Source organism: Tachysurus vachellii, chromosome 3, assembly GCF_030014155.1.
Source record: "Tachysurus vachellii isolate PV-2020 chromosome 3, HZAU_Pvac_v1, whole genome shotgun sequence".
Taxonomy (NCBI): domain Eukaryota; kingdom Metazoa; phylum Chordata; class Actinopteri; order Siluriformes; family Bagridae; genus Tachysurus; species Tachysurus vachellii.
Window position 1 is genome coordinate 28945673 of NC_083462.1, and position 60948 is coordinate 29006620.

Here is a 60948-nt window from a genome sequence, read left to right on the forward strand (position 1 = left end):
GGCAGGAGGTTAAGATATCTACTGTGCCATCAGCTTAGAGCTTGTACAGTACTTTCATCCAACGCAGATCATGAAAGGCAAACGCATTCAATTCAGATAAAGTCCTTGCTCATTAAAAGCCTGGAGTCCAGTTTGTGGGTAGACTTATGTCAAGCCCTCCTAGACTGATGTCTGACACGTCTCACTTCATGAAACTTATAAAATTATGAAAACTTTTTAGTATAAAGTATTTTACTAAAAAGTACTAAAACTTAATTCGGTACCCTTTGTGCGTCCATACAAAAAAGTAAGATTCACAGAGTCTTGCTCTCTGATTCTCCCCTCAGCTCCTTTTTTAATGCGTACGTATGCTTAATTGTGTGCTGCATCTCTGGGATGTCTATCTAACACCCCCATGTATGGCACTACAACACACAGAGCTATGTGACCTTATGACCCCTTATGCAAATCATTGAGAGCATGGGTTCCAGGAAGCTCTGACAGACGACCTCGTTGCTGACCTCATCGCTGAACTGGCCTTCAGCAGAGCCTGAAGTTTCATACAGCACAAACTAACTTTTTTTTTATAACCATTATATAACAGCAGAACATCTCATTTGCTAAATCATGTGTGAATATACTCCTAAAGTTCTCAAGCTACCCAAATAAATCAGGTTAGTAGACTGGAGTAAAATCATTCCCTGATGAAGCAAATTGCAATATTTTTATAAGTTTGCAATATTTGTGATGAAATTTATCAAGCACAAAAAAAAATATTAGAGTGGAACAAAAATATACAAAATGTTTAATATGTTTGCATTGCAAATAAAAATATATTTTGTTATTAACAAAAAAAAAAAAATAAAATAAAAAAAAGAGCCAGAAGACAGAATTGGTATTTCTTTTTTTCATCTTTGGGCTTAAAGCTTGTGTGTCATGAAGAGATTACACAAAGTTCAGACTAGAGAGACAGGTAAGGACATAAAGAGCCTATTGTCCTAGGTTATAGCATCATGCACTTTGTTTTAAAGGTTTCTGATTACTTTTTACTTACATCAATACATCTGTTACTTCTATGTTCGATATTTTCTATCACTGAATTATGCAGTGTGATGAAAAACAAAGTTACTATGGTGATAGACAGCATTTCAAACAAAGTTACTATGGTGACTGTAAAGTCACAGAAGGAATGAAGAAGCGAGAAGAGCAATTTATGTGAAAAGACAGAAAATAATTCAAATGGATGTGGACATTTCCTTCACTTCCATATAGTCAGAAAAAAAAAATGTCATCTGCTTTGGCAGAAAGACTTATAATTGAACTTTTGACCAGGTTCCAGTAAAAGTCTGACATTCAAAGGTAGTGAATACAGCAAAAAAAAAGTAGATCCTCATTTAACTGAGCTAAACATGAGAAGTGTACTGCGTCTTGGGTCTCAACTTTCCAAGTTGAGCTTAAATGTCAGATTTTTGGGAAAATGGTGACAATTTGTACAGCACATGGTTGTAACTCCATGTTTCAGAGTGTATTGAAATTGTTCCACTTCCATATTATTTTCTTGCACTTTAAATCAGTACCTATGATTGTCTTTGCTTTTTTCACACCTCTGATATAGTTTTTCAAAAATAATCTTGAATTTAACGCTTTCTGGAGCAGGTGAGACTTAACTGAAATCTGTATAGAAGTCGAGGAGGGTTTGTTTCTCATGGCTTAAAATTAACCCCCTATCATTTAAAGGTGTGCGATTCATGTTTTCTGAAGCAGCAGACAATAAATAAAGACCCATTAAACACACAGGTAAAAAATACAGGAACTAAGCAAGAGCAAATGAGTACCTCTTTATTAACACCCAGCTTCGTCCTAGAAAATACTAATACCTATTACTTAATTACTCTGTCAGTATGTTAATAAGAGGTCACTGTTAATTATGTGGTAATTAACTGAATCTTGAGCAGTAATTACTGAGTCTTACATTTCTCCTATTAAACTAGTTGCTAACTAAAACTTTATTCTTTTTTATAATAAATACTGATTATTCATCAATTTACAATAGCAAAGCCTTACCTTACTCGTGGAGATCTACTACCTAACATACCTCAAATAATGGAAATATTTATGTGTTGTTATTACAGGTCTCCTCAGAGGAGAACAAGGATGGAGTGTTGGAGTGTTTTATGAAGCTAGTCAAGGTCTTAAGCAAAAAATTGACAATAATAACATACAAAAGTACAACACTGCAATGTAGCAATCAGTTACAAATGTTCAATATTAACATACTTTCAAATAATCTTTATTAAAACAAAACAATATACAATAAAAATGAATAAATAATTACCAATTGTTCCAGACTGTTCCACATCTTCATTAACAACTGGAAAACAACACAGTGACATTTCAAGCATTACTTAAGAGTTTTCATTCATTGTTAAACCTCCATATAGGTTTAACAACATTCTGAAGCAATTTATACAACTTCGGGCTATTATGGTACCAAACAGGGCTGATTAATTCACCTTCTTATTACTTAAAACAGATTGTATTACATAAAACATAGAAGGTATATAAAAGTATTTTTTTATTTAAACAAAGAAAATTATAGCGACGTTAATGTCATGATTTTATCAATTAATGTTTATATTAATTCATTCATTCATTCATCTTCTACCGCTTATCCGAACTACCTCGGGTCACGGGGAGCCTGTGCCTATCTCAGGCGTCATTGGGCATCAAGGCAGGATACACCCTGGACGGAGTGCCAACCCATCGCAGGGCACACACACACACTCACTCATTCACTCACACAATCACACACTATGGACAATTTTCCAGAGATGCCAATCAACCTACCATGCATGTCTTTGGACCGGGGGAGGAAACCGGAGTACCCGGAGGAAACCCCCGAGGCACGGGGAGAACATGCAAACTCCACACACACAAGGCGGAGGCGGGAATCGAACCCCCAACCCTGGAGGTGTGAGGCGAACGTGCTAACCACTAAGCCACCGTGCCCCCTGTTTATATTAATTACTTTTTTAAATTTACTCACAGCAGTGTTTTAACATTTCTTAGACTTCTCCAATCTCTGTAAAGTCCATGACCAAGTGAACCAGTATCAGGATGTACTTATTGATAGAGACTTCAAAGTACAAACTACTACATTTCAGTATAAATCGCCCTGGATTAGGACCAAAGGCTATACATGTAAATGTAAAAGTTCAGTGGGAGAATTTACATTTGAGAATTTTTGTTCATGAGAAATTAAAGACAGTGCAAGTCTAAAGTTTAATATAAAATGAACGTTATCTACAGCTGTAGTGCAGTAGTCAAGACTCCCATTGTCAAGTCTAAAAACAGGCAAAGTCTTAACCAAAAGATTGAAAGCATCAAGATTAAAAACCACAGAATCTTTTTTGCCTTTACTTTAACTTGTTGCCATTGTTGCTGTTTTTTTTTTTTCTTCTTTCTAGAAGAAGGAATAACTTCATGTCAAACTTTGCGCATGCAGAGTGCTTTGTTCTTTGTGCATCATTTTAAACCAAGATCATATTTACTGAGACTAATGCCCAGAACCAAAAGAAGTCCAAGTACAAATTGCAATAAATCTGAGACAAGTTAAGTGAGTACAGAAAATACCATGAGACTAGTCACTGACTCAGGTCATATGGGTGCACCAGGTATTACTTTACCCAATTCATTCTCCCATTTTGAGTTTAGTAGTGTTATAATTTGAACAGGACCACATCAAGGCTGCTGTGTCTCACTTGGGCTTCCACTGGACTCTTTGTGTGTTCCCACGAATGGCACACAAATGCATTACTCTAGACAAATCAATTACTTGGCAGCAGACATGTCTCAGGTGAACTCAAGGATTCAGTATCAGAGACATTGCAATGTGAGGATTTATAGGTCTCAACAGATTATTTCTTATAGCACAATGACAAGTCAGAGGAACAAGAGGGTGTCTACAACAACATCCGGGGGAGTCTTCCATGGCTGATAATAACCTTCCAATTGAGCCGCCACTTTCAACTCTAGTCTCAGAAGCATCTGGGGAATGGTCTGGTTCTCACCCTGTCAGTTTTCTAAAATAGCCATGGCAGGCGCTCTAAAATGGTGAAGTCTCAAATTAGGTGTAGTGCAGTGCAACTCTTAACAGCGAATGCACTCTTTTTCACTCTAGCATTCTTATACGTTTTCCATGCCACAATGCAAGGACTTTATTGAAAGCTTTCAAGGGTTCAAGATGGTAAAAAAATGAGTGTCTCTGAACATTCCCTCAGTGCTATTAATCATTTTATCTAAATGAGCTCTTACTCACCCTGTGAATCAGTATAATGATGTTGCAGCCTTCAATAAGGGCACGGTCGCTTAGTGGTTAGCATGTTCGCCTCACACCTCCAGGGTTTGGGGTTCGATACCCGCCTCCGCCTTGTGTGTGTGGAGTTTGCATGTTCTCCCCGTGCCTCGGGGGTTTCCTCCTGGTACTCTGGTTTCCTCCTCGGTCCAAAGACATGCATCGTAGGTTGATTGGCATCTCTGGAAAATTGTCCATAGTGTGTGATTGCGTAAGTGAATGAGAGTGTGTGTGTACTCCGTCCAGGGTGTATCCTGCCTTGATGCCCGATGACGCCTGAGAGGCACAGGCTCCCCGTGACCCGAGGTAGTTCGGATAAGCGGTAGAAAATGAATGAGCGAGCCTTCAATAAGGGATATCCAGCTATGTATTCCTTGCTAGGCCTGGCATATGCCCAGTTCTTTTCTTGTGTTGTTATTTGTAACAGACAGCAGATGATCCTCAAATCAACTATTTTTTTAATTGAGGTAAGACACAGCAGTCTCTTTTCTATGCAGAGGCTGGTCCACTGGGTGACTTCTTCACACCTTAGTCTATAGATCATCTATGACAGCCTCTCTATAAGCAGTGTCTCTTCTTCATTGGCCTTTAATGGTATGCTGCACCAGGAGGGCTTTGCTGCTACTAATTGGTGTCACCATGCACACTCTCCAGATTCTAAGTCAATCTCAAACTCACCTTTCAGTGTAGTTGTTAGATGAGACCTATTTTTCATTACAAACATTATGTTATTCAGGTGCTTCACACTACCACTAGAGGTCAGGAAAGTTGAAACAGAATGATAGCTATGTGTTTAACTGGTAAAATGAACCCCAGAAATCACCAAGGTTCTGTTGCATTTGGAATATATTTCCTCAGTTTTATTTATATATTTATATTTATGTATTTTATTTATATATTTATGTTTATTTCACAGGCAGCTTTAGAGAAATTCAGATGCAGGTTTAGATACTTAATGAGCAAGCCTGATGCAACAGTGACAAAGAAAAACTCCCTGGGACAATATGAGGAAGAAACTTTGAGAGCAAACAACCACATCCTCTTCTGGGTGAAAGTAGGATAGTGGGATTATAGAATATTACTCAACCATGAATGTATACCACAGTATCTAGTCAAACACTACTATAAAACATGTTAAAAAGATGTACAGTATGAATATCAGTGTATTTATGATCACAGCAGAGATTTTAGATATAGTTTTTGTTAAGTGCGTTCTACTGTGATCTTCGTGGTATCTAAAGTTTAACTGTCTTTATTGTATTCAAATGTATACAGCAGAAGAAAATGTGAAGCATCAGGATGGGACAGATAGTTCAGAAGGGTATAGGGACTCAAGAGTAAAGGGCATCCAGGTCTAGCTATGACAACATACATAAAACATAGACCCAGAAGGTGACACAGGAATGGGAGCTTGGGACATAAATGCATCCCAGTTTACCAAAACTCTCTCCTCACCCATTAACCCTGAGATCTGTAGCTTAACAAAAAGGTTCTCTAAATCTATAGGATTTCACCCTAAACATCATTCTGGCCTGCACCTTTTGATTTAAGGGGATTTGGAGGATGATAATACAGTAACAGGTGATGCAGGTAACGTGGATTAGCCAATTAAGAGTTTTCTAGTCATTAATAGTATTACAATCAATTGTAATGCTCAGCTGAATTCTCAGACATATTCAGAGTTTTGGAGCGTGCTTCACTAATTATTCTTGGATTGATTTAGTCATGTGTGTGTGTGCATGTGTGTGTGTGTGTGTGTGTGTGTGTGTGTGTATACAATTAGACAGCACTCCAGAGTCACCACAGTATTGCTCGACATCTTTGCTATCAAAGACACATAAATTGGATGTAGCACCATGTTAATGGAAGAAAATATTGCTTGGTATAATTCATTTGCAAAAATTTAATTGGTATATTAAGGTCGTCTATTCCCAACCAGCAAGTGCATTGGCCCTGATAAGAGATTTTTCATTAAGTTTTCTTGTTTACAATGCAATCAGTTTAGCCGCCTATTGTCATACAGGAGAGGAGATGAAGACAGCAGGTGGCTGGTAAGACTCTTGTTTTTCATAGCCTCAGCTTGGTCACAGATAAACAAGGCCTTTTTAATCTAATGCCTTTTCCTATCATTTGTATATGCTAACATGCTGATTAAGGATGTTGGAGTTTGAAAAGATGCAGGTGCTGGTTTCAAGTTCATTTCTCTTTTCAGATTTTCTATTAATTTCTGGATTTACGAGACCAACCATTGAAGTAAATTAAGCAGCCTTTTAAACCTTCAGAATTTTGTTTTATTGATTCACCCACAGTAAGGCATCTGAGATTCAGCCCCATGAAATGCACAACAATTTGTGTTTCTAACATTATCTGGTAGCATTTGCACTTAGAATACTAATACAGAATACAAAAAAACTGGCACTCTTGGTTGTGTTTTCGGTGAATGATCAGCCATTAAGTGAAAGTGGCTTCAATTTATTTTCACTTAAACTTTAATTTATAGGGTTGGGAATCACCAGCATGGCTGTGTTTTGGGATCATTTTTCTATTTTGTTAGAGTTAGTTTTTTTATTTACATGCTACAAACACTGTTATGCACACTGTGAAAGGGTAATGAATCTGTTTTATTGTTGTATTAGACAATTGTTATTGGTTAAATGCAAATTAAACGAGATGGGGTGGCATTGCTGGGAGAGAGACGCCAAGCAAAAGTATACGAATACAATTAGTTTGTACTGTAGTTTGTAGTAATGGTGAAGTAATGATCTGGCTACAGTATGTCACATCATTCACCAGTCACATTCCAGACAATCTGTTTAGGTTTATATGCTGCCATTGGCAAACAAGCTATGCCAAGCTAACAATCTCCATAAGGGAGAAATGCAGCAGCACAATGCACATAATAATACCAAATGAGTGCCAAGTTTAATTTCAGTCTGAATTTTGAGTAGAATTTAATTTCTTGTGCCTCTTGTGTCACCACACAATACCCTGCGGAGAAACACCTACAATGCTTATGAAACAGAATAGAGTATAGGAAAGTGACATACACTTACATCCGGCCAGGATACAGATAGCCCTAGATTTGTTTGTTTGTTTGTTTGTTTGTTTGTTTGTTTGTTTGTTTGTTTGTTTGTTTGTTTGTTTGGTGTCTTTTTTACGAGCCATTGCAGCTATGCTGTTGGTGGAGAAGTGCTATAAATGTAAATTTCTCCATATGGGATATGAATAAATCAGTATATAACAAATCATGTAACAGCAGCGCAATGAACAGGAAAAACCTTATCACAGTAAATGTGTCCATGATATGGCTGGATGTCTGGTTCGAATATTTCAGAAACTTCTGGTCTCCTGTGATCGATATTGTGCAAAAAAAAATTATGTGAAAGTTCTGCTGACACAAATGCCTTGTCAATGAGAAAGATGAGAGAGGTCTCTTTACAACTGTGGTTAACAGAAAAGCATCTCTTGAATGCACAACACATCAAACCTGGAGGATAATAAACTATACAGTTCACACAAGGTTCCACTCCTGTCTTCAGAGAACAAAAATCTGTGCTTTCTCAGGCAGTGATGTTGCTTCAAACTTGTCCAGTTTTAGTGAACGTTATTTTGCTTATTTCTCTTTTGCCGGAATGGATAGATGAATCCAGTGGCTGTAATTCACATGCTGGAGGTGTCCATGATAATTGAATGCTCTTATATTCAGAGAGCTTTGATTAACTTTATTATATTAAATGAGAATAAAGCCTCAAATGTCAAAAAAAAATCTTTTCTGTCTTGAATAGTGGTGACGACTTTTGATAACACAGATTGCTCAGTAGAAAACACTTCTAAATCACTATGAATGGGGACATTATTGTGCCTATAGAAAGTTTATTAAGATTATTCTTACAATTGTAGCTACAGTTCTTACTTAAAGTACAAAATATTAAACAAAACCATAAGGAAAGGTTTCATAGGTAAGGAAATATATTTTTATTATTATTTTGTTTTATAATAAAAGACAAAGACAACACTGCCACCCAGTGGACCAGTGAATGCTTCCTATGAACATATGTACAGTATGGTGACCATTTTAGACTAAGGGATTTGATTCCAAACAGGAGCCTTTAAAATAGTATCCCTGCTAAAAATGATCTCACGTTAACCCAGACTGAACATTTGACCAAAATCAGGGACACAAGTTTAATCTTCAGTGGTTCCTTATTGGTTAAACAGTGAATTTAATCCTGTGGCATTAATCCACTGCCCTGCACAGATCCCTGCCTCCACTAATAATTAGCTAAAAAGATGGATCAGGTGTTTGGGGAATTTGAAAACCTTGAATGAAGGTTGACAGAATAATGAAATCCTCAACTACTTTTAAGTATCTAATGAAGTGTAAGACAAGCCTTTTTCTCCAAAAAGCCATGAATCATGTTTTGACGAAGCCCTGAATGGACTATTCATCAAGAAAAACATCTTTAATGGATCAAGCATATTTTCTTTGAAGTCGCTGGGATTTCAGAACTTCGCAGAAAAGTTCAATTATATATCATTATAGTGAACGGAGAGTACATAAAAGGCATGCGTCTTTATTCTGGTGTACATTAAACCACTCTTGAAACATTTTAGTGAGTTACTAATGAAATATTTTAACAAGTGTCTTTCTGTCAGCAAAAGAACACATAAGCCACAAGGAAAGATTTTGAATAATATCGAATAACACAAACAAAGCTAATTTTGCTCTATATGGGTGTGGACTTTATTATTTCCCAAGGACGTACTGTTGCAAGAACAATATTGGTAGCTATGGAAACAACAAACATTCAACAAATTAAAATATCCAATTAACTCAAAAACAGTTCTAATTATCTTCACTTGCTCTTGGATTAGTTAAATATTCTGTTGCTTCATTGCCTAAGTTTTAATTTTGAAGATATCAGCCATGCAGTGAAGCCATATCTGAAGTTTGTAAACCTGACATGAAACTTTTTTATTAGAGATTTTGGTAAACTGCTATGTAAATGTTTGTGAAAGTCAAACTGAACTAAAAAATCCTCTGTAAAATATCTGTTAATATCTAGTCTCTCCTTGTGGCAGAGTGTTCTGACTTTTCCAGTAATATCAATGCTGCCATTCTCAGCACATTAGCTTGTGGCTACAGTCTGCAAAGACCTGTCCAATCTATACAGCAAGGTTTCTTTATATTTAACCCACAAATTCTATTCTATTCTTTCTTTCATACTTGATTGATTTTTCTTTATTGCCATTATTACAAAACAAGTTGTTTTTTAAATATATAAAATATAAGTGATTTAAGATATATAAGTGATATAATATAAGTGATATATATATATACATATATATATATATATATATTCATTCATTCATTCATTCATTCATCTTCTACCGCTTATCTGAACTACCTCGGGTCACTGGGAGCCTGTGCCTATCTCAGGCGTCATCGGGCATCAAGGCAGGATACACCCTGGACGGAGTGCCAACCCATCGCAGGGCACACACACTCTCATTCACTCACGCAATCACACACTACGGACAATTTTCCAGAGATGCCAATCAACCTACCATGCATGTCTTTGGACCGGGGGAGGAAACCGGAGTACCCGGAGGAAACCCCCGAGGCACAGGGAGAACATGCAAACTCCACACACACAAGGTGGAGGCGGAAATCGAACCCCCAACCCTGGAGGTGTGAGGCAAACGTGCTAACCAGTAAGCCACCATGCCCCCTTTTATATATATATATAGTTAGTAAAACAAGTAAAATACAAAAGTTTTAATGATTTTAATGAAAACCAAATATCCTGTCTAAATGCTCCTGTGAACGATTTCCTGTGAAGGATAAATTCCTCATTTGACTCGGTGGAATTATAACAAGCAATTTTTTTTTACAGTTTTTACTTTAGACCAAGACAAATTCAAATGCTTTCTTGCTGAGCTGTTGGATTATTTTATGTATTCTACAAAAAACACAAGCTTATTCATTACTACTATTCACTACAACACTCCCTTCTATCTTCAAAAAACAGTTCATCTGTTAATCTGACACAACCCGAGATTAGTTAATTGTTATTTTAAGGTGTGGCCATAGCACACAAACTACATCAATGACAGCAAACATCAGAGTAGCCAAGGGTTTTCATGTCATGTGACCTCTAGATGTCATAACAGTCAAACAGGAAGCGAGGTCTTTCTGTAATGAAATACATTTTGAAATACTTTACATACATCTTCTTTGAATAATGAACTTGTAATGAATAATGCATGGAAATAAAATATATTTAAAACATCTACTGCTTCGTGAGTAATTAGACAGTCTGGAAGTCATATCAGAAATGTCATGAGGTCTAATTTGTTCTAATACAAAGCATGAAACTCTCAACATTTAAACTGAGCCTGGACATTAAGCCATGTTTTTCAGAAATGGCTACAATTCTGGAAAAGACTTGATCACATGATGTCGTCTAACTAGATTGGGTTGCATTCACACACATATAAAGGAGATATCTTGCTAGAGGTACATGATGAAGAGCAACACCAGTACTCTTCATCATTCTTCTTTTAATTACATCGTATTCTCTTTTTCCTCATCTCTTCAATCTTATCTGCTCTCTTCTACTGTCCTCTCTCTCTCTCTCTCTCTCTCTCTCTCTCTCTCTCTCTCTCTCTCTCTTATTACATACAGCCTGCATCTCTCTACTGCATGGTGTTAGAGAGATTTATGAAATGATCTCCCTCTCCTTACATGCACAAACATGAGCAAACATTTCTCTCATAGTCTCAAAGCAATAAAAATGGCTAGTCGTGCTGCTCTTTTAATAAGTCCCTTAGCCACTGTGAAACTGCTTATAAGAAGCAAAAATTATATGCAGTGTTTTTTTTTTCACTGCTTTCCCATGAAACAACAAAAATTGCTTGACTGAAAAGATTTCCCCTATAGATGGCCATCATTTTTTTAAACACTCTTAAAGAGACAGTGTATAAAAGATTTTGGTTATTGAAGAATCTCTAAAACATGATGTAGTGTGTAAGCTGCTTTGTGTTGCCTTGTCAATCTGTAAGTCATACAGTAGCAGTTCACATACTGTATAGAGCTGTCAGGTTTAAAATTTAGAAAACACCTCACAGTCCAGCTCAGATCCATTCTGTAATAATGGGCCTGAAAGTAGGACGGCCAAAGACCTACCTCCAAATTGTCAGTATTACTTAGCACTATATCATTGATCAATTTTCTGTAGCACTTATGCTATACAGGGTCACATGAAGCCTTGGAGCCTCTCATAGAGGACTCCTGCTGGCACAAGGCAGTGGGACTTCCTGGATGTTGTGGCAACCATTAGCAGAACATGCGAACTCCACACACAGGGCAGAGGCAGGACTCAAACCAGCAAAACTGTAGGTGTGAGGCAAGCATGCAAACCAATAAATCACTGTGTAAAAATCACCCAGCACCAAATCAGTGTAAAAAAAGAAAAAGAGACTTTGAACCAGTAATAATGAGCCTCAGAGACATACTGAGCCCCATAAACAGCTCATAACATAAAGAAGCCTTTGTCCTTGAGTGTGAGGCTTGGGAATCAATGGTTGTTCCACCAGAGAGAGAGAGAGAGAGAGAGAGAGAGAGAGAGAGAGAGAGAGAGAGAGAGAGAGAGAGAGAGAGAGAGAGAGAGAAAAGGGGAGAGAGTGAGAGAGAGAGAGAGAGAGAGAGAGAGAAAGGGAGAGAGAGAGAGCTATGTTGTAACTTTATTATTTCATATTTGTCAGATTTAAAAGCAAAGACAAACAGCACAGTTGCTGCAATCTACAGAAAGCTGCCAGCTCCTCTGACATTTCAACACACCCGGTGTGATGGTGAGAATCTGTTCTTTTAAGTAAATTAAAAAAAAAAAATCACATAGAACCCACATAGAGGCCAAAACAAGAAGCCAAAAAAGGGATACTACAGTCATTGAAACCGGTGTTTTGCTCTAACTATATAAGCAGCTCAGGAGTTCTCTACAGCAACTTAATTCATATTTGCACTACAACGTTATTGATATTGAAGTGCATACATGTATATTTAATTATTACATAAGGATAGAATAAGGAGTCTCTGACACTTTACCTCTCTACTTTACATAGGAAATGGTTAAAATTACTTCTTTTTTCTTTCATGGTTTCAGCAATCTCAGTTTGTATGAAAACTCACAGCTAGCTAAGCTGGCTATTTGCCTTGACTGATTAACCCTGACAAAATATTGGATCACACATAAGTCACAGTGTCATGACATCGCATTTCTAATCCTAATTACTTGCTTCTCACAGCCTTCTGATTAATCCCTATGGTGGAGGAGTGAGCACAATATGGCATGTCAGAAAATCTTCCACATGTAGCTCACTAATCTGGCACTGTGTATGCAACAGAAATTCTTCAAATTAGAAACAATATTAAAGTTCAAACAAAACCGAGGCTGGAAAACAAGCGTTTTTTTAAAAATTATTTACATTTCGCTTTACGTCTGTCTGCACGTAAACAAGTCGCATTTGAATCAGACTTTATATAAAACAAAAACGATCCTCCACTTACACAGAGACATTTATTTTCATTTGAACGAAAATTACAATTTTTTTTGTTTGTTTGTTTTTGAAATACCTTTTTGTAAATAAAATAAAAAATTAATTTAATCTTAATGGCATAATCCATACGTTAATATTACACTTACGCTGTAAATATTATTTATATATTATTTGTAGCCAATCAGTCAAGATTGCATTTAGTTACTTACAAAGTTTACATTAGTTAGTGTTAGTCTAGACCAGGGGTCACCAACGCGGTGCCCGCGGGCACCTGGTTGCCCGCAAGGAGCACTTAAGGCGCCCGCGAGGCACGTTCTAAAATAGCACTGGTCAAAATATAGCTACGCGTAAAAAAATTTTCTTGCTGTAGTTTTTGAATAAAAAATGCTTGCATAAACGTAGATTTTAAAAATATTATTTAATATTCATATAAATATTAATTCTTTATATTTTAATTATTATTATGATTATTATTATATCATTATTATTAAAAAGTGATCTGTGCAATTTTGCTCTTGAGGAAGTTTGTATCAAACCGGTAGCCCTTTGTACTACTCAGTTCCCTTGAAGTAGCCCTCAGTCTTAAAAAGGTTGGTGACCCCTGGTCTAGACCCCCTAACACATATTGCAATTTTGATGAAGATCAGACAACAAAAATGTGTTTTTGGCAAAAAAAAAAAATAATAAAAAATTCCCCATATGTGATTTTCAACAAATTCACAATACGCGTTGCGTTTGGAAACTCAATAGTCATAGGAGATTAGTTTCATCCTATTATGCAAATACTCTGCGATATAGCACTGCAAAATAATTGATGATATTGTATTACAGTATAAAAAAGAATACCAGCTAAGATCTCAGCTCTCGGGGCATATTAATCAAATCACAATGTTAACCTTCACTCCCTTAACACATCATGTGTAAACATAGACACTTTCACTGAGTAAGATATGAAAGTTTTCTTTTTCAAAGATTTTCAAAGTTCTTGTGTTAAAGCTTATAGGAACAAATTACGAATACATTTGTTTGTATTCAGATTAATAATTAAATCCCATTGTTGGCAAAAAAAAACATATTTGACCCAGTGGAAATAAAATAAGAAATTGAGCAAGACAAATATAAAATGTTCCTCCACATGTACTATATTCACATGTAATTAGAAAAATTAAAAATAGAATGAATATTAAAGTTTAAATAAAAACATGTTGCGTAAGTTAGAAAATAATCGCTTTGTTTTGTTTTCTCATTTTTTCCCTTTCGTTCTACATTTGTCTGCACGTAAGCAGACCACGTTGCATTGAGAGTGGTCATTTAATGCGTGAGTAATGTCTGACTATGAACTCATCTACAAAAACGGATAATTAGATACAGTTTTCCACTTATCTATGGGTTGCCATTATGCATCTGTGTGCACTTGGGTTAAAACTGATTTCTTTAAGTTTCTTAATGAGGCCCTGTGGGAGATTTTATGCACAGAGAGCAGCTTCTCTTCAGGCAAAATCCATTTATTCAAAACAGTTGGCCTGTAGTACTTCATTCTGGAAAAATGCTCTTTCAAAACACTGTTTAGAAGAAGGAAGCATTCATTACATAACCTTTAATTCATTTAAATAGTGGTTAACCTGGCAGCCATTGATTACAGAGGCAAAACCGAGACAGATATTTTGTGTAGTTTGCAATTATTTGACACACTGAGACTGCTCTAATCTGCTCTAATATACAAAAAGCACTGAAACATTACATGTGATGTTATACAGTATATTGCATTTTTCAGAGGGCAAAAAAAATCTTTAAACAACAAGTACATAGTGCTTATAGCATAAGTGTGTAGTGTGCAGTACCTCATTTTGGACACAACATAAGAAAAATATAAGTGTGCGGTATTGCAATCGATTCATGTCATCATCAAGCATACAGTGTAGAAGATGTTTGATTATAGTTAAATTTTCTATGAAATTCTGGAGCATCATGGTTTCTCATTTTTATCTACCATGAGTGTCACTTTTGTTCATACCAAAACCACAATGTCTAATGTTCTGAAATGTTCCCAAGTCAACTTTCTATATGCATCTGACCTTCAGTGATAATTATATTTTAAGAACTGAATTGACCTAGAGTTAAAAGCTTCACAGAACCTTGAGGAAAAGTTCAAAAATATTGTTTTTTGGAAAGTCTGGTATTGCAAAATAAACCAGCATGTGATTTATGGGGAAGTTTCTCAACACCATTTTTGTTGATGCGAATAATCCAAAAATGTCACTTCACACATCACGTGAATTTCTATTCCTCCAATCACTTAGTACAAGCTGCAGCTGTACTCAGAGGTTCAATGTTTTTCATTTTTCTGACATAGTAGGACCAACATGGCTGGGTTCAGATTACCAGTGCTGCTAACTATAGTCATACTCACTTTTAGGAGCTTGGAAGGGACAAGCCAGCCTGGATCATGTAGGCTTGTGTGTGACCCTTTCCAAGGCCAGAGTGGAACACATGAGCTGGGGGCTAATGGTCTGGTCATTCCTCTGTCTTCTTCTGGACAGGGTCCTGTGGGTCCTGCAGGGCCACCAGGAAAAGCAGGACCTCCTGGCCTGCCTGGTCCCAAAGGAATGGGATGTTTAAAAAAAGAAACAGTAGCCTTTTATGCAGCACTGAAGGAAGACTTTGGGAAAGAAGACATTCTGAAGTTCAGTACGGTGATGACAAACTTAGGTGGCCGCTACGATGCCTCTACTGGAACGTTCACCTGCAATGTAGCTGGTGTTTACTACTTCAGTTACCATATAGTGAAGAACGGACTTAGCCTCAGAGCCGACCTGACGCTCAACGATCACCAGGTAGCTAACAGTCCTATTCTGTTTCCTACTTTGCGATGGATGTCATGCTATAATATTATTTAGGTCAGCTGATCAAATGCTCCTTGACGCAATTTGCCTCCACACATCAAGCAAAGGCAGACTTTTTTATCACAATCATTAAAAACTGTCATGGTAACTCAAAAGTGATTTGGGAACAGATTAATAAACTAACAGGTTGCCCTTTGCACATCTGGCAGGAGGACTGCTGATGAAAATTAGCACTTTTGAGCTAACTCGGGTACATTTACATTATTGTAATGTTAATTAATGTACATGGTCCTCTTTTAAATAAAGAAAGAAAGAAAGAAAGAAAGAAAGAAAGAAAGAAAGAAAGAAAGAAAGAAAGAAAGGCACCCACTATTTCCATGTTTAAAAACTTAAAACATAAAGACTTAAAACATATTTTTATTCTCTGGTTTTTGTACAAGCATGAATTATTATTGCTATTATTCTATTATTATTATTTATTTAATTAATTAATTATCTGTATTTTATGGTGTACAGCACTTGTGTCAGCTGTGGCTGTTTTTAAAGTGCTTTATAAATAAAGTATTATTATTATTATTATTATTATTATTATTATTATCAAGTATTATTACCAAGTATTAAAAATTTAATTAAAAAAGTATTATTAAATTCCTAATATAGCAGAGTTATTCAAATAATATTAATGTTTTAAATAATATAATTTTTTAGAGAAATGGATTATTAATAAACATATACAATAAGCCCTTCAAGAATAAGTGTGAATAATAAATAGAAATGATTTATTTTTACTTAAAAATATAAGAGATGTCTCCTAATCTAAAATCAGTAACAAACAACTTTAAGTAACAACTTAAGGTGCGTCCCAAAATCACATATTCGTGCACTAATCTACACCATTTTGTAGTATAAATAGTGTGAGTAGTGTGTTCACTACTGAATAAGAAGAAGAAGAAAAAGTGCACTTCAAGTACTTACATAGAGGAAGAAGGGTGGAGCTACCAGGTGCTGACTATTGCTATCTTTTAATTAGCATTTAATTTAATTAATTAGTCAACGAATTGTTGACGGCAAACGACTTCTGGTGATTAAGAAAATTATAGGGATCCATTTAACAATGCTCCCAGTTTACATTTCATACACTAGGTGATAGTGTACACAATGCTTAGTGTAAGTGCATATTATGTAACTGTAATAAATCTTCAATGAATTACTTTTTTGTTTGTGTGTGTGTGTGTGTGTGTGTGTGTGTGTGTGTGTGTGTGTGTGTGTGTGTGTGTGCGTGCTTGCGTGCGTGTGTGTGTAGATTGTGGCGAGTGCAGTGGCAGTAGACGCACTTCATACTGACACGGCCAGTAACAGTGCAGTGTTGGAACTGAAAGATGGCGATCGGGTGTATGTGCGTCTGAACAAGAGTCACAGCACGTTTAAAGACACGCAGAACCTCTTCAGCACCTTTTCAGGCCACTTGCTGTATGTGCTGTAAGACCCATGATGTTACAGCTTCACCTGTACCAGCTTGATCTATGAATCTGAAGCACATTCCACGCCTGTGCACAATTACCTCTGCTTTTGTGCCAAGAAGAATTCTATTAACGGCTTTTTTTTTCAATCAATAAAAGGAAAGTTCTGTTATCACATTCCAAGTCTTTTTATTGCCATAGTACAGTAGAATTAGTTCTGTGATTAAGCTACAAGTCTTCGACCTTGTTTGGAACAGGACAGGAACAAACATAACACAAAGACGACTGGAAGAGAAAATGTACATACCTACACATACGTAATTGCTTCTAAAGGTTTGAAGCTAATGATCAGTTGTATATATTATACAACTATATAATCTATTATAGATTATAGAACACAAATTTTGGGGAAATGCATGAAGCACACACTGAAAAATACATCTACACAACGATAAAAGGCAAGTCGTGACTTCCTCAATAACCAATGTTCAGCGAGGAAGCAACACACACCACTACAGCTTCTGTTGCATTCTACTCCAAAGCGCTCTACATATAGATTGCCTCTTAATAGTGTCATCAGTCTTTAAAGATAACAGCAGTTAAGTATGTATGTGCTCTTCTCTGCCTTAATGAGCTCCTCTGAGATTCATGACTTTACACTAAAATAGGGCTTGAACCTGTGTTAATGGAAAAAGCTTATTCATGATACCTCCTTATTCATCTCACCTCCTGACCCATGGCTGTTATCTAGCATACCATGCTCAGTCATTTCACTATGAGCTTTCGGCTAATTCTGGACATAAGGTAATTTTTTAAAAAATCAGGAGGGATTTTATTTACTAAAAAGGAGTTTTTCATCAAAAGATTTTCTTCATCTGTAAACTGCATTTAACTCTCACAGCTATTTGCCTTTTTTATTGCAGGCTCAGTTAAACACCTAAAGAATGCTATCCAAGTCATTGGGGGAAAAGTAAAACTATAACTATAATAGATGACATTAAAATAAATGGCTAAATGGTATTTATTAAGTAATACCTATTCATATAAATTTTATTTATTATAGTGTAGGTGGACTAAACATACAGTATACTGTATGTGGGGACCACTAACAGGGAGCAGCCGGACAACAACAACAACATGTTTTATCTAAACTAAAAAAGGGAATATGGCTTTAACTTGTTATTTTAAAACTTTTGCCAGTGCGGTTTAATTTTCAATTATTAACGTGCTCATTTACTTCTAATTTGTTTCTATGGTAACTCATTATAACAAAGATGTGTATGGTGGAAGAGCTAAATCAGGGGTCGCCAACCTGTCACTCAGGCATTTCAGTAAATTGCAACCATCTGTGTACTGACAATGCAACATAATATAAAATTAAATAGCATGTTTTTTACATATTTATTTGTTGGTTTGCAACTTTATTAGCAATAAATAGCCCATGAAACACATTCATTCTGACCAATTACAGTGATATTCGGTTACTGTTTCCGGTTGTGTCACAGCTATCGCTGAGAAGCTACATAGCTAGATAACGTTATCTTCCATTTTGTGCACTGTCAATGTTTAGCAAGAAATAAGGCAAAAATATATCCTATCCATTCATAATAGTAAAACAAATGTGATTATAAAGCGCCGTCTGCTTGTTATGTCACCAAGCTTTAGTGCTGTTGAAAAGGGATTATTAGGAACACTGTCACACCTACTGTACCACTGGAAACTCAAGGAGTCATTCCCACAGAGTGAAATACAAGAGATAAGAATTCAAGAGTTCAAAATTGGTTTTGCAAGTCTGCAGCAGTCACTTTTCATAAAACTGAGAGCTAAAGCTTTCAACGAGGCTTTACTCAGTGTTAGCTTACGGTTTTAAAAGTGATGACTGTCACCGCTGACATCCTTCACAGACAATAAGACATTAAAATGATACTTAACATAATGAAGAGAGTGAAGTTATCCGAGGACATTTCGGATCAGATTCTCAAGGATTAACAAATGCTTTTTCACATGTAAATCATCAAGTGTTAATTCCTGTCTTTTTGCACATGTACTGTAGAATATACAGTACGTACACTGGTCAGTGCTTCTTTTGTGTATTGTCTTGTAGTGTTTTTTTATTGTTTGTTTGCACTGTCTTTCATCCAGCACTGTTTGCACTAGGTTGCACAGATGCATTTTACCTTTTGCCTCCCCATGCACAAAGGAGGAAATGTCCTTCCCCAGCTACAGAAATGTCTGCTGAAGATAACTTAGATCAGCAGACAGAATGTGGAAGTAATCACAACTGATGCAGATCTTGTCTCTTACTGTATGCTAATGGCCAAGTTATATTCAGACATGACTTCTGCCAAGACTTCCTTCTACAAGGAAAAGTTTGAAGCTTTTGCACAAGACCCTCGTAAGCTCCACAACACCTACTCTTCATCACTACTCAACCGCCCAGCTCCAACTGCTTCATCCTCCCAAACTGCTGAAGGCCTTTCTTCTTTTTACACAGAGAAGATTGAGAAAATCTGTCAGACCTTCTATTCTGCCTCAGCTGCACCTACTTTCACAGTCAGGATTCCAATACTCCTTCATTGTCACATTTCTAAACCATAGCAGCAGAAGAGATCTTGCAACTCATACAGTCTTTTAATCCTACCACCTGCCCACTGGATCCACTCCCTTCCTCTATGCTCCAGAACATCTCACAAGGTCTTTTGGCCTTCACCATGATCATTAATGTATCCCTAACATCTGGTCATGTACAGTACCAACTACCTTTAAGAGAGCAACAGTTATTCCTATCCTGAAGAAACCTGCTCTAGATCCATCAGACATCAATAACTACAGACTGGTATCACTTCTCTCTTTTCTTTCAAAAATTCTTGAACGCATTGTGTAAAATCAACTGTCTGTCTCTCACAGATCATCCTCCAAGATCCCAAACAGACTGCACTTTAAGCTGTCTCTGCGAAACTACGGTCATCTCTCCTCATCTTCCTTGACATTTCAGCCACGTTTGATACAGTCAACCACAAGACTGTAGTCTCGATGGACTCTCTGGTTCATCCTCAGAAGTCTTGAAATTTGCTGCATGGGAATGGTTTGCTTCCTACCTGGAAGGACGCTCATATAAGGTAACTTGGAGGGGAGTGACATCTGCTCCACGCAGACTCTCCACTGGTGTCCCACAGGGCTCAGTACTTGGTCCTCTCCTTTTATCTCTGTATACTCACTCTCTTGGTTATCTAAGTTATTTCCTTACATAGGTTGTCTTAACACTACTACTGTATGCTGATGACACGCAACTCTTATTCTCTGAACTACTAATCATTCCAGGTGACTCATCCCCAGGTCAGGATCTAGCAATATCCCTGCACAAAGATCTGATCTCTCCTTCTGTCACAACTCGCAACCTTAGGGTAACCATGGGAAATCAACTCTCCTTTTCCTCGCATGTTGTTAATGTGACACGCCCATGTCGGTTTCTTCACTACAACATAATAAGATTTGGATATTCTTGTCCACACAGGCTGCCCAGGTACTTGTTCAGTCTCTTGTCATTTCAAGACTGGACTACTGCAACTCACTGCTGGCAATTTGTCCTCTGCAAATGATCAAAAATGCAGCTGCATTACTTGTTTTAATCCTTTCTAAATTGTCACATACCACCCCACCGCAGTGCACCCTCCACTGGCTTCCAGTACCTGCATGCATCAGATTCAAAACACTGATGCTTAGCTAAAAAAACAAACAAAATTGGACTAGCCCCCTCTTACTGCAAAGCTCTAGAAGCATTAAACCATCTTACCTTAAAGCATCTACCAGCACTGCTCCACAGGTCCCAACTTCTCTCAGGGTAAGAGGAAGGTGGGATGTGGTAGCGTAGGTGGATGTGGTAGCTCAGTGCATAAGGTGTTAGACTACTGATCAGAAGGTCATGAATCCCAGGTCCACAAAGCTGCAACTACTGGGCCCCTGAGCAAGGCCCTTAACCCTTAATTGCTCAGTTGTTTAAACTGAAATAAAAATGTAAGTCACTCTGGATAAGGGTGTCTTCTAAATGCCAGAAATGTAATTGTATGTATGTATACAACAATATTCTTTTCTGTTCTGGCACTGAGGTGGTGGAATTAACTTCTCCTAGAGCACCCGAACAGCGGAGTCACTGGCTATCTTAAAACGATGGGTGAAGATCTACCTCTTCCTGAAACACTTGAACTAGCACTTTTCACTTGTTTGTTATGTGCATGTTTAATAAAAAAAACTGAACAGTTTTAGGTTGATGGTATCCTGTCTGTAACCTAGTGAACCAGTGTTAATGTAGTCATCGAAAGAGACTTAAAAGCACTTTTGTAGATCGCACTGGGTAAGGGCATCTGCCAAATGCCATAAATGTAAATGCAGAACTAACTTTAAGTCCTTAGCTCTGTGCTGTTCTATGTAGCTCTGTTTTTGTTCTATGTAGCACCAGGATCCCTGAGAAACGTCTCATTTCACTATGTACAGTACTACCTCAGCTGACTTGGTTCTGTACCTGTTGCTGCCTGTTGATATTTGAACTGTGGACTATGAACTTTTTTTACTGTTAGTAAAGTAAAATAGAGTTACTCTTCATAGGATTGTTGTTCCTTTTGGCAGTAGTAGTCCTTGTTTTAAATTGTGACTTCCAAAGTGATCTCGTGCTCAGGATAAAGACCACTGATCTACATAATCTAAAACTTAGATTACAAGGACAAGAAAAACACATATAATCATTCACATTCTCTGTAGGGAAATAGAAGGAGTCTCACTCAGTCAGGAGTTTTTCCCATTTCTTGGTAAAATGACAGTCTGCATTTATTCACTTCAGCAGAAAAAAGCCTGAGGCAGATGTTTGAGCATCAGTTTATAGCTGATATATTAAGTCATAACAGGAACTAATGTATATGCCACAACATAAAATGCAACCAAAAACAGATAAAAAGCACAATGAGTCATTAATGAATAAATTAGAAATTGTAACTCTTGTATTTCACAATGCAATATGTATAAGAGGAAGAAGACACATAAAGGATGTGTCCCACCACCCTACTGTTTATAAAATTTCCTACAGCTTTCCCCGTTGTGTTTTAATCCTTATTTATTATCTTCAGGACATCCTTAAAATAAGAATAATTCTTTAATCCTTTCTTTTTGCTTTATCTCACCCAAGCATATTTTATTTTATGATTGTAGTAACGTTTTAGTAAAAAAATAAAAATAAAAAAAATAATAAAAAAAGTTAGCCATTTAGCAAAAAAGCATACTAACAAAGCATTAACGGCAGCAGTTTATAAAGAATAGTGGAATGAGTTTGGTTTGATAAATTCTGAATATGTTTTACTTCATTCTTGAGGCACAGAAACAACTCACAGAAAAAAATATTTTGTCAAATATTTTGAAAAATATTCAATTAAATGGTATGAAGAACCCATCAGTATCTTGGTAATATTCAGAATCGCCACAAAATGACAGGGTTCTATTAGACGCAAGCAAAATACCAGCACCAACTTACCAGCACCCCTACCGAGACAAAAAACAGAAGGATGCGTCTCTGAAAGCTTTATACACATTACATTCATAAGAGTCTAATAATTAAAAGCACGTTACCTATAGTAGAAACTGAATGAAGAAATGCTTGTAGCCCATCAAAAATATAGGTGTTGCTGGTGCACATTAGGGCTTCACAGTCCCCACAGAAAGTTGTTTTATTACACAATAGGGAAATAATCATAAAAAAAAAAATTGCAAATTGGCTTTGCAGTGCTTTGACAGGGAGATCCAGCTTACAGTAGAACACACAGCAAACCAATCAAATATAAAAAACACACACACACATACTCAAAAGAACAGTCCTTTTTCTGGTGTAGACTCCAGATAATAATACATGAGTTGTAAATGATTGGGGACAGATTTCAGCTAATGTTCACAACATCCAAAGTACAGTGTCTGCATCTTCCCTTATTGTCCTCTTTGTCTTAGGGAAGACAGATAAGCTCTAATAACCAACTCCAAATGATATCAGGTCATTTCTCCTAGTTTCTTATCTTTAGCTTGTCCCATTTCATTGCCCTCCCCTTGGTGATTTGCTTGTACATACATCAGCAAGCGTTTTGAATTTGGGTCCAAGCGAATTGAGGAAATCCAATGAATTTTCTTCAAGGAGGACACTACAGCACCCAACAGACCCTGCAGGAGAGCCCATTCCCTCAAACCCATAAGGCTTCAGGATATCGTCTGCAAATCTCCCCTCTGCCTCCTCTCGAAAGTATGTCAGTTTCTGCCACAAAGAAATGGAGTAGGCGCAATGAAGTGAAATGAAATCAGACAACAGAAACACCATTTAGGACAAAGACCTTCTTAAAGCAGCAGAAAAGTTTTAAAGTTAGCAGAGGAGAAAGGTAAGGAAATGCAAAACCTGCAAGGTTACCTCATGCATCAGGGCATTATGTCTACTTTGTGATTAATTAATTAATTAATTTACCTAAAGTAACCCCAGAGCACCATAACATCCAAGCAATAAACAGAGCTAAACAAGATATATAAATTGTAGTAGTTATCTGTGTGTATTAAAGCGTTTGTGAGATGGAATAAAGTCACCACGTCCACTTACTTTATTGAGATGACTCCCATTTTCCTGCCACCCATCCATTGCTGACATGGTGGAGTGATTCTTAAAGGAATTGCCATACATGCCTGTGCCATACTGTCCAGAAGTAAAGGTGTTGGTCATGAAGCCCTGATGGTTGTTATGGTAAAAGTTTTCTCCAAAAATTTGCTTCTGTCCAAATCCTGCTCCGCCCGAGCTCAATGTGGTCTGATGCTCCAGGTAGCCTCCTCCTTTAGAGCCATCCATTATATCTACCCCACTGGTAGGCAGCAGAATCAGTGCATCTTTCTGTTCATGGCATGCAATTTTACATTATTAGAATAACATAATATAAAATATTCAAAAACACATCTTAACGCACACTATATGACCAGAGTTTTATAGGCACCTGGCCATAACTGCTTGTTGTACAGTAACTGCATGTGCTTGTTGAAAATCCCAATCTAGATTTATTCCCCCTTTCCCACTTGCATTCTTCTGGGAAGGTTTTCCACTAGATGTTGAAGTGTGGCTGTAAGGATTTGTGTTCATTCAGCTATAAGAGCATTAGTGAGATCAGACACTGATGATGAGTGAGGAGGTCTGGGGTTCAGTCTGTCCCAGGTCATCTCAAATGTGTTAAGCAGGGTTGAGTTCAGAGCTCTCAAGTTCTTTAACACCAATTTAGACAAACCATGTCTTGGGGAACCGTGTTTTATGCACAGGCGCATTATCATACCGAAACATGTTTTCACTGAAAGGTGTACGAACTGTACAGCTACAGCATAAAATACATCCTTTACAATTATATGCTCCACATTTTGTGGCAACAGTTTGTGTAAGAAACTCATATCAGTGTGATGGTCAGGTGTCCACTTATTTCTGGCCATATAGTGTATAAATTGTACTGTCAAAGGTTTTCTTATGAATTATGTGAGTAAGCAGTAAAACTCTTGTATCAGGCCCCATTTGAGGCCCTTTAACAAAACAGTTATAACATGTTTATCTTCTGCCAGTAGCTTAAAATGTGTTCTCACCACTTCCTCCCCAGGAGCTTCTAAATTGGACTTGAGTAGCATCCCACCAGAAAAATCATCTTCAGCCATAGCCAGTTTCTCTCCCTTTGTACTGCACACAAATACGCATAGCAGACCTGTCCAACACAGAAAGGCCATTTATAATTAGCATATTAATAATTAATAATATTATGCCAGTCTTTGCACGTTATTATTAGAATTTCATATATATATATGTGGTATATGATCTTTTTATTTCAACCTGAATGTGAACGAAAAATCTATAAAAACATAAACTTCGATTAGACTTCAGGCATAACACAACACTCCAGTTTGCATGTGAAAGTGCCTTGCTTGAGACAATGGGCGAGAAAAGATATCAATTATATCCAGCTTTTTCCTGTGGGCTCTGCAGTCAAAACAACGATCCCGTGAAAGTAGCAGCGCAGCACTGACTTGCTTGCTTTAATAGCAAGAGGTGCTGTTCATGTTGTAATTCACATGTGTTAAAAAACTAATACACAGTCTTAACCTCAAGGGAGCTTGTACAGCGATTGTACAGTTTTTGTGAACAAACGTACCTATCAAAAGAAGATGAAATCAAACGGAAAAAAAAAGATCAAACAAAAGTCTTTTACATTTTATTCATTTTCACCCGAGAGCCAAAAAATAAAACTATAAAACTACTACTAGACTAATGCTAGTATTACTACGACAAATGAAAAAAAATATATCCTTTTTTTTTTTATCCTTAATTCATTGACCTTTCACAGTATTGAGGCTAGTGTTTACAAGAGAGCTTTACGGTGTGACGTGTTCAGGCTTTGACTTTTAAGTACACAAAATAATTTCCCACACAAGCAACTTTATTACTGTAAAGGCACTAGTAAGCTCTTTAAATTGCTCACTGCCTTACTGTAGCAAGCAACTAAATAATCAAAATAGTGAAATATGGTACTGTAAGTGATCCACAGCCACTTTTTTAAATCGTCCTATCGTTCCTTAATTAAGGAAGGGACAGGTACTGTATGCTGATATCCTCCAAATCTTGCTATGAATGAAACAGGAATTACTCCCATCATTTGCACAATGCATCATGGGGTGTAGGAAAAAGATGAATAAAGAAATATAATTTAGAAAAATACATTTAGATTGAAGGTTGTGATGAGCACCTATACAAGAAACTGGCACCAATGTCAATAAAGCATTGTGCTGGAAAGTACAAAAGTGTTTGTAACCTAAGGCACGGGCAGCAATTCGCACTTACAGAGTAATAGAAGCAGCAGAAGACCCAGCAGCATGGCGAGGATTCCCCACACTCCTAGTGCCGTGGACAATTTTTGAGGTGCACACAGTCCATCAGGCGTACAGTCACATAGTCGCACAGTCAGAGTTTGCTCTTTCCCAAAACCCTGAAGGTCCTTCACTAGTATTGGGACTTGGTAGATATCGTTGGGCAAGTCCACAGCTGGCTCCAGCACTACCGAGGTAGCTAAAGAACAAAGAGGTGCTGCCTTAGAAAAGCGCACATTAAACCATTTTTTGGACTGACTTTCATTGTACACTTTAAACCGGCTTCCCCCAAAAATCTTTCACTACACAAATATTTAACATTAACATTTTTTTCTATTACAATTTTGAGATATCTAGAATGAACACAAGAAACCCCTTTAGAGGTCTCCTTGTCCTCTTGACATACCTTTTTGATCCTTTAGCCTCCATGACCCATCATTCGGTTTCACCAGTTCAAATAAAAATGGATAGGAGTATGGCTGCTGGTCAAGGTCTGTAGCATTAATGACTACGGAGCTTTGACCAGCACCTTTGTTGCATACGGCCGGGCTTAAATTACTGATCACAGGGGTATTGTCATTCACATCCTCAATGAGGATAATTACTGTACCGGTACCAGTCTTCTGACCTAGGAGTGGAGTGGGAAAGGAGTATTCAATATGTTGTGTCATAGCATATGTTATATTACCGTCATAAACTATTATGACCAACCTTTTGACTGTTCATGTACGGCTTATAATGGTATTTTGATGGGGGACTTGTTAAAATAGTCAGAACCAACCACGCCTTATATTGTTCATTTTAGCAGTTAATACTGGAACATACAGTCACTGAGCACCTTATTAGAAAAACTCCTACTACACCTACACATTCATACATCTAATCAGCCAATCATGTGTCAGCAATACAGGGCATACGATCCTGTAAATACAGGCTAGCAGTTTCGGGTAATGTCCATAACTTTGGGGAAACATGTGATCTCTGTGACATGATTATTTGGGATTTTGACACACAACAGCCTCTACGGTTTACTCAAAACTGTGCAATAAATAAAAAGCATGTAGTCAGCAGCAGTTCTGAACTGTTGAACTCTTAGTGATGTGAGCTGACAGAAAGGTTACAGTAACTCTATGTACAGTCATGGTGAGTAAAAAAGAATCTCAGAATGTACAAGTCGAACCTTTAGGTGCATGGAACAGCAGAGGACCCTATTGAGTTTAAAACATTTGCAGGAACTGAGTGACCCAACTGAATCAAGGACCATAATCCCAAAAGAATGTTTCCAACATCATGTGGACAGCATGTCAGGCTGTTCAGTTAGCGAAGGGAGGCCCTTCCCAGGATTGTTATCATTTTTCCAATAAAGTGCTTTGTGAGAGTATTTCATAAAAACCTTGGCGGAGCCAAACTCTACAATTGTGGATGGCCTGACTCCTGACACTACACGGAATCTGCAATACAATGTGGTTGCATCGATAATTCTGTAATAGATATACTCACTCTTATCCACTGCTTTGACGGTGATGTTATATGTATTATTAACTACAAGAGCTGATTCTCTGTCGATGGTCATTACTGTCTTCAGCTCGCCAGTGTTGCTCACCACACTGATCCAGGAACCTGGGTCACTCAACTTGTAGTACCTGTCAGAGGAAGAAGTTGGGGATTTTTATGTTCACTTCCTGGACTGCACACTGGTTCATAATATCAACAAAAATAACTGTATAGTATGATTTTTTTTGCCAAATGTGCAAGAATGGAAAACAAATAACAGGCACTCAATAAATGACTAATTTACAATATAACTAATAAAAAACACTTTGTAACTCAAAACACTCTTGGATTGTTTATTTTGCTCCATGCCTGAGTGACACTTCTGTGTTCTCATCTGCACACATGAACAGTATCAAGAGGAAAATGCACAAGGGTTTGATTCAAATGAACAGTGCATTTGTGAAAGCACCCTAAGAATCCCATAAGTGCACCAGAAAATTGCCCTTACGTTATGTCCTTGCTGTTTTTGGTCTCTGGGTCAATGGCTGTGTAAACTCCGATTATAGTCCCGTTGGCTACGTTCTCTTTAACTTTGAGCTGGAGTATAGGTACAGAGAATTCTGGGCCTTCATCCACATCTTCTACCATGATCCCCACAGGCACTTTCTGCCAGGTGGAGCTGGATCGGTCAAGAGGAGCCTCATTACGTGCCATCACCTCCAGGTTCACTGTCTGCTGTTTCTCATAATCCAGAGGCTGATTACCCAAAAAAAAAATTATGAACAGAAGAGATCAAAAAGTTACATTTAGGGCAGAAGATGAGTATTTATGTTTAATTTTTTTCTTTAAGATATATGTTGTTTTGCTGTTGTACTAGATATGTTTTGAGTTTTATTTATTAATACTTGGACCCATTAAAAAAAAAATCAATCAGCTGTTATGCGATCTGATGGAATTCAACATGTATTAGCTTGCTGATATGAAGACAGGGTGTGACTGAGCTTAAGAAACACACAAACATGTCTGACAGGGAAGCATTTAACCAATCTTTCTCACACCCTGCTTACCAACTGCAGTCACTGTAAATCTACTATAATTAATACATTCAGAGCCTTACAAAAGTCACTGCACTGTAGTATACTGTAGGACAAATCACACCAAGAGCAAAGAAACTAAATCTTAATCGCATTACTAAGCTGGGTTAAGGAAGGATTTCAAACAAGCTCGTGTCAAGTACAGACAGTACTATAGAAAATCCTCGGTCACATATAAAGAAATTCTGTTCATAAAAAAGTTATTAAAGGTTTCAGTATATTTAAACAGAATGCTAAAATAATTGGATTAAGTTTGTTGTTTGTGATGATAGCTAAGTTTAACCAAAAAGTGCCTGCTAAGAGCTGATTGGCTGAAGAAAGCCGAGGTTTTTTTGGGGGGTTAGGGTGCAGTTTCCTTAAATTCCTTCAATTAGAAATCCAATTCCATATTAAACAACATTATAACAACACTTTTCACACTTTTTCAGCACTATTTCAGTTGAGAGCCTGAGAAACAGCTTTGTCTCTTTTGCTGACCACACACTAAACTTGGCATGGATTTCATCAACATGAAATTCAGTGTTTGATTCTGTGCAACCAATCAGTCATTGGTTACAGCTGTTTATGTAAACTAAGCTTCGACATGCTAAGCTTTTTTGGCAAGCAGCGGAATTGTTTACAAACGTTAACACCCATGTTTTTAAGAATTACTGACATCTGACAAATGCCACCAGTTTTGTGAATGAATGAGAAGATGACGCTGTGCTATAGTTCCACCATCAGGCTGATCATTTTCATCTCTCATGACTGAGTATATAAGATTACTAAGCTTGTTCAGTGTTTGTAGGCCGTACAGTTTAGTCTGCATGAGTCATTTTAGAGAAGGAGGAGTAGGAGGAAGTGGAGAAGAATGTTAAGTCAAAGCACATATGATCGCCCTTTGCCTTCAGAAATATAGTCCAAGCCTATTATCTGACCTCTTACCTTTTTGACATAGAGCTGCCCTTCGTTTGTGACTGGATCCGTTTTAATCATGAAGTTGCCGTTCTCGTTGCCCTTGGTGATTTCGTACACTGCTTTCCAGTTGGGGGTGTTTATCAAGTCCTTGTCGTTGACAGGGATCTTAGCAACCAGCACATCTGCTTTGTTCTCTGGAACACTGCCTTTGTACTATAACACAGTAAATAATACTGCATGAGCCATATATAATATTTAGTCTAGTGTTTAGGACATATGCTCGCAGAATTAATCTGGTAGCACAGATAAAAACGAGAAGCCCTGGACTTTGGTGAGTGTATCTTAAAAATAAGGCTGAGTTGCGGCCGTTTGAACAATAGAGTAACCTTTGCTCTACAGAAATCCTTTGTTTTAGCTGGACCTGAGGAAATGACTATTACATGCAGACTGTTATGTTAGATATTCTACACAAATGGCCTTTTCAAAATCACAGATACACAATCATTACACAGTAGTATTTAATTTAAAATCCCATATTGAAGAACACATCTTGTTTATGTCTGACGGTCCAAAGCATAACATCTAACATATAAATCCTATTGAAAATGTAAAGAATAATGCGGATATGTTGTTGTGTTATTCTCTAACAGAGCCACAATAAACCACACAAATGTTGAGCGGAAAAAGTTACATTTGAACGGAAAATATTAAACAAGAGAAGAGAACAATAACAAGAGCCACCCCTTTGGGATACATTTAACATGAAAAACCTGACTGCAAAGAACTTACTGTGGTTTGTGTAAATATGGGTGGATTATCATTGATATCGGTCAGAGACACCCTAGCTACCCCTTTGCTGAAAAGACCATTAGATGCTCCGCCCATGTCTCTGATCTCTATTTCAAGGAAGTGCGTCTCTTGAGCCTGAAGGCAAAAATTCACAATTTAATTTAGTTCCTTTATAATGTGCCTCATATACTGTCATTCAAACAGACTGCATGTAGAGAGACATTTTTCTAGAGGCGTCAAAACACATAATTCATGTAGCTTGTAAATGCGTGTGTAGAATATTGAGGTCACTTGTGCATTATTTTTGCAATTATTTACTTTTTTTTCTGTTTAAATATTGTTTTGATTATTCTCCTTTGGGAATCATGTTTAGATGTTGTGGAGAGATCTGGGTTGAAGTGAAAAACATGATTCCCAAAGGAGAATAATCAAAACAATATTTAAACAGAAAAAGTAAATAATTGCAAAAATAATGCACAAGTGACCTCAATATGTTCTCACCCAGAACATACATCTGTATATAAGGGGTATTTATACCTCTCTGTCCAATATGTTAGTAGCGGCAGAGATAAATCCAGAGTAGGGGTCAATACGGAACAGGTTCGTGCCATTTTTTAGAGTGTACTTGATCTTGGTGTGAAGGGTGTTCGGTTCGTCTTTATCTGTCGCAGTCACTTCGCCTACGACGGTGTCTTAAGATAAATAAAATAAAATTAATTCTTTAACTTGATACAGACCATATAATATACCAGCCTCATAATCCTAGTTAAGATATTTGAGCACTGAATTCATTTGTCCAAGATCTTCATGTAAAAAGCTGTCAAAATGCACACTAGCTGATACTAGTGGCTCCTAGTGTCTAAAGGACATGAACTCTTGTCGGCAGTAATGATCACTTTCTTTCAAACTGTAAAAATTCAGCTGGTTCTTAATGGGTAAAAACAGACAGACTTTGTGACCTTTTGCAGGTTTTACAACCCTCACTTACTCATAGGACATTGCTCCTCAACAGTATAGTCCATAAGTCCAGAGAACTGTGGAGCATTGTCATTCTCATCCTCTATGATCACAGTGATTGGAAGAGGATCATCAGTCTCCTTATTGGTCAAGGTGTTGTAGGCATAGGCTGTAAACTGATGGAGAAGACTAAGGTACTTAGAGTACTTCTCTTTAATCTCATTAAAAGGCTAAGACATTTATGAATATTATTGTGTAATATATACTTTTATTATTTAAATCTGACCCAGTTTTGTGTTAAGAAAAATTTGGGTTACTTACTACAAACTTAGGGTACTGCTCACGGTCAATAGTGTTATGGACTTTTAACATGCCGGTGTTTGGGATAACTGAAAACAGACCAATGGGAGGAAGAGTAACACCAGGTCCCTTTAGCACGTAAAAAAGTGAGTAATTCACTGAGGTGTCCGATGCAATCTAGCATGAAAAAGGGATTAAAAACATTAGAAATACAGAAATAAATGAGAAAATAACAAAACATAATGTGATGCTGGATACAGAAAAGACAAAAGAAAGAGTCAGGTTCAACAAAGCTTGAGTGTCCAGCAAAATAATAATAAGAGAAATGCATTACTTACATTTATTTATACTAGACAACCATCAGAGTGAAAAACTGAGAGCCTTACCATCTCCATATTCCTTGGGAAAGGACCTTTCTCATTCTCCTTGACGCTGAAAGGTGGAGGACTCCATCTTCTTTTGGAGCGTTTGAGCACAGCATTTTTAGAGCCCTACAATCATAAAGGACAGTGAAAATACTTCCCCATTCTATCTGTGTGAGCAAGTGATTAATTAACCCTTTATTAAGAAGCATTTTGTGTAATACTGTGCATTACCTGGTCAGTGGAGGAGAGGCTGACATCAACAAACCACCTGTTACCCTTGAGGTCCTGGACAGTTATCCAGAAATACAAGCCATCCTCTGGTACCTTGGTTGCAAGGACAGTCTGGATGGTGCCATCTATTTCTACTCTGAAAGCTGGGTCACTGGAAATCAAACCCAGAGGCCCGTCGCCACAACCGTCCAAATTCACTACAGAACGAGCAAAGCGTTATAATCAGGAGGTCTTAAAAGATAAACTGAAGCTTGCATTTAATGAATGAAAAAATAAGTCGTCATGTATGGCCAATGACATTTAGTGTGATGTACAAGAAAAGCGATTAAAAAACTCTGTACCATGAGAAACAACATCGCCACGCTCTAGGATCACAGGAACCTGTGCTTGGATATGCTTCTGGACACACGACTCCACGCTATAACACAACAGCTGAGAAAAAAAAAAGAGAAAAGCGTTGACTCAGGTCAAATTATGTCCAGCATGTTTCACACTATAAACTGGAAAATAATTAAAAAAAACAAAACTGAACTGTGGAGCATCCAAAAAGCTTTAGTAGCTTTTGTCTTCCTGATTAAATCAGAATAACTGCTTGTACTAATACTGTGTAAAAACCTATTAGTGTTTTTTCATGTAAAGGAGTGACTTACATGTTTATATGAACAGATATGTGATGTGTCAGTGTTTTTATTTTTAAAATCTTTTTAAAGAAACAGAGTTTTGCCTTTCCCAGCATTATAACCACATGCTAATAGCTAATATGCTAATAATTTTTTTACTATTTACATGGACCTTTCATGCAAGCTGGTGTTTGGCTTGACAGTTGCAGGAAATGACACATTTCCAGTTCACAAAGAAACACATTAGTAATTTTCATCTGAACAACATATCAAAGAGCATCTGAACATCTGATTTAAGAAAAACACACCCCTGTATTTTGTAATAAGAAAACTCATACTCTACCCAAGAAGAAATGTTTTTGTTCTGGTAAGTGAATCAGATTTGATCATACTAGAATATTTCAAAATCTCTTTGTATAATATAAAAGCTAATAATGATATATAATTGCTATTACATATTATACACAATAATCATTAAAATAAAGTTGAAAATCAGAGGCTCTTCAGGGGTCGGCTGCATTATGTAATGCCATCGTATTTTAGATTTTGTAATGATGACGGTCAGTTTGTTTTTGAAGTCGATAAATAAGATGAAATCACTGAAATCAAGACGTGGAGTATCACTAAATTCTCCATTTCACTAGAAATGGTGAAAATGTCTTCAAGAATGAAGTGTATTGTATAAAGTATTATATGAGACCTCTAGTTACATGTCTAATCTGTTCTGTTACGCATTGAAAGCAAAATAAATTCCAGTACTTCAGTATAGAAATGATTGTAATAATAACTAAATTAAAGCATTTTTATCGATTAAGTCGTAAACCATATTTGTTTTTCTAAATCGAACATCTAACAGCATCCAGATATTTAAGTGCGTGACTAAAAGCAGACTTTCGACAACATGTAAGCTTCCACACTGGCTAATTACGATAGGTAATTTATCTACTTGGCTGTGCTATAGTCATAAATCTGCAAAAGCTTAACAAAGATAGCAAACAAAGTGACCTTGTGACACTTAAATTCCTTGTCTGTGAATGCCAAGTCCGGGAATTTTGTTCCAAAGGTACCGACTGACACAGCTTATATCTTTAGTTATACACCAAAGGCTACGAAACACAAATCAAGTTCTTTTGTATTAAATTGTATGTCAGGGTTGTACACTAATTTGAGAGGACAAGCAGTGTTCCCTGAGCACTGATATTCAGTATAACACAACAAGGATATTTCACTGTTTGTATCACTCCATTTGTCTGTGTTTGCTAGATAAAATTCCAATTCTGGTAATTGTTTGTCACATTGAAACAGATACTACGTTTACTACCGTCTGTCAATCTCTGTGTTGTCATGGAAACAAACAATGCTCAAACCAGTTGTGACTTCTTTGGGAACTGTTTTCATGGACGGAAATATTATTTGGTTAAATTGTGTCTGAGATATCGGTTAAATGACAATAAAATCGTGTTGAGAGATCGGTTGAATAAAAGTGAGACAATGATACTCAATACACTCTCAACAGTATGATGATGCTTAAATATATTCTCTAGCATTATACATTATGGAATTATTATTGGATCACTTTATTAAAAACTATGAATCACACCTCTTTTTATTTTACAGTGCAAAGCCACCGTTGGAGCTTAATAAATACCTGGAACTGGTTCAAAACTGACATCTTAGTAACCAAGCCGACTCTTTCACAACCTTATATTTAAACAAAGTTATGTCTTGTGTACAACTGCGTAATTTGTGTCACTGAAAGTACATACTTTCAGACACTGTGTGGTTATTAAGCATCATGTACCAGATTGTATCTGGTTAGGTTTAACGTTATGACTCATGCTGTACTGCATCGATCTGATACTGAGTACCTTTGCTATTGGGGCTGATACTAAACAACGCTTGCATATTCTATTATGCAATTGTACACAAGACATAACTTTGTTTAAATATAAATAAAATATTAAATATAAACACAGTTATGTCTTGTGTACAATTGCGTAATTTGTGTCAAGGAAGCATTGTTAATGCCATAGAATATGCAAGCGTTGTTTAGTATCAGGGGGCACGGTGGCTTAGTGGTTAGCACGTTCGCCTCACACCTCCAGGGTTGGGGGTTCGATTCCCGCCTCCGCTTTGTGTGTGTGGAGTTTGCATGGTTTCCTCCGGGTGCTCCGGTTTCCTCCCCCGGTCCAAAGACATGCATGACAGGTTGATTGGCATCTCTGGAAAATTGTCCGTAGTGTGTGATTGCGTGAGTGAATGAGTGTGTGTGTGTGTGCCCTGCGATGGGTTGGCACTCCGTCCAGGGTGTATCCTGCCTTGATGCCCGATGACGCCTGAGATAGGCACAGGCTCCCCGTGACCCGAGGTAGTTCGGATAAGCGGTAGAAAATGAGTGAGTGAGTGAGAGAGAGTGTTTAGTATCAGCCCCAATAGCAAAGGTACTCCGTATCAGATCGATGCGGTATATCATGAGTCATAACGTTAAACCTAACCAGATACAATCTGGTACATGATGCTTAATAACCACACAGTGTCTGAAAGTTTGTGCTTTCAGTTTACTGTAAAATCAGATATAACTGTACACGACTATCCAACTTGATTAATTTTTATTTGCAAACACACCAGTCACATTTACAAAGCTCATGCCATTTGTTAAGCCAAAATAACTAACCAGGACCCATTAAAAAAGGGCTTAAATAGGAGTCGGGGTGCACTTTTCTGTAATGTTTGATAAAATGACATTAGATGTGTGGAAATTTGACCTGCATAATATGTGACAATATTACAAAAGACTAATGGATTAAACTAAACACACATTTCTCCTGGTTATTTATTAAACCAGACAGTTGAGGGAGTGACCAGATAAGTTTTTTGGAGATAAACAATCATGATATTTTTATTTTATTATTCCACGCGATACTGTGGAATAAAATAATCCTTAACATATCTCAAATCTCTGAAAAGTGAGAATAAACACCTGTAGACACAAATACACAGAAAAACACAGACCTAAACAGACAGACCTAAAAGATCATTCGGCTCAATAATTAACCCCTGAAAGTATTAAACCAGCTTTGTTGGGACCTCACACTGTTCCTGTGATACATTCCTTAAGGGATCCTACCACCAAGCTAACAAGCTCAAATACTTTCATTTACTCCTTGTGTGTGTGTGTGTGTGTGTGTGTGTGTGTGTGTGTGTGTGTGTGTACGTATAATACACTCTTATACATGATACTGTGCTTGTTTTTGAGGTAAATCGATATAAACAAACAGGTAATTCGTCGCCCTCAGGTAACGCTAACCTAATGGCTAACTTTATTTACAAAGGCTATTCGACTACTAATAATAAACAAAGAAATAGTTTTTTTCGAAGTAGACTCACCAAAAGAAACAGGACATGACAGAAATCGCAGACCCGGGACATGTTGAACACTGAGTAGTTTCTGTAGACCGGAAAAGAATGGCGCAGTGAGGCGAGGTGAAATGTCCTCTCTCTGGGCGGTGAGGAGAGAGTAGTGGAGTGCAGTGGGCGTGGATACTAGCTGTGTAAAGACTCGGGCGTTGTCACTGTAATACATTAGTCTCGTACATGCTGGGTGCCCTTTGCCTACATATTACACTGGGAATGGTTGTGCACTTTAAAAGTGTCTGATTTGTACTGTATATGTCCAAAAGTTTGTCGACGCCTGACCTTTACACTATACTACATGTGTTCCTTCGCCAAACTATTTCCACATAGCTGGAAGTTCTAAACTACTGTAGGAGCTATTTGTCTATTTTTGTGTGTGTCGTGTTAAAATTTAGTTTACTTGTTAAGTAGTTTTTTTTTTTGGTCTTTGTGTTCGTTTTTTTAATGTTAATTAAAATATGTATACTTTCTTTTTACTATTCTTCTAATTGGATTGGTTTAGTATTTCTTTTCTATTGGGTTAGGCCATGTGGACCTGGGGGATAAAAGAAGACAGGCAAGAGTGACATTTACAACCACCACCAACACCCCATGCCCCCCCCCCATGCCCCCATGCCCCCCCCCCATATTTGTGTGTGTGTGTGTGTGTGTGAGAGAGAGAGAGAAAGAGAGAGAGAGAGAGAGAGAGATTATGACTGGTGTTTATTGTAAGTGTTTGTTGCCTTTTTGAACTGCTTTAGCATTTATAATGTTGCTCCCATTTAAAACAGTTCGGCTCAAACCCAGTCATTTTTAGGGTCATGATTGAGGACAATGTCCCGTCCAGAGACAAGCTGTTTCATGTTGAGGTTTTGTTCAAACCGACCATCGAAAATACCCTCTCTAAGGAATGTTTTTTTTTTCATTGATTGTTGCGTTAAATCTTAGTGCTATTTTCTGATTGGCTATTGTGTAGCCTCTTTTTTTTTGATTGGCTGATAAGTGTCATTAAATATATGATAAATAGTACGTTTTTCTGCGTGAGAAATATGATGTGTGGTGGGAGTGTGTGACAAAAGACCAAAATGCGTGACTGTCACTCTCAATGCGTGACACTTGAGAGCCCTGGGTTCAGTTATAGCAGCCAAGAAAGCACCTATGGGCCTAAGGTTTTTTACCAGTTTTGTCAAGCCAGTTGGGCACAAGGAGCAGGAGATGCAAAATTGTTTGTTTGCTTGTAAACCCTTTAATAAAGCTCACCAAACGCATCATCTAGCTTGGACTCAATCTTTTAACTGCGTAAACCACAACCCATGGTGTATCTTGGTGATTATTTGAGTTATTTTGGAGTTAGGTTTGATTCATTTTTTTGATTTCATTTAATTTGACAAATGGTCACTACAACTATAGCATGTCATTGTATGTTGTAGCATTTCAAATTCACTGGAGCACACACCTGTTCCAGCATTACACTGTTATTGTATCAGTGCGAGGTCCAAGAAGTGGAAGAACGTGAATGTCCTGTACAAAATCCTGACCTCAGCCACACTGAACGCATTTGAGCGGAAGTGGAATGCCGAATATGTTCCAGTTCTTCACGCCCACCATCGGCGCCTGATCTCACTAATGCTCACTGGTGCTTTGGGGTTTTTTCTGCAAAGGGATTGTGTGGCTACAGGTTTGTGTGGCTGAAGCATAAGGGGTGCAAACCTGTTCCAGACGGACACTGCAACGATGCACCGGTGCAAGGTGTGGAAGAACTTTAGTGTCCTACAGAGAACATCGACCCCACTGAACACCTCTGAGATAAACTGGAAAGCTACCTATGGGGTCAGTCCTCTGTATCCAACATCAATGCCTGACATCACTAATGCAATGGTGCGGCTTCAGGCTTGTTGATGAAAGACTAAGTTGCACTGATTGAATTAGTGACATAAGGTGTGGTTCCTGCTTGTTTGGATTGAAAGCCTGCTACCAAACTGGCCCATTGTGGGAAAGACTGAAAACCCCTACTCTAGTGGCTGAAAATCCAAAATCTAGCTAAAAGCCTTCCTAGAAAAGTGGATGTTATATCTTTATATTTCAAATGCAAAGTTCAATAAGGACATATGGTCAGGAGTCTTTTTTTTTGTTTGTTCGTGGGTTTTTTAAGTTACTAGGCTGTGTGCCTACATGTTTGTGGTTCTGTCTTTGCCTGGGCATACATTTCTACTCATAGTTTAATCAAGATGAATGGCGTGTCTTCAGGGAAAAAGTCAGTGTGGTGAAAAAGCTGGGAGTGTCCAGATTTTATGATAAGCAGATCATAGCAGGTCTCTAACTGTGTGTGTCTGGTGAGAGCTGACCTTAGACATAATTAGACTCTGAGTCTTCATTATCATCATCATCATCATCATCATCATCATCATCATCATCATCATCATCATCATCATCATTATCATCACCAGTATAGGCCATCATTTTTTAGTATATGTTGAACTTCATTCATCATTTTGACTGACTTTAGATGTTTCCTCAGTATTTTCAGTACTTTCATTCCTGGAACAAAAGAATCAATAGTGCTTAAAAAAGCTTCTTATACACTGGAATGCTGTAATAAAGTCTCCAGTATCCTCAACAAAAGTAAGGAAAGAGCTGATGGAATCATCGTTGGCAAATTAAACAGTTCAAGAAAATATTTATCACATATCAGTGTTTGCCAGAGCAGTGCGTTTTGATATATGATGGCTTTATCACGTTTGGGTAGTGTACTAGAATGGGGCCTGACGGTGAAGCTGTGGAATTTAGCATGTTGCTGTGAGTAGCACACCCTTATCCAGAGCTCCTGCATGCCTGGTTAAAGTGTATAAAGGGCAATGGGCTGTAAAGTAGTGTAGACAAACACAAAATCCATTATCTCCAGCTAATCAAGGTTAATTAAATTTCTATCCACAATTAGATTTTTTTGTATTTGTCCTGCGTGTTATCGTATTCCTCCTGTGTACCTACAAAATTCTTTAAAAATATAATACTGATGACTACTTATTAATTATTAAACCCATAAAAATGACACAACATAATGTACTATATGAACCAGGGGCACCAAATGACATTAAAATACAAGTCTGGGTGTGTCTAGCTAGGCTTCAGGCACACCTGGTTACACCCTAATACAGAATGTCCCATGATTACTACACTGATCCAGGTTGGCATCACTAGGCGACAGTGTGTGTGTGTGTCTGTGTCTGCATACTGTATGTGGAAAAGTGAGAGTGCGACAGGAAGTATTGCACAATACAACTTATGTCACACATTTATTATGTTGTTTTTTTTATGACGAAATGTCTTCTCAGATGTTCATGATAATATTTGATGTGATTTATTACTAAGTAAATATAAATAAATGCTACACTTTTCCTTATAAACCACACAGAGTTGCCATATATGTTAAAGAAGGTTAATAGAGATGTTGTAAGTGAGTTCTTTCATAATAGGCTTTTGCAGTCTGCGGTTTTCAACTGCTCAAGCACTGATGTGTGCTGGTAATTCTAGAGCCAAGACCTCAACACACTCTCTGTTTACACATGCTCTCTCACAGCCCCCCTCTTTTGGAGCTCAGGTAACTGTAGTAGCTCGCATCACAGAAAGCATTAATGCCTCTTTCTGTTCCTCTCTCTCCTGCTCATTGTGTCCTATGAGTGGACAGGGCACCGAGTCAGAACGGATTCAGATGTAATGTGCGGTTTATTCTCCTACCTCAATTGGTCAGCCTGAAAACGACGGCCTGTAGATAAACTGGTTCGGTTGGTCAAAAGTGCTGAGATAAAGGGTTAAATTACACGTTTAAATAAAACTGTTAACACTGAGATTTCTCCAAAAAAGCCTCAGCTCAGTTAAGATGTCGGAAACACCGTGCAAAGTCTCAAATTAATCAGCACCAGGATGTGTGGGCTGAATTTTACGGTTTTATGTTTAACTGAAGTATATAATTAGACCCTCGATGGGATTTATAAATCAAGCCATAATTATGTAAAATGTGAATATATTCATGTATATCTAAAATGTCTGACTATAACAGGGTCCGAAAAGTCAGGAACCGATGAGAGTAAAATTAAATATACTTAATTTTTTTTATTATTACATATTCTCTTCATGTTATTACATATTCTCTTCATGTTTGCCTGTACGTTCTAAGCATTTTCTCAGCCTCTGTATCATGTGTTTGTGGATATTGCCCAACACTTGGATCAACGCTGGCTCCGTTTCAGTGGCTCCTGACTGTTCGAAATGTATATAAGAAATGCGATGTAAGAGCACGTCAAACACACGTACTTTGCACAATATGTTGCTTAGCACATGAGTTGTAATACATAGTTATGTATGTGTGTGTTTTTGTCAGGGCAGGAACAGGTGTGAACACAGACAGGTACCCTACAGGTTTATGACAAACACATTATCGGATATTGGTCATCAGATACGATCATGAAAATACTCTCACATTCACAAACACTAAATAAACATTTTCTATGACTCACACTTTCTGTCATTAGAGTGATGAATCACTGCCAAGCTGTCTTCTGCATTATGAGACAATGACGGTTTGTGTCAGATCACAACTGTGATTTTTAAAAAATGCACCTGGTCTGTTAGGTTTTTTTTTTTCCTTCAGCATTTTTATTTAAGGTGAGTCTGAACAAAGTAGTCATACAGAGCAAATATAATCTGAATAATTCAACAAAGAATTCATAATTTAAAACGAACTTGAAGGAAAAGGAAATTATAGTCGATAAAGTGATGTATCGTTTGTATATCCTTTATTTCTACATTTCATCTCGCACCTTCAGAGTCTGGGGTTCACTTCCTGTGCACGGGTGGAGTTTACATGTTCTCCCAGTTTGGTGGGTTTCCTCAGGGTACTCTGGTTTCCTCCCACAATCTGACAAGATGTGTTGTGAGATGACCTTTATGGCATTTCTAAATTGCCCCGGTGTCAGAGTGTGTGTAATTGTGCCCTGAGATGGTTCGGCACCCCGCCCAGGGTTCCCCCTGCCTTGCACACCTGGGATAGGTTCGAGGCTCCGCACAACCCTGTGTATGATAAGCAGTACAGAAAATACATTTTACTTTAACATTCAACTTGAATGGCAAATTATTATGCATAACATTTCCCAATTGTTACTGTTGTTTATGGGTTGGTTATATTTCAATGTGTTTCCTTGTGTGGTTTTGTTTATTACAGTGTTTATAGTATTCTTTTGGATTATTTGTGTTATCTGCCTTACTGGTACATTAAGGCCTTTTATTTTATTTTCCCTTTTATTGAATGTAAGTTCACTGTACGGTGTGTTGGTTACCTGTTACTGTATTTACATACATTGTGCTTCATGAATAAACTCGACTATAAGTTTCACATATAAGGAAACATGCTTTTAACAAATTACTGACATGCTTAAATATTTTAAACCTTTTAAACACATTTGAGCTTTCAGAGACAAGAAACATGCAGCAGAACTGTCAATGAACGATATCCGTTGATTTAACTTTGGTACACTTTTTAATATCTTATCTTTTTTTATTTTCTGTGTGAATTCAGGTGACAAAACAGAAATTCCTCTCTCTCTCTCTCTCCCTCTCTCTCTCTCTCTCTCACTTCCTTATCTTCTTCTCAAGTTTCACTCCGTGCTGTTGCTATGGAGAGCTGGGGTTGTTTTGTGTTGAATGGCTGCTGTTAAAGTGGCACACACACTCTCACACAAACACACACACATGCACGCACATGCACAGGAAAGGAAAAAGAAGTGAAAAAAAAGGAAGGGGGATCTATCTGGATAGAAACAAAAGAGTTTCTGTGTTTTAATGAGAGATCATGTGATTCAATCCTTTAAATGTAAAAGTCTGTATCCATATTTATATTGTATAATTTATTGTGGTGATTATAACCGGCTAAATGTTTTCAAAATGCCTATTCCTGTTTCCTGTATCACGAAATGGTCCTTAGTAATACCATACATTCCTAAATCTACTCTCTCACCACTCCTTTAAAAAGTTAGATCACAGTTCTGCCCTGCTTCTGGCATCCACTACCTACTATAATCTTTGCCTGACCTTAAATTACCTAGAGCTAAAGAGGGAGAGTGAGAGACTGACTGCAGAGGGAAAGAAGGAGTAAAAAAGACAGTGTTCCATTGTGGGCGTCACTGAAGAGGCCACAGAGTCATAAACCAACAGATATTTTGCACGCATAGATACGTTGAAGCCAATGCATTATTTAACAGCTTCAATACAACACCCCTAAACAGAGAATCTATTGTCACTCTGATCTATCTATCTATCTATCTATCTATCTATCTATCTATCTATCTATCTATCTATCTATCTATCTATCTATCTACACTGTTTAAGTTATGTATTTAGCCAGTCGTTGTCTTGAACCAGTAACGTTTTCTGATCTTGGAAAAATTACACTATGCACCACAAACAATAAAAAAAATTTCCTTGAATTGCTTGACGTGACTTGCATAGCTGACTACATGTCGCCCAGACAATAAGTGATTATGTGTGAAAAGATTTAAAGCAAAGCTTACTAAAGCAACATGACAGGCATTTAAGTGCCCCAGTGTTCACAGTGAGTTTGTGTGTAACTGAACACAACAGAACGTGCTAGGAGAGTTCTAGGAAGATTTTGCTATGTTTTAGACGTATTATGTTTTCTAAGGTAAACACTAATTAAACAATGACTATCAAGAAAAGAACAGAAATGAGTCATAAACAACACATAATAAAAGCCAAAGGTCTATCACTGCCAATTTTCACTTTAAACACAGCTTGGTTTGGTTTAAAACCAGATTTTTCTCTGGTGTTGGCAAATTGTATTCCATGTTAATTTTGGAGACCTGTGTGTAAGCCAGAAGCTTACATGATCTGAAGCACCTTTAGTCTATAATACATGAATACACCTGCGTAGTATGGTACAGTAACCATCAAAATGTGAATTGACATAGGACTCAAAATGTGAATTCAGTATGCCATTATAGCAACACCCTTGGACACACACCCAGTTGAAATTCAGCTGCCACACCTACTCCCTATTTCTATTTTTCTGTTCTTCCCGTCCATAATCTGTGAGTCATCGCAACATTCTGAACATGTAAAAGGCATGTCTGTATGCTGACGGCAACAGAAGGCCAGGCAGTATTTGTGGCTGTTTACCGCTCCAACAAGGGAGTTTCCAGATAGACTGGTTTTGTCCATGCATCTTTGTCTGCTTTGTTTCTTTCACTCGAACTGTCTTTCTTTTTCCTGTCCAGAAGCTAACTCTTAGGAACCGATTTATGGAGGATCGACCCTAGTTAACATGCAGCTCTTGTTCACGTTGTCCTTTAATAGCTACTGAGGTTCAATGGTTGTAAAATACATTTTGAACCTTATTCTAATGACCGTGTGTTATTCGAACCTTATTCTAAAGACCTCATTCTAATGGCTAATGGCTACATTGGGCAGGGTGAAACAAGCAAATAATATGTGTGATAATATTTATACAATAACTAATATTGTTTGTGCAATGGAAAAAGAGATGGAATGAGAAGGGAGGAAGGGAATGCTGAAAGTAAAAATTGTCTGTTTCAGCATGCCTAAAAGGTAAGGCAGGTGAAGTAGGAGCCTCGTTCATGTCCTTCACTCTTTTCGCTACCTTATCTGCTTTTCAGCTTTTCTCTCTTCCCAGCCAAGTCCCTCCAGCAAGCAGACAACACCTAAATGCAACAAGGCACGCCCTGAGTCGCGCCCTTTCTCTCTCACACACTCATACTCTGTTTGTCAGAATATCTATCGCTCTCTCTCTCTCTCTCTCTCTATCTCTCTCACTCTCTCGCTCACACACACACACACCCTTTTTGTCTGTTCAAAATACAATCACAAATATTTTTTTCTGATGACATGACAATGTGTCATTATAATAATACTTCAGTTTCTGTGTGAACACTGAAATTGTTTTAAGATAAAACTGGTCCTCATAAGGCAGTTAAAAAGTAACGGATTTTTAAAGTATATATTTAATGAGCATTAAGCGTGTGTGTGTGTGTGTGTGTGTGTGTGCATGTGTGTGTGTGTGACAGAGAGAGTTAGTGGGTAAGTGAGTTCATGTCGGCAAGCTTAAGAGAGCATGTATTGCCTAGGGGGGTTTCTGTCCTGAGATTACCTGAAGAGCTTTAAAATAAAAACTCTGTAAACATGCTGCACAATCCTGAGGCACCATAAAGTTCGAGACATAGTTACTCATAAAACTGTGGACTCGTAAAATTGTCTTTATACTGTATATGTAACTACCTTCTTATTATTAGGTTTTCACTACAAAGGTCATTCAGAGGGAAAAAGCCAGCAAATAAACAATATTAAGAACATACTTGTAATTTTATCATTGCATACAGTGTAAACATGATCTTTAACGACAGTATGTTCTTCCTTATACTGTAAAAGATCTTTCGAAATGAATTCCGCTGATTTTATGCATAGATTTATTTTAAAATCCACTGATGAACATAAATGAAACTGAAACACTAAAGTAAAAGTAAAAACTGACTGTAACTTGGGTTTATTTATGTACATGATGCTGTTTTTATACAAGACCAGGTGCTAAGCAACCAGGTGCTGTTTCAGGATTCAAACATATGCTCTCCTTATTGTCAGACGTTTGTAGGTTAAAATGTTTGCATATGGGTATGTGGGTGTGTTCATAACACCTGGCCTGACAAAACCAAACTTTCTTGATATGTATAAAATCGATTTATAATTTTCTCTGGGACATGCCCTATTATTGATCGTTCCTCATCAAGATTGTGCAGGAATCTTCTAAGAGATAACCCATGGTTGGATTGGGTTGGTTTGTTTACCAGATGTTTGTTTATGGCAATGGTAATCATGGCGATGGTAATCATTTTATGATGTAAACTAGAATAAAATTGGAAAAACATATTCATGATCACAATTCAGAGCAGCTGGAAATACTTGATATTATAAATTAATCCTCAAAATAATTTTCTCCTCATTTGATATGTAACTCTATATAAATACTACTAATTTAAGTCAAAATGATAAAATCGACTACCGTCTTATAGACACCATATCAATTAAATGGCATATGTATCAAATATAGTTGAATTTGTATTATATAACATAATACATAAAAAGACCTTTGTTCATGGATAAAGACCTTGTTCTGAAAGGGCTTTTATATTTCAGTGAATCTGAGGGCAATGTCAATGGGAAGACCCTTTAGATACCCCTTTTATGATAAACAGATTTAAGGGGAAAGGTCAGAAAGTAACATGATGAGGTGTGTGAATGTCTGTGTGAATGGCTGCTTGCTATAACATCCAGGGTATATTCCTGCCTCTTGTTCATTTGTTTGGAACAACCATGACTTACCTAGGATAAAAGTGGTTACTAAAAATGACTGAAGTTGACAAAGAGCATAGTAAAGACCCCCATGAAAAACACTACGTTTCTCAAGGAACATTTCTGGATTAACAGAATACATTAGAGACAGAACTGGGGGTGAGGCTGACTCTGTGAGAATCCTGAGGCATCTAGAGATTTACCAGCTCCAGTTAGACTCGATACGAAGAGATGCCAAATCCATGTGGACTTTTGCATAAATACAACATTTGTCAGACTGTATATTTATAATCACACCCTCCAGTGTCACCCATATGAGGATGAGGTTCCCCTTTGAGTCTGCTTCCTCTCAAGGTTTCTTCCTTCCATTCAAGGGAGTTTTTCCTCATCACTGCTGTCTGAGTCACCTCAGACTTGCTCATTGGGGATAAATACAAACACATTTACATATATCTAATATTGATCTTGAATTTTATGTTCTATTAATCTTTATATTAACCTTTTGTTCTATGGTTATGTTCTGTAAAGCTGCTTTGAGACAATGTCAATTGTAAAAAGTGCTACACAAATAAACTTGAATTGAATTGAACTGAATAGTGACCAGGTCACACATATAGCTGAGTCAGGCTCATTCTGAAACAGCAACAGAGTGAAATTTTGGCCATCACGAAGGGTAGGCATCAGACGTAATGCTAATTGATGGACAAGCCCAAGCTAGGTTTTCGGTTTGTTTGTTTTTTTGGATCTATTTTAACAGTGTACATGATCTCACAGTTGACTTGGGAATCTCTGAGGATCCTGAATCAAATTCTCACATACACAGACATGCAGTGAAATGCTTTTAAGTTTTCACATATCCCAGCCATAGTACGGTGCCCCTGGAGCAGGTGAGGTTAAGAGCCAACGTTGATATCTCAGCAGCTTGTAGGCTCGAACCCTGACCTTCTGATCAGTAACCCGAAGTCTTAACCACTGAACCGTCACGTACTCACAGCCACAGTTGGATTTGAAGCGTGCAAGCTCTGGAAAAATCTTTTCAAATTGTGAACACAAGCAGGAAAATGAAATAAAGTAAATATATCCCTGGATTTTCAGTTAATCTCTCAAACATTTTGAATGTTACAAAAACTGTTATTGGCTGATAAACCTGGGATTAATGCTGGGTAATGTAAAAGACTAGCATGTCTGAGAATCGTGCCATGGATACACACAACAAACAAAAGAGAGAGAGAGAGAGAGAGAGAGAGAGAGAGAGAGAGAGAGAGAGAGAGAGAGTGTGTGTGTGTGTGTGTGTGAGAGTGAGAGAGACAGGGATAGAGAGTGTGTGTGACAGAGAGAGAGAGACAGGGAGGGAGAGAGAGTGTGTGTGTGTGTGTGTGTGAGAGAGAGAGGGTTTTTTTTGTCGTTTAGATCCTCCTCTCAACTAAGGTGTGTGTGGTGGTTTTCAAAGCGCTGACTTCCTCCTATGCCATGTAGTCGCACAGCACCTGTGTTAGACGTGTTTAACCAACTAGAACCAAACAACCGTATTTTCTACGCCGTGTTTTGGATTTGAAGACCGCGAGCTCCCCGGAAATGGCCCGGCCGTTTCACTTGCTGATTGGTTTCGTTTTGTTAGTAAGTTCAGACTTCTATATTCATTTTATTTCTTTTCTTTTTATCATGGAGTCCCTGTATACATACTTTTTAGATACGTTTAATGAAAAAAGTTTCCGGTATTGCCTTTCCTCTTGTTAAAATAACCACTGAGTGCTTCTTTTACCGATAATAAATTGAACTATTTGTCGATCGAGAACGAGTCGGTTCTTTGAATCGGCTCTTTTAGATGAACTCCGGAAGCCGACTCGCTAAAAACGAATCAATGTTATTAGTCGCATAAAATACAGACGTAATTGACTTTGATCATCTTTTTTGGTACAGCATTAAGATGTAGAGCCAGTTTTAGCAAGAATTTAGCAAGAAATAATACATAATTAACGCTTAATTATGACAAGCAGACAAATACCAGACTAAAAGATGTTCTCACCCAATATTAATAAAAATATGAATAGTAATTAATGAATTAATAATATTAATTAATATGGGGGGCATTTATGCCTTTATTATCGCCACATATACATTACAGCACAGTGGAATTCTTTTCTTCACATATCCCACCTGAGGAGGTTGGGGTCGGCGTGCATCACAATAACATTAATGCAGAAACAATTGCCTTAGGTTTATTACTAATAAAGGCAAATCTGTAGCACCTTGCTATTTTGCATTTATTATAAGAGACGCAATGCAAAGTAAGATAATCGTTTGATAATCACAAGAGGAATTACAATTGATATGCAAAGAGTAAAAGCATAGCCTGGTTTTGGGGGAAGTCTAAAAGTTTTCAAAGAGAAAGTACCTGATATTCTGGGTTAGCTGAAGAGAGTACAATGAACAGAACAAAGTATTTATTTAGAGAAGAGTACCATATTTAGAGAATGTAGCCTGATGTTGTCCTACTTCAACTATGACCACTCCCAAAGAAGCACAATTAAAGTCTTTAGCATTATATAATGCTGTAGGGTTTGGCTACTTAGTCACTGGCAGTTAAGCATTAGGCCAAATATTAAATGGGTCAATCTGGAAATAACTGTAATATTAATGCAATGCAGTTAAAACGTTTTACACTATGAGTGAAAATGCTTCTGCTATGCTTCAGGGAAAAGTAGAATCCTAATCTTGCTTTAATGACACAGACTCTACAAGTGTGTGTTAAACACTGTGATGCATATGAGATCAAATCCATGAAAGTGTATATTAAAGGACAGTGGCAGTACAAACAAATCAAAAAACAAAGGTGAGAGTCACAAAACAGGCAAGAGGCTGTGTGATGTATAAACAAAGCAGGTTATCAAAGCACAAGGCAAGACTCACAAAAAAAAAAAAAAAAAAACATTTCAAAATCAAGAACAGGAGACAGAAGCCTTTATTTTTGTCACATATACATTATAGCACAGTGAAATTGTTTCTTTGCATATACCAGCTTTGGAGGTCGGGGGCAGAGCACAGGGTCAGCCATTATGCATCGCTCCAGAACAGGGAGGGTTAAGGGCCTTACTCAAGGGCCCAACAGTGGCAGCTTGACGGTGCTTGAACCCTGATCTTCCAAGTAACAACCCAGAGCCTTAACCAATTAGATAACAAATGAAAATACTTTGCATGTCAGATGCGTGAACTGAGTTGAACAAATACTGTGCGTGTGCTTATATACAGTACAGTATGTGTTGGTACTGTAATGCACAGAGAACTGAAGTGTCCGTAAACAGTGTCCGTGCTGTGACTGATGGGTATTGCAGTTCATTTTCGGCACCATCATAGTGTTTTCTGATCACTTCAATGAAGGAATTAGATTCACAGATAATCTGACCTTTTTTTTTTTTACAAAGGAGTTAACCTGGTCAATATCACTTTAAATTGTGACAAATTCGCTATATCTTGAATTTGTAATTAATTCATACATCTTTAATTTTGAATAATCAAGCTGTTGCCTGTTTCCCTTTTTTGTGCAAGACATTTCAAACATTCTGTTTGTTTTCTATTTTTTTTTTTTTTGTTCGAGTGTTTTTATATATTTCAGATTTTTTTGGATCCCACTGTATATTGCTGGTCATTTTAAAACTGTGGGATTTCAAACCTTTTTTTTTTATAAAGCTATATAAGATTTACCCCAGAAAAAGAAATCGCAATGAGAATACAACAAACATAGCTTATTAATGTCAACCCTTATGTGGACTATTAACACATATCGTGCTCTGCGTTAGTAAAGCTGCATTAATGGGGCCCATTTTGTGCGGTGTGGTGTACTAGCACTTCTTTCATTATCTTGCATTCTTGCATTTAAAAAAATAAATAAAAAAATAAATAAAAAAAAACACACCTTTGACACTTTCATTGTAACTTTGAACAAATGTTTTAAACTCATGGTATCTTAAGTATGTAACTTAATGAGCCAGCATTAATGTATTCAATGTTAGAGATTTAAGCACTTATGTACGTCGCTCTGGATAAGGGCGTCTGCCAAATGCTGTAAATGTAAATGTAAATGGTGTTTCATTCAGTTTAGCAGATCTGAATAGGGCTCTAAGCACTAGTCTGGCTTGTCTGTGTACTGTGTAGTATTTGCTGTGAGGGATATTTGGATGAGATGAAAGCAGTGTTGTAAAGACAAATAAGCAGACAGTGAAGCAGATGCTTGTTTTCACAGAATTGTAGCTGTTATGAATGTGTCCACCATTTTATGTGTTCTGTGTTGTGGCAAACAAGCCGCGTAATGTCGCCGCCTCATGCACTTTCAGGAAATTCTACATTTTCAGCACAATATAAGCAAGTTTAAGTCCACAGACTTATAGTTTCATAGCAGTTGACATCATAGTGATGTAAGAATCTTGTTGCAGTCTGAACAGAGAAGACTGACATTAACTTCACAATAAATAAAGCATTTAAGCAACCATACAAAAAATGAGCTACTTTGCAAATGCCTCTCTGTCTTTCCCCACCCAGAATGTGTTCGGAGCTGAAGCCAAAACGGTCCATTCCGGATCTCTCAGAAGATACAAGAGAGAATGGATCGTCCCTCCGCAAATTTTGGAAGAGAATGTAGACTATACTAAACAGAGCTTTATTGCTAGGGTGAGAATGCACTCTTTAATTTGTTTTTATTTTCTACCTAGACCTTTGAAAAAGATAACACACTTTTTTGCCACTTTAATCTTTATTTAATAATTGACAGTCATTTTGTACTGAATATGTTTCTTTTAGATTCGTTCAGACAAGGAAGATCCAAGTAAAGGTCCAATAAAATACTCCTTAAAGGGCATTGGAGCAGATCAGGAACCCTATAACTTGTTCGTTGTGGATGCTAACACCGGCAATGTTCGAATAACTGGGATCCTAGACCGAGAGGAAATTTCCCAGTACAATGTAAGTTAAAAATCCCTGAGCACTGATATTAACTGTAAACAGGTTAATAACGGAATAATGATAATTATACCTTTCTGATGACGATGGGCTTCACAGCTCTCGGGAACTGCTCTGTACCCCGATGGCTCAGTGGCAGAGAATGATATTCAGCTAAGAATAAAGGTGAAAGATCAGAATGACAATGCACCCGTCTTCTTGCCCATCACCACAGGATCTGTGAAAGAGCTCAGCGCTATAGGTAAGTCCATATCAAATCACCTTTTTTTTTTTTTTTTTGATAAATTGGAGGTGACGAGATAAAAACAATGGTGATAACATTGCTAATGAAATGTTTAGGTACAACTGTAATGAAAATAACAGCGATGGATGCTGATGAACCTGGGAACATCAACTCTCAGATCCACTATGAGATAGTTGATCAGAAGCCTGCAGGAGCCATGATGTTTAGCATCAATCAGAATGGAGAAGTGATCGTTAACAATCCTAACTTGGACCGAGAGGTGAGGCGCCACACATATAAACAAATGTGTTAAATAAAATAAATGGCTATTCCTTATGAATTTAACACAGAAAAAAAAACCAATATACAACAGACAGTTTGTCTTTATTGTAACATAACACGTCTCACTATAATACTCATCTCTCTGCAGAGCATTGACCAGTATGTACTTACTGTAAAAGCATCAGACCTTAATGGGGGTCCAGGTTGCAACTCAGGGATGGCAACGTTCAATATCCAGATCGAGGACGTCAATGATAACCCCCCAATACTGGAAAAGGACTTTGTAAGGCAGCACCTGTTTAATCCTTGTGTTCTTACTTGTTCTAGTGTACTGAAATTAGACAGTGCTTCTCTAAAATATGTAATATACAGTACAGGATACAGAAATGTACCACTCTAGTTTAGCCAATGAGACAGTTAATCCTATTTGTTTCTTTTTCTGTGTACAGTATGAAGCCAGTATTGAGGAGAACACAGAGAATGTGGAGGTGATGAGATTTAAAACCACCGATAAAGACTTGCAAGGCACTGAAAACTGGCAGGCCGATTACCAAATTGTGTCGGGCAATGGGGGAGGGCATTTCAAGATCGTCACCGATCCAAAGACCAATGAGGGAGTCCTGATGCTTGTCAAGGTTGTATTAAGCTTATATTGCTTTAGATGATGACAAACATTCCACATATATTGTTACATTGCCTTAGTGATATTATTAGACTACTTTTACTGTGCAGAAGAAGTAACATATATATATGTTGCTTTCAGGCTGTAGATTACGAGGAAGTAAAAGATATGAATCTGGGCATCGTGGTGAACAATGTGGCTGCATATGACGCCGCTGGGTCTAGTGCGATGATAGGAGGAGGAGGAGGAGGAGGAGGAGGAGGAGGAGGAGGAGGAGCAGGGGGAGCTACCGGAATGGCAGGCAGTGGAGGCTTAAGTAAAATCTACAACATGCATGTTAATGTAAAGAACCAGCCTGAAGGTCCGCGCTTCATTCCCAAAGTGAAGGCCATTCCAATTTCTGAAAATGGCAAGGGGGTTGATATATCAAAAGCCATCACAACGTATTATGCTACCGATTCAGACACAGGATTGCCTGCTAAGGGAGTCAAGTGAGTCCTCTACATATTTCATAAACAGAATGTCTTCTCAGTTACATACATGTAGTTATCAACACACAGCATGGTAAGCTTAACCTTTCTGAATCTGTCTGAAAATATCAGCACTCATTATAGTTCTGCACTCGTTTTGTCAAATATTTCTGGCTTTTTTTTATCCATCTTTGATATCTCCATATCTGAACTATACTTCTGGTTTTCCTCTCCAGATATGTTAAAGGCTCTGACCGAGACAACTGGCTGTCTATTGACGAGAACACCGGTGCTATCAAACTGAACAAAATCCCAGATCGAGAGTCTCCATATCTGGTCAATGGGACTTACATGGCAGAAATCCTCTGTATTAGCCAAGGTACATGACTTATCTGCTTACATTATCTTTTAATGTATTTTCCGTCTGCAGTATTCTCTAGTAAGACAAGATGCACAAAGAACATATACAGTGCGGCCCAAAAGTCCGAGAACATTTGTGAAAATGCTTTTGTTTTGCACAAAACTATTACAAATCAGAAACAAATTTAGGGAAAAGTAGAAATTTTAAAATATTTGCATTTACTATTTCTCAATTTCTCTGTATTTGGTACGTCCCCATGACTTGTGGAAAATCTGAGTTTTTCTGCACAGCACTTGCGGTCAGTCTGGTCAAAGCAACATGGTCACTTTTGCTTACATTTAAATAAAGACTTAAATATACATCAGACTAGTCATGATGAAGTTTTTTTTCTGTTCTGAAAACATTCTATTTATTAACATAATTTCATTTCAAAGCAATTCCTAGATTTTCAGTTTCTAGGTTTTTGGACCCCACCGTACGTGTATATATACTGTGTATATAATGTACACATCATATTTCACTTGTAGAGTGTAGAAAGGTTTAGTCATGCTTCACTAGGGGGAGCTATGGTGCCTATATACAATGCTCCTGTGCAACATGGTGATAGAAGGCAATTTAAGTGCCATGTACAGTAGGAGGAGCAATTTGTGAATCTGACAAAAGAAATAGCGTATAATGATAACCGTTTATTTGTGTTTCTTCTTCTGTTCTTATAGAAAGAAGGCAACTGATGCTGATAATCTATTAGCATATTTTGACTTTACACATAGCATTTGTAGTTTTCATGAAGACCAGGCAGCGCAGTCATATAATGACTAGTAGAGCATATGGGCATTATGGCACTACTTGTACAACAGGCGTATATAAAAGACGTGTATAGTAATAGTAATATCACACATTGAAAATAGTCTCCCTTACAATGTTTAAGATATTATTGTTTGTCTTTTTTTTACCTCAATATATAATTTAATAAAAAAAATTTATACTAAGATGGTGAAAATGTGCTGTTCAAAATGTAATACTTTCCATCTGTCATTATAGACATGCCCTCAAAGACAGCCACGGGCACTGTCGCCATCCAGGTGGAGGACTTTAATGACCACTGCCCCATTCTGAAGAATAAGACTCAGACTATGTGTACCACTCAGGAAGTTTTGTATGTTAGTGCAGAGGACATTGATGATTTTCCCAATGGAGCACCCTTTAAATTCACCATTATTCCTGAAGGGACAGATGGAAAATGGACTCTATTGGAGCATTTCAGCGGTATGTATTTTTAGTGATCTGCCCTGACATTCAGGGCAACGTGTGTTTCATGGTACAAAAGACGATAAAGGAATTAAATAATCGTTAGTTCCTTCAAGAAATTTGGATTTAGGCAAAATGTATACTGTTGTCACATGCCAGCTTGTCAGCTTTTGCCTATTATTGTAAAATATTAATGTAAGAATAAATTGATCGATTAAGGAAAATGACTGTGGACCGTGTCTAATATTTGTTCATGGGATTGTATAATGCAGTAATGTTCCAAGTTTTCAATTCAATTCAAGTTTATTTGTATAGCGCTTTTTACAATGGACATTGTCTCAAAGCAGCTTTACAGAACATAAACATAGAACAGAAGATAAACATAAGGAGTAGTATAAAGAATTAATATAATAAAATTCAAGATATATATAGTTATACAGTGTGCATGTATGTATGTATATATGTATGTATGTATGTATGTATGTATGTATGTATGTATGTATGTATGTATGTATGTATGTATGTATGTATGTATGTATGTATGTATGTATGTGTATTTATCCCCAATGAGCAAGTCTAAGGTCATTAATGTTGATTTTATTGTGTTATTGTAGATACAACAGCCGTTTTGAAGCCCGAAGACACAATGTGGCCAGGTCCTCGTCAAGTGACTCTGGAAATTCGAGACCAACAAGGAATATCGTGTCCAGACAAGCAAGTGCTCAAGTTAGACGTATGCACATGTGATAAATCAGCAACATGTGACCTTAATGCTAAGAAGAGCTCGAAACTCGGTGGTGCCGGAATTGGTTTGCTTCTCTTGGGACTCCTCCTTTTATTACGTGAGCATAATTTTTGTGTCTTTTAAATTCGATTTACACCAAGGATGTGCTTAAAGTTTGAAAAAGGAAATCTTTGAGGAAAAGTATGGAAATTAATATTTATATCCAAGGCATTCTTAAGGAGAAAAATGGCTTCACTCAATCTCTGTAACGACAAAGAAGTAAGCAGTAGGTAACTACGTTTTAGTGATCAGTCCGCCTGTCTTTACAGTTATTCCACTCCTACTGCTGCTCTGTCAGTGTGGTGCAGCCGGCATGACCGGAGCCTTCGCTGATATTCCATACGACACTAAAGAGCATCTGATTTCCTACCATACAGAAGGGCAGGGAGAAGACCGGGTAAGAGAGATAACTCAACTTCTGTATTAAAACATTTGTATTTGCATAGTCCAAAGTAGACACTCCCTTTACAATCCATCTATAGTCTGCCACGAACCAGTCTATAAACTGATTCTCAACAACGACTCAGATGATGCTTGGTATCTTTCAACATGTCATACAGTGAAACTCGAGTTCAAGTGATCTCAATATGAAACAGTGAAAGGACAAGATGAGTGATATGAGTCTAGAAATAATCTTCAAACATCACAAGCTCTAAAAAAACAAAAAAGGAAAAAAAAGGATTTATAGATTCTATTAAAATTTATTCAATATCATTATCCTTAAATTTAATGATTATTAGTAAAATACTTTGTAATCTTAGTTATTATCTGTTGTTGAATATTGTTTTATGAAAATCTTATAGTATATCGAGACCCTATATATGGTTTGTTGATCGCTTTATCAAAATAAATTGTTACCATTTATCCTAAAGTGGTAATGGTGTGATTCATGCAAAGGTTAAAATCCAGCTGCAGTACAAAATGTTCATGAAAATTTGAAAAAATGTTTATTAGAAAATGTTCAGTTCAAAATGTCCAACGCTGTTATTCCAATTGTTTATATTCTAAATTTGACAGGATGTGCCCTTAATCCTGAATGAAACTGATGGCATTGGAATAGGCCGCATGAAAGGCGGCATTGGGTCCATGATGGGAGGTGCTTTTGGATCTGGTGGTTACAGACTAGCCGGAGCAGGAGACATGATCGCAGGAGGTCACACCTATAATCGGATGGAAATGACATCTATGGATCATGGGATGAGCAGACACCATGGGATGACGAGGGATGGGTTTTCCACAGTTGACAGTGGAATGGCCCTTGATGAAGACTACTTAATTTGTTACTACTCCAATGTAAGTAAAGCACACACACAAAAGAATAGGATTCATATCATAGAGTAGATTTTTCAATAGTTGAGAAAGTTAAATGAAATTTTGCAAATTTCTTTTCACACATGGTTTTCTATTCTGGACTGTATAGCACACAGAGGTACATACTCATCGAGAATATTACAAAAATGTCATTAAAACATTTTGACAATATACACTATTGTGAATGTGTAAATATCAAATATTAGTCAACGACCATTAATCTCTTTGGTGTTAACGATGGCTTTCTGCATTGTACATTATAAATCCTTAATAGAAACAGAGATTGTTTTACACACCTACATTTTACCGACTGCAATAGTGTGTGTCTGAAATTGTACGTGTAAAGACGGAAGAAATGTAGCAAGTTCTCAAAGAAGCCTTGGAGACTGCATAATGTCCAATGACACTTTAGTTCATTTGAGTTTATAATTGAGTTTATAGTTTCTTGATGGCGCTACAGAAAATGATTCGCCCTAACGCCAGTGAAAAACCCAGTCTGTGGCTCTCTCCACCATCAGCCAGAGTGACAGACGCCCAGTCGTGGCTGCGTATGAGCTCATGTATATAGAATAGGGATGGCAGAGCTTGCCTCCAGTTCTTACGATAGCACGTAATACAGTATGAGCAACATTTCTTAAAGATGAACTGAGGAAGTTGTGCTATCTTTTAAAATAACATTAATGCTTTAAAATAATATATCCCTAAATAATAAGAAGTAAGTAGTAGTGACTTTGAAATCCTACTGTTTATGCTTCAACTTTGTCAGCTATCAAGCTAACTTCAGCAATGTCTTTTAGTTTGTTAGGATTATTGCTACATAACCATTGTGCTTTTCAAATCAAGTTTTTTGTGCAGAAAACAGTTTTATATGCAGAAAAAAGCAGGTCAATTCTTGTAAGATGCCACATGATGTTCAGAGCTTTAACATGCCTATTTGTCTGTTGCAGAGAAGTCAGCAGTTAAATATTGAAACCGAAGAGAATCTTGTGCCATTTGGGTTTGAGGGCACAGGCTCATCCGCTGGTTCTATAGGGTGCTGCAGCGTCTTGGAAGAGGATTATGATCTAGCGTTCCTTGATGACTTGGGGCCAAAGTTCACTACTCTAGCCGAAATTTGTGGTGGTACAAAGTTTACAGCGGCTGCTCCCAGCCTTCCTCCTCCTTCAAAACCCGTCATGGATCACACTGAATCAGTTTCCATGCACACCAACTTTGCCAACACTGTCAACACGGCCTCCAATGTTGCATCAACCGCTACCACACGCATGGAGGAGAACACGCTAATTAAAAACACCCAAGTAGTGTCTGATGTGCAGCCGGTCCAGACTATGATGGTGCAGCAGCAGCCAATGTACTACATGGTAGAGCCGCAGGTCTCTAACACCGTGCTATTGGCCGAGAGACCCGCCATGGGACTGAACCAGGGGATGTATGTGCTGAACAGTGCTCCAATGACCGAAAGAGTCCTGGTCCAGGGTGCTATGCCAGCACAAGCCACGATTGGTGGAGGTGATAGAATGGTGTTGTTGGAAACTCATGGAGGATCCAACATGACACAGAACACAGGCCTGTTGCTCGTTGATGCAGGTGCACAAGGCGGCCACGTCCTTCAAGGAACACTACAGAGAGGGGGCATCTCTGGGTCTCAAGGCATAATGGTGATGGAAGGGCAAGGAGCACTGCAGAGAGGGGGCATCTCTGGCTCTCAAGGCATAATGCTGGTGGATGGGCAAGGAACACTGCAGAGAGGGGGCATCTCTGGCTCTCAAGGCATAATGGTGGTGGATGGGCAAGGAACACTGCAGAGAGGGGGCATCTCTAGCTCTCAAGGCATAATGGTGGTGGATGGGCAAGGAACACTGCAGAGAGGGGGTATCTCTGGCTCTCAAGGCATAATGGTGGTGGAAGGGCAAGGAGGGTCTACGATTAATGGATCACTCCAAAGAAGTGTTCCTGTAGCCGGAGCTTCTCAGAGTATGGTGCATGTAGTGGAGAGGCAGGGGGGTACTTCAGGATTCACCCAAGGATCCCTGCAGGGGGGATTACAATCCACTGCCCTGTCCCAGAATGGCACTGCACATGGACTTTCCAGCTCACGGAAAGTTGTCATCCAAGAGAAAAAGGTTGTGAAAACCAACCTGTAATTACGGTTTAATTTTCCTAACACTGAACACAACAACAGGAGCCTGAGGTCATCTCCTCAGTGTTTTAACATGGAAAAAGTACAAGCATTTTGACACCCAAAGGTGCTTATACAGTAGTCATTAATGCATACACTGTACACACATTTACCTGAGTATTGGTTCATTGCTATGTTTTCTTCTTTTCTTTATTTTAAAGCTGTTTTAGGGTAACTGTGTTTTTTGTGTGGTATTACTAAGTATCTCTATCCTATTCAATTTCATATCAGAAATAACACTACTTCTTAAAGGTTACACAATTTGCTTCTAACACTAAATTCAGTGTTTCAATCTATATAAAAAAAGTAGTTTTATCATTCTGTATTGTCAATGCATATTTCAGGAAAGAAAAAAACTCATAAATTTATATAAAACACAAACAAACATGCTGGGAGGAGTTCATCTTGCTCCAAGGTTTCTTTTACTGATATACAAGCCCTTTGTAGAAAAACACATAAAATAAGTTACTATAAAAAAATGCACAAAGACTGTTGAACAGTTTAGGACTGTTGAACAGTTAAATTATTAACAAGCCACTTATCATAGCCGTATGGAAAATGTGTACTAGGTTTGGAGTGTTTTCAAAATAAAAGTTACTTGTACTCACAATTTTGAGAGCACCGCTGTCATTTAAGCTAGTTTAGTATTGTAATGTTTAAATTACATTTACAATAAATTAATTATGGTATATTTTATTACTTTTTTTGGAAAGTTTTTACCGATAAAAACAATTGCATGTTTTGCATTAATACAGTACTTCACAAAAGTCACAAACGATGACAAATTACAAAAACAATACATTTGATTTCATGCAACTAAATATTCACAAGCTACTGTTGCATTTATAACAGAAAGGAACAATGATAGTGACGTTACATATGATTTCTTGTTCTACATATGATTTCTTGTGCAGTCACAATTTAGCTCCTCTAACCTTTCATAATGTTAGTTTGAGGTGTCATTTTCTTCAAAATTTCAGAATGTAAAGAGGCTTTTGACCTGTAAAATTGTGGTAGTTTTGTATCTTCCTTTTTCTGTTAAAAGCTAATAGACAGTTACAAGTCCTTTTGCTAATGGGTTTGTATTTTCACTTTGTAATGTTTTCACAAGTGACAAAGCAATACTGGGACTGGATTAATATTCAAACATGCACCTGTATTGTTCTACATCAAATAGTAGTTGCTGGTAAATGTTTTAAGGGCAATTTAAGTCAAAAAGGGGACTTTATTACTTTTTATTTTTTTTATATAAAGATTTTCAAGATTTGCAACAGCGACATGAATGTGCTTCCTATTAAACTGCCATTTACTATCAAAGTGAATGCTTTAGCTTTGAAATGAGGGTTTTAAACTGGAACCACTTGGATTTAATGTCTCATTTATTGTATATTTTAATAAAATAAACAATGTTTCGAGAAATATTTGTTATTTTCATGCCTCATGTATTGTTATTCTGGTAAAACTTTTACACAATCAAAAACAAGCTTAAAAAATTGTCTCGGACTATAAATTATTCATCGTTTGTGTAATATAATTGTTTTGGTTGCTGTGTTGCGCAATGGATGTTTTGAGAGTAAGTCGTTCAAGCTATAATTCAAATTGAGACACACACACACCCCACACACACACGCACACACACACACACGCACACACACACACCACACACCCTTTCATATGAGTAAAAGGACTCATACCCTCTTATATGCAATATCACGTTCTCACACACACGAGCACACACACACACTCAAACACAATCAAACATTCACACACTGTCAAATCCTCTCAGTATTCAAAATCATTATTTCTTTCACAGACTATTAATTGCACAAAAAAGTTATGAGAGTGAGTCAAAGGTTGGAGAAGCGAGGCAGTTTGGGCAATAATTCATCTGACATACACTGTCATACTCTCATACAAACGCTGTTATTCTCTCTCTCTCTCTCTCTCTCTCTCTCTCTCTCTCTCTCTCACACACACACACACATACACACTATTATACTCTTACACCATCATATAACTTACAAACACACTATTATATCTCCTAATACATACTTTCACCTATGATACCTCCTGATGCACATCATACTCTTTTATACACACTCGTCCATATACGTCTGTTGTTTTTAAATGCGCTCAGTCTGATTGACTGTCTCACATGTAAACACACACACAAACACAATCATATTTTCTCACACTAACAAACCCTAAATTAGACACACAAAAACACAAAGTCATACTTTATCACCATTTCAGACCTCAGTCTGACACACACAGGCACACGCGTGTTTCCTGTTCTGCATTTGTGACAGTGACACAATTTTTTTTTTTTTTAGCACCAAGCGATGTAAACAAAACAGAGCAGATAAAAGGGTTAGACACGAAGCTTTTTGTTCTGTAATGGGACTAGGTAATGAGAACTGTGTGACTGACATTTTCACAGGGAGAGAGACAGAGAAAGAGGGAGTTGACTGGAATACATGCATAAAGGTTGTTTAAAACAAATGCAGAATACACATCTGATGCTAATCAGGAGTATAAAAGCTAGTTTTCATCGATTTTTAAAAAAAAAAAAGAGGTGAAAACACAGGTGACATTAGATGATCTCAATGGTAAGAAAATAAATCAGTATTTCTTTCTCCAAGCTACAGGCCACGATGACGCCTGAGATCTGTATTTTAGATCTGAGATTATTTCACAGGCTCCCCGTGACACGAGATAGTTCGGATAAGCGGTAGAAAATGAGTGAGAGAGAATGAGCTACAGGCCATGGTTTAAAGTAGCAGGAGTTGAGCCTTTCAACTGCTGCTTTAAACTTTTGGGTGGGAAAACATAATACTGGTGACTAATAGAGGAGCATGTTGCAAGAGTTGAGTTGTATTTGAGCAAAGATTGACAAGTTCTGTTTGT

The 60948-nt window shown here is 37.5% G+C and overlaps 3 protein-coding genes across 3 annotated transcripts; 2 read left to right on the forward strand and 1 right to left on the reverse strand.

Annotated features, from left to right (window-relative positions):
* The first annotated feature begins 15184 nt into the window (after positions 1-15184).
* Positions 15185-17372, forward strand: si:dkey-5n18.1 (uncharacterized protein LOC570444 homolog). The gene is made up of 2 exons (XM_060865040.1): positions 15185-15726; positions 17039-17372. The coding sequence occupies exons 1-2, from the start codon at positions 15256-15258 to the stop codon at positions 17216-17218; spliced, it is 651 nt and encodes a 216-aa protein (XP_060721023.1). The 5' UTR covers positions 15185-15255; the 3' UTR covers positions 17219-17372.
* Positions 17373-21990: 4618 nt separating this feature from the next.
* dsc2l (desmocollin 2 like) lies at positions 21991-36354 on the reverse strand. The gene is made up of 16 exons (XM_060866612.1): positions 36231-36354; positions 32565-32655; positions 32224-32420; positions 32014-32118; positions 31649-31804; positions 31359-31503; positions 30908-31062; positions 30371-30505; positions 29609-29794; positions 28099-28346; positions 27597-27739; positions 26503-26724; positions 26071-26295; positions 24825-24940; positions 23812-24096; positions 21991-23478 (listed from the first exon to the last, which is right to left on the reverse strand). The coding sequence occupies exons 1-16, from the start codon at positions 36270-36272 to the stop codon at positions 23263-23265; spliced, it is 2667 nt and encodes an 888-aa protein (XP_060722595.1). The 5' UTR covers positions 36273-36354; the 3' UTR covers positions 21991-23262.
* A 10635-nt stretch (positions 36355-46989) lies between these two features.
* Positions 46990-59462, forward strand: dsg2.1 (desmoglein 2, tandem duplicate 1). Its single transcript, XM_060866613.1, has 14 exons — positions 46990-47225; positions 50145-50273; positions 50403-50564; positions 50661-50802; positions 50901-51064; positions 51215-51349; positions 51516-51701; positions 51830-52179; positions 52395-52537; positions 53561-53785; positions 54382-54609; positions 54821-54948; positions 55569-55844; positions 56810-59462. The coding sequence occupies exons 1-14, from the start codon at positions 47184-47186 to the stop codon at positions 58004-58006; spliced, it is 3507 nt and encodes a 1168-aa protein (XP_060722596.1). The 5' UTR covers positions 46990-47183; the 3' UTR covers positions 58007-59462.
* The last annotated feature ends 1486 nt before the right edge of the window (positions 59463-60948 follow it).

Excerpts from the sequence above, each read along its gene's own strand:
- dsc2l (XM_060866612.1), bottom strand. The coding sequence starts at position 36,272 with ATGTCCCGGGTCTGCGATTTCTGTCATGTCCTGTTTCTTTTG. Across the intron at positions 29,795-30,370 it reads CCATATTTACACAAACCACA|TACAAAGGCAGTGTTCCAGA; the intron begins GTAAGTTCTTTG and ends ACTGTGTTATAG. Across the intron at positions 28,347-29,608 it reads GGCAGCTCTATGTCAAAAAG|CCTCTGGATTATGAGAAACA; the intron begins GTAAGAGGTCAG and ends TTGGGTAATCAG.
- dsg2.1 (XM_060866613.1), top strand. The coding sequence starts at position 47,184 with ATGGCCCGGCCGTTTCACTTGCTGATTGGTTTCGTTTTGTTA. Across the intron at positions 47,226-50,144 it reads TGATTGGTTTCGTTTTGTTA|AATGTGTTCGGAGCTGAAGC; the intron begins GTAAGTTCAGAC and ends TTCCCCACCCAG. Across the intron at positions 53,786-54,381 it reads TCTATTGGAGCATTTCAGCG|ATACAACAGCCGTTTTGAAG; the intron begins GTATGTATTTTT and ends GTGTTATTGTAG.
- si:dkey-5n18.1 (XM_060865040.1), top strand. The coding sequence starts at position 15,256 with ATGGCTGGGTTCAGATTACCAGTGCTGCTAACTATAGTCATACTCACT. Across the intron at positions 15,727-17,038 it reads TGACGCTCAACGATCACCAG|ATTGTGGCGAGTGCAGTGGC; the intron begins GTAGCTAACAGT and ends GTGTGTGTGTAG.